The sequence below is a fragment of the Pinus tabuliformis genome, chromosome 2_2, assembly GCF_031772625.1.
Source record: "Pinus tabuliformis cultivar Carrire ecotype Pingquan chromosome 2_2, CPIR1, whole genome shotgun sequence".
Lineage (NCBI taxonomy): Eukaryota > Viridiplantae > Streptophyta > Pinopsida > Pinales > Pinaceae > Pinus > Pinus tabuliformis.
In genome coordinates, this window is record NC_142300.1 from 1,175,286,093 (window position 1) to 1,175,358,181 (window position 72,089).

Here is a 72,089-nt window from a genome sequence, read left to right on the forward strand (position 1 = left end):
AGCCATGCAAGTGAATGTCTCAAAGTCAAACATGGTAGAAACCACTTGATTATCGGTCAATGATGTGAACCATAAACAAGCAAGAGAGAAACCACCAATAATGAAAATGGATCTCAAGGTACATCCAATATAAACTATGAAGTGTGAATTGATGTGTTGATGTCGAACAGTCATAAAATCACTCGATCAAAGGTCAATGTTGAGAACCTATCGTCGAAGGAGAGAAACCTGCCATTAAGGCATGCATGCTCCAAGGTACTGAAGGTTTCTATATGACCTTCCTAGATAGTGAGTTGAAGTCGATAGGAAGCGATCTATCGCAGAAGCGCTTACGATACAAAAACCATGTCAAGTTTTTAAGAATAAAAGTTTAGAGTAATCCAATACTGACCCAGGGATGGTCGATTCAACTGAAGGCTAAGACTGGAAAAGTAATTTGAATGAGTTTTGACTTCTCTTGAAAATATCAGAGACACGACAAGATGACTTGGAAACATTTGACTCAAAAATAAAACCCAAACCAATTGAAGACTTTCAATAAGGTATGATCAATTTAGAGGAAAATGGATTTCCCAACCTGGAAACAAAAGTAATGGAGTGTCATGTTCAAGAGCGACATATTTCCTTTATAAAACAAAAACAAAGATTATTTCTCACTTTTCCCCCACCGTTACTGGAAAGTACCTCTTTATTTTTTACAAGATTTAGGAGGATAACATATGCTTACTTTGTAAGGTCATCCTTCGGATGAGTCCTTCGAAGTATGTTTAATGAACCCTAGGAAGGAGTGGTTCGGTCTCGTCATGTTTAATGAGTCCTGCACTGTTTAGATTTTATGAGTCCATTGAAGGGATAACTCTATTTTGTTTTCATATTTATATAGTTTGAAAAGACATAAAAAGAAAGCTTGTTGATCTCTTTCAATGTAAATTTTAACGAAGCCAAAGAAAGTAAATCTCGTTGTTTTTAAATTTTAGGGAGTTAGGAGAAAAACATAAGCAAACTCCACAATGTCCTTTTTCGTAAACTAAGTCCCTCAAGCCCAAAAAAGGGTAAAATAATTTTGGACAGAAATTTATTGACCATGATTAGTCAACATATACATTTTTCGTAAATATTCTAGTTTGGTCCGTAAAAGGGGTAAACTTCTAATGATAGAAGGTTGCTCATTTACTTTTACGAGATTGAAAAATCAAGTACTCGACAGTCTTTTCATTTTTAAGGAGTCTGAAAAGGGTGTAAAGATAACTCCAGGGTTTCTCTTTTTCATAAGTTTTTAACGAGTTCAAAAAAGTGATAAAAATGTACTCATATCACCAACTTTTAATTTAATTAATGAGCGGGAAAAGACGGAAAGAACTCGACATTTTCATATGTTTTATGAGCATGAAAAGAATAACTAAAATGGACTCGAATTAGGTTTCATTTTTACACAAGCTTGAAATATAGTAAAAACTATGCTTGAAATAAGTTTGCATGCCCCCAACATATCGACATAGGCACATGCCCCCCACCCCTCAATAATCTTTTCACTTGCCTGAGTAGACTAATGTTTACTAATAGGCGAATGAAAAGAAGGTTCATTTAGAAGATTAGGTGAAAGACTCGACTCAATAAGGGGAGGATTTGTTTCATTTTTTAATGAGCTTGAAATATAACTATGCTCATGGAACCTTGTTTCATTTTTATGCGAGATTGAAAGAAAAATTACTATGCTCGTAAGAACCAATTTCATTTTTTAACGAGGTTGACATGATAAAAGAACTATCCTCTTAGTCAATTGTTTCATTTTTTAACGAAGTTGAAATAACAAGATAACTATCCTCATGGGAATTTGTTTCATTTTTATGCGAGCTTGAAACAAAAATAGCTATGCTGGAAAGTGGTTTCATTTTTACACAAGCTTGAAACAAAGAGGAAACTGTGCTTGAGATAATTTTTTACGCCCCCAGTGAAGTCGCCAATTTTTTAGGTGGACTTATCCCTCTTGCAAACAAGAGAGATCTACCTAGACTTCAAAGAACCATATTAACAAACAAATAGGAACTACTACCTTTCTCTAAACTCTGATTGATTGAAAGAAAATACAATGATAGAGGCCTCTTATTGATTAAATGAAATGATTGATGAAATCCCCTTCAAAGCTTTTGACCATTCACTCCTCGATCCTTTAGAGATCCTCTTGTCTCTCCCCACAGCTTCTCAATAATATCCTGAAAGAGATCTGCATAAACAGAGACAAATAAGAGATCAAAGCATCTAACATATAACCAAAGAAATAAATGGACTAGTTAACCAATTATATATCATAAATTGATCAATATGCAATCCCAATCTATGTAGGTGATCAAGGAGTCCTACAAATTAGATCAACAAAGATGTAATTGAGAAAGAACAATTTTTTTATATTAATAAACTAGATAAAATCCTTACAACCATATAGCCTTGATGTTGCAAGTCCCTTCTACAATCTCCAACCCTTTCCCTTGCAAGAATATCCTTCCAACCTTATTCTAATAGCATAAACCTACTTCTAATACTACTCTCCCAATCCCCAGACCTGTAGTAGCTTTATAGGCCAAGAATGGGAAGTTTTGGATCCATTCTCTAAGGGATGAGATCCACTATTAGTGGGATAGGGGTTCCACAAAGGAAGGGGAGTTTCTCCATGATGGGAGGGATAAGGGCTGAATAGGCACCCATTCGAAGCTTGTTGGTTGGGATAAATGCTACCAACAATGCTTCTAGATTTTACTTTTTATGTTTACATTCGTTGAGTCATGTTCGTAGGCGATAGTGTAAGACAATGATTACTTATGTGCATATTTTAATGGTCTTCTCTCCGTATGTGCAAAAATTAACTAGAGAACTACGCACGTAGCCAAAACAGGGTTTTTGTGCCATGGGATCCAGGAATTCCACTTTCTTTGGGATGATTTAGATTCTAACATTGTAGGGGAATGTCTTGGGACACATACAATTATCCACATTATGTCCAACCCCAACTGTACTTCAATTCATTTATAGGTCTACTATAAAACTAGAAGGAGTCCTAGAGGATATAGTTGTTTCTATAGATTCATGGGAATATTTGATTGATTTTATGGTCTTAAAACCTAAGGATAATCTTGTGGGATACCCTTTGATTTTAGAAAAGCCATGATTGGCTAATGATGATGCATACATTATTTTTAGGTCTAGGGTTATGACTATTTCCCATGGAAACTCCATGAAGAAACTTACTCTCTATTCCCCTACTAAAACTATTTCCAATTAAGAAAATCCACTTTGGCTCAAAGACAATGATGAATAGGAACTCCAACCTATTCTTACTCTCGACCAAGCCTCATTTTTCAAGGAAAACACAAAGGACAATTTTATTTTCACCTTTATAGCCCATCCTCACATATCCAACCACATACCTTTTTCACAAATCCTTGAGAGGCACTTTCAGGAAAATTGCTCACCCACTGAACTAATTTTGCATGGGAACATTATAATTGATTTAAACCTTATTTTTGAAGGAAATACCTTTCATGTTGAAATATATCCTAGTAAAACCCTAAGAATCAATGACATGTTAGAATCTATCCAACAAAAGAAACTTATCCAGATGTTACAAAAGCATAGTGATGCTTTTGCATGGGGTTATATTGATATGAAGGGATATGTCCAAATTTATGCACTTGTAATATCTATATTAAGGAGGACTCCTGACCTATTCAGAAACCCCAATGGAGGATGAACCTTACTCTTAAAGATTTAGCCAAGAAAGAACTCTAGAAACTATTAAATGTGGGCTTTATCTATATGATTTCCGATAGTAAGTAGGTTTCACCCTTAGTTATTACGCGCAAGAAGAATGGTAAATGGTGAGTATGTGTCGATTATAGGGAATTGAATAAAGCCACCTTAAATTGAGTTTGTTACACAATTGTTATATTTGATTTAGAATGTTGAACATGTATTATCCTTTATTGGTCCATGAGTAGATGCCTTAATCTTGATCTATCCAATTATTTAATTTTATTCTCCCACTCTGCCCATACTCATGGTCTTTGGGATTATTTCTATTATCTATAAATATATAAAACAAGCTAAAATATTCAATATATTTATCAAATATTATTTAAAAATATCATAGAATCCAAACAATATTATTCACAATTATCAAAATCAAAAATATTATAAATCAACTTCTTTCAATGATTTATCCTTTGAAAATTATTCTTTTCCAATTTGGTTTCAAAGAAATAGGATTTGCATTTAATAGTTTATAGGAGAAGCCTCATTTTGATTTGAAAAGTGTCTTATCACTTTCAACTGACACCATCACATATATTTATGCCACATTTGTCAAGTAAAATATAAACAAAAATGTTTAAAATAACTTACCGACATAATGCATTTTGTATGCAATGCAACATACATTATAGTTGATAGTATAATTAATATTATTTTGACCGTGACCTTGCCATATTATTGGCATTTGATGTAGCCCTAATAGCTAGATATATTAAAAAGGCCTATATATTTGGATATATGATTGACAGTTGATATAGCCCTAACATCTAGATATATCACAAAGGCCTGGTTGATTTGGGGTGTCACAATAGTGCACATGGGTAATTATTTCAGATCTAGATATACTTGATCATGCATGACATCTAGTATTCAAGACATTCAAATGAGTTACAATGGTCATTTCTTCTAGATCTGGATATGTATTACTTATGGTTAAGTTATCTGTCATCTAGAACATTTAAATGAGTTGAAATAAACCTGCTTCCCAAATCTAGATGTTTATTCATTAACATTAAGTTATCTAACATATGAAGAGAATAAAAGAAACATTGGTTAAGTTGGTTCCATATCTGGATAGGAAATCCCAAACCAAACAGAAGTGTCATTGATCCATATAAATGGCGACATCAACATAACTGAACAATAATATGTTACATAGAATGATGTGGCATCAAACACCACAAAGTCCATTCTGCTGAAAACCATGTGTGGATGAGAAATAATAAAAATATAAGGAAGAAGTGTCAAAAATATCTCTAGTATAAGAAAATATGGTGAGTTTAAATAGTGTCACAATAAGTTTCTTCATGATCCAAATACATGGCATCAACATCTGATATCTAGACAATTATTATATTAATTGTTGAAGTTTGTTTTGGTTCCAATTACTATTTATCCATATGCATTCAACATGTGGATCAATTAATCCAACAAATTTCCAAGTAGGGCTAGATAAAAGTTAAAAGCCTCTTCCTTACCATAATGAGCTAGAAATAATTTTGGATTAAATTATTAATAAGGTAAATCCATTGAAACAAGTTTCAAAAACTTGTAAAAACATTAAAAACTTATCATACAAAATTAAAATAATTAAAGAAATTTTTTACATAAAAGTTAAAAATAAAACTAAATTTTTACGAGCATGTTATAATCAAACTTAAAGAATAGATTCATAAGAGAATGAAAATTTTAGAAGGGTCCCTATTATTTTATGAATAATTCATAAAATAATGGGAGGTTGTTGTATATGTTATAAAAATAAGGTAGGGCATTACCTTAAGGTTACAACAACAAGGTAGTGTTTTAGAGTGGAAAAAGTGGAGGAATCAGCTCAAAGGACCATTTTTATCAATGGGACCGAATTTGGAAAACTAGGGTGTGAAACCTTCCAAGAGCATTTTGAAGCATCAAATCACGTTCTTTGGAGGTAAAAGTTTTCCACTTTAGCACCAAACCATTTTCTCATATTCTACACACAAAGACCTTTCCAATGGCACAAGAATAGCCTCAATCAGAGTCTATCTGCAAAAGTTATGTCACTTAGAAGTTTACCTTCCTAATTTCACCACCATAATTCGAGAGGAAGCCACATCAACCCCCCTAATGCTTGGAAAAGGGGCTAGCCATGTGATTATGATGAAGAAGACTCTAGAAGAGTCTATATTGTAACTCTAGTTAAGAGTTGAGGTAGTCAAACCTAAACACTAACATGGTATCAGGTTGTGTTGTAACTAGGCCACTAGGAGTGAAAGGGGTTTCATTCTTTTTGAGTGCAATTGTTCCATAGATGAGAAAAACTAGTGAAGAGGGATACGAGATAGAGCACATAGAGAGGAATTTTACACTATAGTAGCTCATGTTCCATAGACCATACTTCTTTGTATTTGTAGTCATTTTCTATTCAGAGAAAGAGAGTAGAGTGACCTCACCTTCCAAGTTTTGTCCTGAAAGGGTTTCCTAGATTATATTTTGTGTTAAATTGTGGTTTGTGAATTTTTATTTCATTATTCTCTATTTTCTACATGATTTTAATTTGCAAGCATACACAATTAACAATATTATATTGATCTACCATAATAATGTATATTTCATATTTTTAAATATAATCTTATCATATATGTTGTGATGAACTATCTAGTGGAATATCCACCATAGTTTACGGATCATTCTAGCACCATAAAAAAAATAAAAAAAAAATTAAAAATTAAAAAATAAAAATAAAAAATCATTAAACCATTTTTTGCAATCTTAAAATTAATATTTGTAATTCGACCAACCATTTTTTTTAAATTTTAACCGAATTCTAAATAAAAATAATTAGAACTAAAAAATATAAATCAAAACATATTTAAATTAATACAATTTGAGTGGATCTAGTGATTAAGAGCATATGTTTCTTGCAAGTTCAAATCCAAAAGAGGTAGCATATGTACAGTTCCTAATAGATGTTTCTTCTGAACATGACACATGTTCAAATCAAAAAAGGATGGCATATACACACCTCCATATATTTTAGTTGTCAAATCACTTCAATTTTTATTATTATAAATCACAAATTTATTCAACTTCATATATTATTATTATAATATTAAATCATAAGTTTATATATATATATATATATATATATATATATATATATGTTGTTGATTATCTAAAATATGGCATAAATTGGTTCTTTTCCTGTTATGGTTTGCCATTTGGGAAACCAAACCATCAGTGGAAAAACAAAATATTAGCTCAAAAATTTACATGATAACCCAAAAGCGTTGCAAATAAGCTAGACATACAAATTTCTAATAGAACTAACATAAAATTCATGGAACTAAGAGTGGCATTACAACCCCTTCTTTGTCCATAGCCTAAGAAGGCTCAATACAACCAAAAACCATTCAACAAATGGACTGTATACAAAAATGTGAACCATGGAACTATCTAGGTGGAGATAAACACATCAATTAGCACTGAAGGGGTGCTTGGAGAAGCTAGACCCTTGTCGTTGGAGAGAAGGTATTTTCTTAATAAAGCACAACACCATATCCCTATGTTATACTGACGTCTACGAGTTTTTCGCATGCAGGATAGTTAGTTGAAGAGCATTTTTACTTTTTTTTGTCTAATGCTTTGCCTATCAGTGTTTTGAGGTGTCAATAGATCTCTTTAGCGCGCAAATATAAGCATTGTCAGCCATGTGTATGGCCTGGATCAGGGATCTAATCAACTGTATGACCAAGAACACCACCATCCATGTAAACATTTCTCTCCTCCCTTGCCTCCACAAAATCCCTATCTATTTTGTTATAGATATGCTCCGACATGGAATCCCTATAACATCGAGTAGCAAATTACACTCAAGACCGGTCTCGTGAACTTCCTACCCCTTGAGCTTTCAAGCATATATGCATCTCATTCTTTGTCTTGGAATTGTGGAGTGGCTAGGAGCAAAAACATAAGAGTTTTTATATTTTAAAGGGTACCAAAGGGGGCCATATGTCACCTAGAAGTCTAGGTGGGGAATTAAGGAACAATCGAAACCAATCAGGTGAGGGAGAAGGTATGGGACTAAAACAATAGGAGTTGTTCTTTAAGGGAAGGAACCTGCAGGAGTCCACCATGTAGCCAAAATTCATAATAGGGCAAGGACGAACAAGACAACACTGATTTATTTGATCCCAATACAAGTGAAGGAAGGAAAAAACCTACTGTGAATCCTAGACGACAAATGAGTTGTTCATTGATTACATCACAGTTTATTTTAGGGGTGGTTAACTTCAACTAGGAAAAAGGTAATGCAATTTATAGCATAGCTTGACTTCACAGGAAAGTTGAAACATAGAAGAATGGGAACGTTCCCTTTGACACATATCATCAACATGTGGAATGGTGCTGAGATAGTTGTCCCCACTAATGCATGAGGTCGTTATTGTGAATGGGATTGGAAGGAGCTTCAAGGAATGCATCTTGAGATTATAGTTTCCAATTTCTTGTTTCACTTTTTTTCTTGCCTCGTAGAACTTGGTGTAATGAATTTTGATGTTGTTGAGTGTTTGTTTTTCTTTGTTAATTTTCAAGAGAATCTATATATGTTGGTTGTTTGATAGATAGTGAGTGTTCCAAGATATTTCATGAGTTCTCTTTAAAATGGCTTGTTATGTTTCGTGGTTTCGACTCACTGCCATTCTGCAAACTGGCAGTCTGTATGGCGATGTGTTGGTGTATATGTACCTAGTTAGCGTTAATTAGTTTTAGTGAAACTCTAGTGCTTTCATGTGATGTGCACTTGGCTTTAGTTAGTTAACCCGAGTGCCTACACGTGGTGTGGACTTGGTTTTAGTTAGTTATGATGATTGCTTACATGTGGTGTGCACTTGGCTTTAGTTAGTTAACTTTAGTGCTTGCATGTGGTGCATGTGCACATTAACATAACATAAAGCACACTTAGATTTAGTTAGCTTTAATTAGCCTTAATTATTGCATGTAAAACTAATATTAACTTAGTTTCTTTATATATTGATTCTCAAATCAATATTGCATTAACTTAGTTTCTTTTTCAATTGTTGTGAGTTTGTGCAACATTCTTCAGCTAGATCTATATATGTGCTCTAATAATTTTACATGGTATTAGAGGTACAGGGGCTTGGAGAATGTGCATGAACAATCTTTTGCGGTTTTGAAGATAAAAGAATTGGAAATTATTTGGAGATTTGATTTGTGGATCAGAGTATTAGAGATTTGTTGCAAATGTTGCTACAACTGCAAAGTGAAAAAATGGAGTTCGCATCTTCAACTATTCTCACTTCGTATAACTACTTCCAATGGAAGCTAGAGATTTTGCTTCGCCTCAGAAGTGTAGAAATTCTCACTGTAGATTAAACTGATTATGTAATGTACTAAAGCAAAATACTTAATCTACTTCTACAATCAAACTTGCAAAAGCTTAATCGATTTGAGCAAGATCAAACAGAACACATATAGCAGAGAAGAATAAACAATCACACATGAAACACAAAAGAATACTCTGGGGAAAGCCTCAGCTAAAATCCATGCTATTTGTATTATCATACAAGTGGAAATATCTCAGGATTACACAAAGATTTAGCTCTCAAGCTATCCAGCTCTCAGTACAATCCCTCATTGCTGCTCATAGACAGAATAGACAACACATATGCCTCCTCCTCTGTCCTCCAAGCCTCTTATTTCCTTGTGCAGTTTCTCCTGGGTCCTCTAGCTATAACCTGTGTGATTCTCACCTCACACACTGCTCTGACCTCTGTAGTAACTGCGCAATCCTGAAGGAATGAATTCCTTCTGCATGCAAGAGATATTCTCATGGGAATATTCTAGCAACTAATACTACATTGTCCCTGCCTTTAATCTCAACTGGGTCTTTCTCAGAATAGACATGCATGAGTTAATGATGAGAGAATCTTTAGTTATCTGGAGTACACTAGTTAGATGCATGCATGCATTAACTGACTGAACTCACAATTAGTTCCTCAAATAGTTTGGAACTAATTTAACTGGACATAACTCAGTTAACTGAGCTAACTAATTACAACTCACATACAACTCATCCTTATCTCCTTAATTAAGGGATAATCTCCTTAATTTAAGGGATAATTGTTGCATGGCTTCACAAAGAATTCTAGCTTGAATTTCTCCAAATAATTAATCCAAGATGAATTAATTAATTATTTTTCAAGCAGCTGGTGAGACTATATTTGAATTTTAATTCTCAATTTTAATTCAAGGAAAAATTAAAATTGGAATATACTGGATTCTATTTTTAGCATTTCTTGTTGCTATTTTCAACACTCCCTCTCAACAAGAAAGGAATTGAACTCGATCATGATCCCAAACCTTTGGAATGTTATGCATGCGACACTACTATCCAGTGTTGTTGCTCCAGAAACACAGAAACAAAAAAAACATCCAACCTGAATCAGTATGATGCATCTGTCATTAAAGTCTCTGACTGCTATTGCCTCTGTCGACTGAAAACTTTGCGCTTCGACTGACTCTGCCTTCCTACACTGTTGTCAATCCTTCTCTGCACTCTTCAGTATCTGACTGCTCTAGCCTCTATCACTTTGATCTCTGACTACATCAATCCCACTGATTCCTCCTACTACTATGTACTTTGGGCTCCCTTAGCAAGGTATGATCCATGAGATAAAACCTCTCAATGGACACTGCCCAATTTCAGCCTTCTTGAGACTATCACTTCACATCGCCCCACCTAACACCTGGAGGTATGTCTGCATGTGATCCCTCTACCCACTTCTCCAATTGTGGCTCCTCCACAATTGTCTGAGAATTCTTCTAGGACTGCATGTTGAGAGGTAATTTACTTTGCCTCTCAACCACCAAGTCTCTAACATTTTCCTTGCTCCTCAAGGTTGTGCATGCATCTTGAACCTCAATAGCATATAGGTTCTTGGCTAGCACACCAATATGTTTCATCTTTCCCGCTGTCACGAAATTTTCTGGAAAAAGAGTTGATTTTAAATCAGCAATATCTCCCTCACCCAAACTCCGATTCAGCCCTTTTTTTTTTAATTTGGGTATTTTTTCGCAAGGAATCTAGATCTACTATTTGTTTCTGAAAATTTTGCACAAAAATTTTCAAATCTACTCTAAAAACTCGCGGCCCATATATATATATATATATATATATATATATATATGTTCTTCGAATTCTCTTCTTCGTATACTGTTCATTGCTCCGATAAACTAGGCTCTGATACCATGTAGAAATTCTCACTGTAGATTAAACTGATTTTACAATGTACTAAAGCAAAATACTTAATCTACTTCTACAATCAAACTTGTGGAAGCTTAATCGATTTGAGCAAGATCATACAAAACACATATAACAGAGAAGAAGAAACAATCACACATTAAACACGGAAGAATACTCTCCGGAAAGCCTCAGCTAAAAACCCCGCTATCTGTATTATCATACAGGTGGAAATATCTGAGGATTACACAAAGCTTTAGCTCTCAAGCTATCCATCTCTCAGTACAATCCCTCATTATTGCTCATAGACAGAATAGACAACACATATGGCTCCTCCTCTGTCCTCCAAGCCTCCTATTTCCTTGTGCAATTTCTCCTGGGTCCTCCAGCTATAACCTGTGTGATTCTCACCTCACACACTGCTCTAATCTCTGTAGTAACTGCACAATCCTAAAGGAATGAATTCCTTCTGCATGCAAAAGATATTCTCATGGGAATATTCTAGCAACTGATAGTACATTGTCCCTGCCTTTAATCTCAACTGGGTCTTTCTCAGAATAGACATGCATGAGTTAATGATGAGAGAATCTTTAGTTATCTGGAGTACACTAGTTGGATGCATGCATGCATTAACTGACTGAACTCACAGTTAATTCTGTTGAAAATAGCAACAAGAAATGCTAAAAATAGAAGTGCTAAAAATAGCACTGTTATAAATAGCATTTTGGGATACATTCCAATTTTAGTTAGTCCCTGAACTAAAATTGAGAATTAAAATTCGAATTTGATCTTAGCAACTGTTTGTAAAATAATTAATTAATTCATCTTGAGTTAATTAGTTGTAGGAAATCAAACATGAAGTCTATGTGAAGACATGCAACAGTTTCTCCATTGATTGAGGAAGTTATCCCTTGATTAAGGAGATCAGTATGAGTTGTAATTAGTTAGCTCAGTTATCTGAGTTAAGTCTAGTTAGATTAGTTCCAAATGTTTGTGGAACTGATTGTGAGTTCAGTTAGTTAATGCATGCATGCATGTAACTGCGGCACTTCAGATAACTGAATATTCTCTCATAAATAACTCATGCATGTCAGTTCAGTTAGAGACCCAGTTGAGATCAGGTGACAGGACAATGTACTATTAGTTGTAGGAATATTCCATTGAGGATATCTATTGCATGCAAAAGGAATTCATTCCTTGGAGATTGTGCAGTTACTTTTGAGTTTGACGAGTGTGTGATGAGGCCAATTCACACAGGTGGCAGCATTGGAACCCAAGAGAAACTACGCAAGGAAATAGGAGGCTTGGAGGGCTGAGGGAAGGCATATGTTGTGTCTATTCAGTCTGTGAGCTGCATTGTTCGATTGTACTGAGAGCTGGATAGCTTGTGAGCTAAAGCTTTGTGTAATCCAGACATATTTCCACTTGTATGATATTACAAATATCTTGGTTTTTAGCTGAGGCTTTCCCCAGAGTATTCCTCTGTGTTCATGTGTGATTGCTTTCTCATTATCGGTTATATGTGTTCTATTTGATCTTGCTCATAATCGATTAAGATTTCGCAAGTTTGTTGTAGAAGTAGATCTTGTATTTTGCTTTATTATATTGCATAATCTATTGATCTACAGTGGGAAATTCTACATGGTATCGGAGCAAAGGTGATCAAAGCAAAGAACAGTATACAAAGAAGGGAGAAGTTCGAAGGTTGAAGTTCTTGAATATAGAAATCGAGTTCCTATCACATCTCAATTTCACCAATGGCGTTCAACAGTTTAAGACTCGAGTATGCCCTTGATGGTAGCTTGAATTATATAGCCTAGAAGGATTGCATGGAAGCCGTATTAGAGGACAACGGTCTAAAGGACTTCATTGATCAAGAAGTCCCCAAGCCGACAACAACTAATGCTACAGAATTGGCGGAATGGAAGAAATGTGTGGCTAGAGCGAGGAGAATCCTTCTGGAGGGAGTTTGATACCACATAGTCTTGAGTCTCCATTAGAAGGAGACACCGTTTTCAATGTGGAAAACATTGAAATATCTATATCAGAACAACAACGATCAGAGGAAGCTGGGGCTGAAAGACAAGCTTCAAAAAATCAATTGTGAAAAGGGCGACACGATCTCTACATATTTGAACAAGCTCACCACCTACAGGGATGAGCTTGGAAATGTAGGGATCACGACAATCTATGATGACATGGTGAGTCTTGCTCTCCTCGGTCTTCCTAAGAGCTGGCATAGCTACCAAGACTCGATAAATGGAAGAGAGAAACTGCCAGATTGGGAACGACTTTGGTCGAATCTGATGTAGGAGGAGATAAGAAGAAGCACCAGAGATGGATCTTCATCAAAGCAAGACGATGAGGAAAATCTAGCTGTAGCGAGTAAGGCGAGAAAATGGAAAGGGAAGGCATCCCATTCCAAATCCAGTTCTTCATATAGTGGGAAGAAGTTTGACAAATCGAAAGTGTGATGCTTTCATTGTCATGAGGTGGGTCATTATGCTACGAATTGTCCACAGAAGAAATCCAATAAGGGATCCTCGAAGGGATCAGATGGTGAGGCATTGGCCTCACAGTTTGAGTTGGATTTCTCTCTCATCGCATGCATGGTTTCATCCATGGTGGGATGTGTTTGGTACCTGGACAGTGGAGCTTCGTTCCACATGACCGGCGACAAGAATCTTTTCAGTACCTTGATGGAGAAGGATCTCCATATGCGGATCGAGATGGGTGATGATGGAAAGTACCGTGTTTCGGGTGAAGGTACGATTGTGTTTCAGAGGGAGCATGGAGCTCCTCTCACCCTGACTGATGTAAAGTATGTACCAGGTCTGAAAAATAATCTTGTGTCCGTTGCTATGCTAGAAGATAAAGGATATGATGTAGTCTTTAGTAAAGGAAAGGTATTCTTGAGGCATATCGGCATTGGACAGACCAAGAGGATCGGGATTCGAGTAAAGAATATCTACAAGCTGGAGGTAGACAACTATGGTGCATTGAGTTCCAAAGCTGAGTTGGTGCAGAGCCAAGATGTTGGCGAGCTATGGAATAGAAGATTGGGCCACTTGCACCATGGAGCCTTGAAGATCATGCAGCAGATTTCTACCAGACTTCCCAAGGGAAAACTGGAGCAGAAGGATACATGCAAAGGTTGTACCTTAGGTAAGGATGTGAAATCTCCCTTTCAGAATTGAGACAGTAGAGCTGGAGCAATCCTTGAGCGAGTTCACACAGATGTTTGTGGACCATTCTCTATAGCCTCCACTGCTAAACAAAGGTATTATGTTATTTTTATTGATGATTTTTCTTATACATGTTGGATCTACTTTATGCAAAAGAAGGATCAGACCTTCTTGAGGTTTTGTGAGTTTAAAGCCTTGGCAGAGAAAGAATCTGGAAAGAAAATAAAGGTCTTGCGTAGAGACAATGGTGGAGAGTATGTCTCCCAACAATTTAAGGACTTCTGCGCTGCAGAAGGAATTAAACGAGAGTTGACGGCACCCCATAACCCACAGCAGAATGGGGTGGCCAAAAGGAAGAACATATCGATTGTGGGAGCAGCTCAAGTGATGTTGCATGACCAAAGCCTACCACTGCATTTGTGGGCTGAGGCATGCAATACAACAGTATACTTGCAGAATAGAAGCCCACATCGTATACTGGGAATGCAGACACCTATGGAGGCCTTTTCCGGGAAGCGAAAAGATGTGAGTCACTTCAAGATCTTTGGATCATCGGTTTATTGCCATGTGACCAAATATGCCCGGAAGAAGCTAGATCCAACAACTGAGTTGGGAATACTTGTGGTGTACACTGATACACCCCACAACTATTAGGTGTTCCTGCCTACCAGTTAGAGGACAGTGGTACGCAGAGATCTAAAGTTCGAAGAGAAAAAATCCATGCGAGTATCACTTGAGAGGGAGCTCAAGTTGCATGCAGAGGAGGAACTTTTAGTTCCTAAGGAGGAGGAGCCTCAGATTGATGTGGAGCAGCCGCATGCAGAGGATCCAAGAATGGAGACATCCACTCATGTTGAGTCTTCCAGAGATGGGCAGAAACACTCAAGGGAAGCTGATAGGTTGATGTTGGATGCGTGGGAGAATGTGGGACAACATCTTCTTAGCACAGACAGAGGAGGTCACCCGAGCAGTACACTGGTTACATGGCCCTAGTTGGGGAGTGTGTAGAGTCTGAACCTTCTTCATTCGAGGAGGCAATGCAGCAACCAGTCTGGGTTGATGCAATGGTGGAGGAGTATGACTCCATCATTCAGAACTGTGTTTGGGATGTTGTCCTAAGACCTAAGGACAAGTTAGTGGTGAGTTCCAGATGGCTTTACAAAGTAAAGCAGGCAACTGATGGCAGTGTTGAGAAACATAAGGCAAGGTTTGTTTCCCGTGGTTTGTCACAGGTCGAGGGGATTGACTACGATGAGACTTTTACTCCTGTAGCAAGGTACTCATCTATCAGATCGATGTTGGCACTATCAGCTCAGATGGGTTGGAAGATCCATCAGATGGATGTGAAGACAACGTTCCTAAATGGCAAGATTGAGGAAGAGGTGTACATTGAGCTGCTGGAAGGTTTCGAGACCTTCGATCATGAGTCGCATGTGTGCCGACTCAAGAGCGCTTTGTATGGGCTGAAGCAAGCACCCTGTGCTTAGTACACCAGGATCGATAGCTATTTCACTAGGTTGGGCTTCACCAAGAGTGAAGCAAATGCAAACCTTTACCACATCATGGTAGAAGGTAAGCCATTGATCATTGTTCTTTATGTCGATGATCTGATTTTGACAGGTGATGATCAGTTGATCAAGTCTTGCAAGGATGACCTTGCAAGAGAGTTCGAGATGAAAGACATGGGTCTTATGCACTACTTTCTAGGCATGGAAGTGTGGCAGAAGGATGGGAAAGTTTTTGTGTCTTAAGGCAAGTATGCCAATGAGATACTCAGGTGGTTCCACATGGAGAAGTGCAAGCCCATGTAGACTCCTCTAGCTAGTAACTGGAGGAAGGAGGATGCTACTTCAGGTGAGGTAGTAGCTGCTACTGTTTATCGACAGTTTGTGGGTTCACTAATGTATCTAGTGAACACACGACCAAACTTATGCTTTGCGGTGAACCAACTGAGTCAAGCTATGGGTCAGCCTACCAAGCTGTTTTGGAAGGCAGTGAAGCATGTGCTGAGATACCTCAGAGGCACATCTCAGTATGGATTTTGGTACAGACGGACAGAGGGAGTGAAGCTTCAAGGCTTCACAGATGCAGATTAGGCAGGGAGTCCATCAGACCGGAAGAGTACTTCTTGAGGAATCTTCAAACTTGGTTCAACTACAGTTTCCTGGTACAGCAGGAAACAGAGGTCAGTTGCACTTAGCTCAGCAGAGGTTGAATACATGGCCGCCAGTCAGGTAGCATGCGAGGCCATTTGGATGTGGAAGATTCTAGTGGGATTGTTTGGTCAGAGATGGATCCAACTGTGATCTACTGTGATAATCAGAGTTGTATCAAACTCTTTGAGAATCCCATTTTTCATGACAGGTCCAAGCAAAATGATATTCGGTACCATCATCTTTGGGACTATCTGGTGAAGAGGATCATGTTGTTGCTATATGTTTCGACCGAGGAACATGATGAAGATATTTTTACTAAGGCATTGTCAAAATGCAAGTTCGAGTTCCACAAAGACAGGATTGGGGTTAATAATAATCCCTTTCTTGTTGAGAGGGAGTGTTGAAAATAGCAACAAGAAATGCTAAAAATAGAAGTGCTAAAAATATCACTTCTATAAATAGCATTTCGGGATACATTCTAATTTTAGTTAGTCCCTAAACTAAAATTGAGAATTAAAATTCGAATTTGATCTTAGAGCTGTTTGTAAAATAATTAATTAATTCATCTTGAGTTAATTAGTTGTAGGAAATCAAACATGAAGTCTATGTGAAGACATGCAACAGTTTCTCCATTGATTGAGGAAGTTATCCCTTGATTAAGGAGATTACGATGAGTTGTACTTTGAATTGTAATTAGTTAGCTCAGTTATCTGAGTTAAGTCGAGTTAGATTAGTTCCTACAGTTTTTGGAACTGATTGTGAGTTCAGTTAGTTAATGCATGCATGCATGTAATTGTTGCACTTCAGATAACTGAATATTCTCTCATAAATAACTCATGCATGTTAGTTCAGTCAGAGACCTAGTTGAGATCAGGTAATGGGACAGTGTACTATCAGTTGCAGGAATATTCCATTGAGGATATCTCTTGCATGCAGAAGGAATTCATTCCTTGGAGATTGCGCAGTTACTTTTGAGTTTGATGAGTGTGTGATGAGGCCAATTCACACAGGTGGCAGCATTGGACCCCAAGAGAAACGGCGCAAGGAAATAGGAGGCTTGGAGAGCTGAGGGAAGGCATATGTTGTGTCTATTCAGTCTGTGAGCTACATTGTTCGATTGTACTGAGAGCTGGATAGCCTGTGAGCTAAAGCTTTTTGTAATCCAGACATATTTCCACTTGTATGATATTACAAATATCAGGGTTTTTAGCTGAGGCTTTCCCCAGAGTATTCTTCTGTGTTAATGTGTGATTGCTTTCTCATTCTCAGTTATATGTGTTCTATTTGATCTTGCTCATAATCAATTAAGCTTCCGCAAGTTTGTTGTAGAAGTAGATTTTGTATTTTGCTTTAGTCTATTGCATAATATGTTGATCTACAGTGGGAAATTCTACAAGTTCCTCAAATAGTTTGGAACTAATCTAACCGGACATAACTCAATTAACTAAGCTAACTAATTACAACTCAAATACAACTCGTCCTTATCTCCTTAATTAAGGGATAAGTGTTGCATGACTTCACACAGACTTCTAGCTTGAATTTCTCCAAATAATTCATCCAAGATGAATTAATTAATTATTTTTCAAGCATCTGGTGAGACTAAATTCAAATTTTAATTCAAGGAAAAATTAAAATTGGAATATACGGGATTCTATTTTTAGCATTTCTTGTTGCTATTTTCAACAAGAAGCAAAGGCTTGTATTAGATAGTTATGAATACAGAGTTGAACCAAATTCTGCCATTGAAAAATCCAAATACTTCAACAGGATGAACGAGGATTTTGGTCTTCTATTGTTGTCCATATATCCAACATTGTGTTTCCATGTGGACACATGCAACACTCCAAATGAGGTCTAGACAACCTTGGAGAATTTATTTGGAAAGCAAGATGAGATGTAGCCTCGTATTCTTGAAAATGAGCTAAATTCCTTAGATCCAAACAACTTTGAGAACATTTAGGATTTATTTACGAAATTCAAATCATTGATTCTACAATTATAGGATTGTAGGATCAATAAATCCAAACAAGAAGGTCAATTGATCCTTTCTATTTTGTCTAAATTATGTCCTGAATATGTTGTTTTTGTTTCTACATTTCATACAATTAGACTTGCAACTGGAGATAAATGGAAAATGCCCAAACTTGATGCATTTGTTGAGTCTCTTATTCATGAGTAGGATAAGCTCATCAAGATGGGTTCATTAAAGTATTCAAATGCACATGCACTTTCCATGCATGAAAAAGGAAAGTCCAACTCAAAACCAAATCAGCAATCTAAAGGCAAAGGAAAGGAAAGAGATCCAGATCAAAGAAAGGGAGGAAATCCAAAACCTCCAGATGATTCTTCTAGCCCCATGGCTAGGAAGGGAAAGAAAAGAAACTCCAAGTGTCCTTATTGTAACAGATGCTATCATTATAAATCCTCTTTCATGCAGAAGACTATTGATCTGATGGAAAAGACTCTTCAGCAAAATAATCTTGGACATCACATTATAGAAAGTGCCAAGAAGAAGACGAAGGAAAACCTATCAGAAACAAGGAGTAATGGTCATTCTTTGATTTCCCTTCATTCTACACCGCAAGAATGGATTATCGATTCAGGAGCTTCGCATCATATGGCTTCTTCAAAGGAATATTTTTCTTCTCTACATGCATACTCGGGACCTCCTATTCTCATGGGGGACAATTCTGGAGTTGAAGCAACTAGATAAGGAATAATGCAATTTGAAGATGGAAGCTTTGAGAATGTCGTGCATATTCCAAGGCTCTCTGTGAATATTCTTTCATTGTATCAGATGATACACACATGAACTGGAAGGAAAGTGGAATTTACCTTGGATTCCGTGAGCATTTATGATATGCAAACCAACTTGAAAATTGCATCTCGCAAGGTAAACGATCAATCTCGTCTACATTTTATGATTTTATTAGTCAATCAGATTATATTTTTCTACTTATGAATGCAAATGAAGAAAGTAGGATTTGGCACGAGAGGTTTGGGCACTTGAATTTCAAATACATGCAACAACTTAGCAAGTAAGGGATGGTTAAAGGATTTCCGACCATTGAATTTTCAAATGGTGTTTGTAATGGATGTGCTCTTGGAAAGCACCCACAAGACAAGTTCGAGAAGGGGCATGCATGGAGAGGCTATGCACTTTTGGAGCTTGTACACTATGGTATCATGGGTCCATTTCCAGTACCTTCAATGAGAAAAGCAAGATATGTGTTTTCATCTATAAATGATTACACAAGATTCACTTGGGTTTATTTCCTGAAACTCAAGTCTAAAAATTTTCAGCATCTAAATATTTTCAAAGCACATGCAGAAAATTAGTCTAGAGAACACATCAAAATCCTCTGCACAGATAATGGGAAGGAATATGTCAATAAAGATATCCAAAAGATTTGTAATGAAGTAGGAATATAGTTGCAACATGCATTTCCTTACGCTATGCAGCAAAACAAGGTGGCTGAGAGGAAGAATAGATCTTTGAAAGAGATGGCTAGTTGCATGTTGCATGCAAGATCTCTTCCATCAAAATTGTGGGTTGAAGATATCAATTGTGCCTCATACATCTAGAATAGATCTCCTCATAAATATGTTACTAGAAAAACACCTTTGAGGCTTGGACTAGCATGCAACCTGAAGTCAGTCATTTCCGCATTTTCGGATCTCAAGCATGGGCCTGCATTCCTACAGAGAAGAGAAAGGCTTTGGAGCCTCAGAGCAAGGCATGCATGTTTGTTGGATATTTTGATGAAGTCAAAGGGTACATATTGCTTGATATCAACATTGAAGAGATCTTTATCGAAAGGAGTGTAAAGTTTGAAGAAGATGCTTTGCATGCACCACCAGATGAACTTGTTACAAAGTTTCCCTCACCACTAATTGATGAGTATGCAGATGATACTTTAGATTAAAATTTTGATCTAGATGAGTCTTTTCCTGTGACACCTATTGGACCACTAGTTTTTGAACATCGAGATAATATTTTCTCATGTAGTTGGAAAGATTTTCGACCACCTTTAGCACACAAATGGCACATCCTGAGTGATCTCTTAGATGATCCTGCCACTATAATACCTCATTTTGAGGAAGCTCCACAATCAATCTTATATATGGAGCCATGCATGCCCATGCATTCTTATATGATGCATGCATTTGATCCACAAACTTATGTAGAAGCAGTTGTGCATCCTAAATGGGAAGTTGCTATGGATGAGGAAAACAGATCTCTCATTAAGAACTAGACTTGTGACCTGGTTCCTCTACCTTCCAATCGTAAACTTGTGAGGTGCAAGTGGGTTTACTGGACCAAGAAAGAAGCAGATGGCCAAGTTAGTCGATATAATACATGGTTGGTGGCAAAAGGTTTTCAGCAGGTACATGGTGTTGACTATGATGATACTTTTGCTCCAATGGAAAAAATGGATTCCATTCGCAAGCATGACATAGCAACAAGAGGATGGGAGGTGCATCATATGGATGTGAAGAATTCCTTTCTTCACGGTCATCTTGAGGAGGAAATCTACATGGAGCAGCCACAGGGATACATGCAAAATTCATCTCTGGTATGCAAACTAAAGAAGTCTCTCTATGGCCTCATTAGGCACCTAGAGCATGGTATGTAAAGATGGATTCCTATTTGTTATCTCAAAATTTTGTATGCTACAAATATGATTCCAATATTTATTTTTGAAGAAAATTGACTCCTTGTTGATCATAGTACTCTACGTAGATGATCTTTTGATAACAGGTAGTTCAAATTCTGCCATTATTGAGATTAAAACTGCATCGCACAAGTAGTTTTCTATGACAGATATGGGCTTGTTAAATTTCTTCCTTGGACTAGAGATCAATCAAAATGGTTCTGGGATTACCATTTCTTGGCCAAAGTATGCTAGGGGTCTTTTGGCACAATTACACATGAGTGGCTGCTGGGTGACTGCAATCCAGCAACCACACCATTCTTATCAAGAATAAAGATTGAGAATGGCAAAGCTATTGGTTGATTGCACATTATAACTTCAAATTGTGGGGAGTCTTCTTTATCTCACTCACTCCCATCTTGATCTCTCATATGCCATAGGAGCAGTTTCCAGATACATGCAGGAGCCACATGAGTTACACTAGAAAGCTGCAAAGTGCATCCTTTGATATGTCCAGGGGATAATCACCTATGGGATTCATTATGCAACAAATTGTTCTTTGGATCTCATTGGGTTCACAAATTCAGATTGGGCTGGCAATAACCTTGATCGCAAGTCTACCTCCGATTATGTACTTAGTTTAGGATCCGACCCAATTTGTTGGTCAAGCAAGAAGTAGGCTACCATTTCTTTATCATCAACGGAGGCCGAGTACAAAGGAGAAGCCAATACCATTATTTAGGCCATTTGGGTACAACATTTCTTTTTTGAGCTTGGTATCAGTGTCCATTGTTCGTCTGTCATATGGTGTGATAATCATAGCACACTAGAGTTTTGCAGAGATCCTGTGCAATAGCAGTGGACCAAACATATCGATATCCACATGCACTTCATTAGAGAACTAATTCATGATGGGATCATTGATCTCTAGTACTATCCCAGTTCTGAGTAGATTGTTGACATCTTCACTAAGACATTCACTGAGCAAAATTTTCAATTTTTGTGAGATCATCTCGGGGTGAAGGACACAACTACCTAACAAATGTCTTTTCTCTACTTTTTGCATTGTATTTTGAGGGGGGTTTTCTTCCCACTGGGTTTTCCCTCTTTCCTCTTTCTCATGCATTGTACATGGGTATCTAAAATGGCCTTGTTGTCGGGACTCATTCATTTTGCATCACACTCACCTAAGTTATACTTGGGGGGGAGGGGGGGTTGGTGTACATGCACCTAGTTAGCCTTAATCAGCGTTAGTTAAACTCTAGTGCTTGCATGCGATGTGCACTTAGCTTTAGTTAGTTAACTCGAGTGCTTACATGTGGTGTGCACTTGACTTTAGTTAGTTAACTCGAGTGCTTACATTTGGTGTGCACTTGGATTTAGTTAGTCAACTCTTGTGTTTGCATATGGTGCATGTGCACATTAACATAACATAAAGCATACTCAACTTTAGTTAGCTTTAATTAGCCTTAGTTATTGCATGTACAACTAAGCTTAACTTAGTTGCTTTATATATTGATTCTCAAATCAATATTGTGTAATCAAATTCATTCTCAATTCCAATTTTCTTTATCAATTCTTGTGAGTTTGTGCAATTATTATTTAGCTAGATCTACATTTTTGTTCTAATAATTTTACATGATGTTATTTGCATTTTCTCCTGCTTCTTCTAGAGAGTGACCGAGGAAACTTGTTTCTTTGGTGGAAGAACCATCTGTTGTTTTGACTTACCATGATGATTCTCTTCTCTCTACTAGTGGGGTAATTCATGTCCATTTGATATGGTATGGGAAATTCACCTTTGTTCAACACTCCATTGTTGCATATTTCGTGCATTCTCTTGGGGCAAAGACGTTAGAGGGGAAAGTAATGCAGCCATCCACATCCACCAAGTGTAAGACCACCGAGAAGTACTAGTATCGGGGATAAAGCATGAGACATATATGAGAAGATATACATCCTCCTCTCATCGCTAACGTCCTTTTGAATAGTATTTGTTAGCCTCGTTTTGAGCAAGCCACCCTGTGAATACATCAGTTATGTCAGCCACATCGGGTTTTGGTGTTGAAAATGCAACAAGATGATGGAGTTTAGTGAAAAGAAGTTGCCTTCACTAAGTGGGCCCGCAGGCTATTTTTGGCGCAAAGTCTATTTTTAGGCTATGTCTATTTTTAGACATATGGATCATGGTTTATGAGTTGCAGGATGCTATTTATGGATGATTGGTCATGTTGGTAAAAATAGATGGACCTCTATTTTTAGACATATGGGTGGAGTCTATTTTTAGACTGCCAGTCAAAAAATAGAATAGTCGAATATTATTAGCTCTTAATAATATTTGGACTATAAACATTATCTTATCCTCTTGCAGCACTTCAGTTCGAGCTACGGATGTGGCACATGCAACTGCTAGAAGGAAATACGCTTTTCCTATGGGTTAGTTGAGCTATTGCATGATGGACTTCAGTTAGAACTCAAGTGATTGAGTTTGGTGGAGTTGATTGAGGAGTTGATGGAGTTGTGTTCAGTTTGACTTAGTTGAACTAGTTGTATTTAGTCTAACTGCCAAATACACTAGTGATGAGTGATGTGAATTAATTATTGATTAATTCACTAATTATTAACTCATAAATCAACTAAAGAATACATCAATTAACTCAGTGCATGGACAATTAAGTGGAGACAAGTGTTAGAGGTGGGTGAAAGGGTGAGACTACTATCAGTTGTGACTATAGCTGTGCATGAGATTTGCACAATCGTTGATTGAGATTGCCAATGAGGATTGCACAGTACAAGCCAAGGGAATTCGAATTTGCATCTGATCTATTCTCAACTTGGATTGCGCAGTAGAGGCAGGCAAACAGTGGAGGAGATTTGAACCCGTGACTTGTTCATATGTGAGCTAGTTTGTGTGTAGCATGTGGAGATAGTACTGAGTACTTGTGAGGAGTATTGTACTATGTATTGTTACATGTTCTCTATCATTATAATATACAGATAGTTGGGGTTTTCAGCTGTATGCTTTCCCCATTACATACTGTGTTGATATGTGTGATTGATGTTTCAATGTGCGCATGCAATTGTTTTTTAATTCCGCAAATTGATGATCAATGGTAGAGGAGGTTATGTATTATGCATGCATTCCGCAAATAGTGTATAATCAAGATAATCTCTGTGAATAAGTGTTATATTATTCAAATTTCTACATTTGGAGCCCTAATGTGCCGACATAATTGATGTCAACCGCATAGGGAAACCTAAAACTAAAGTCGAGCCTATTTTTTTGTAGGAGTGAAAAAAATGTAATGTACCAACAAAATAATACAAAAAACATCGATCATAAATGTCATCTGGTGACATAATAATAGATTTGGCTAGTAAAGTGTGTGATAAGTTTTTTTAACTATTCCCTCCAATCACAACAACCCAATTTCAACCTAAACATCCCCAACACAAAATTGTATCAAAATTATTGAATTCGTATGGCTTTGGTGCAGTGGTTTCGTCAAATTACATAAAAATAAAATAAAATAATTATAATTATAATTATCAATAAAACATTTTGATTCGGTCAAATTACATAAAGATAAAATAAAATAAAAGACATAAATTAATAAATAAAAATTGTGTAAATTGATACTTTCTATTATCACAAAAAAAAAAATTACATTGTTGTAGTAGATGTCCTTCCATGGATTTGACAGGCTTGAAAGAGGAGACAACCAGAGATTTGACAGACCAAACAGAATCACCCGACTTGGGGACAATCTTCAGAGTGACTCTTCTTTCCGATCTTTCTCACAACCTTGGCCCAACCTACAGAAGGAAGATCAACCAAAGTAATTTTCATATTATTGTTGAGATCTGAGGATATTCCTTGTCGGTTTCAGAAGATTATGATTCATGTGCACGCTTCAAAATACCTGAAGAGACATCTTGATTTTCCAATTGCCTGTTTGTAGGGAGTACTGAGATCCTTGTTAAAACCCCATAAGCCTTATGAGGAGAGACAATATTATCATGTTCCCTCATAATCATATCATCATCGACACCATCCTCTTCTTGATCTAAAATGAAGTATTGCCTTCCATAGGGGGCGGGTTACAAGGTTTCCAACTTTTAGATTTTGAAGATCTGAAATGTCATTTCTTGATGGAATTTGACAGTGTAGGAATTTTGTAAATGGCCAGTTTGAAGACAAACACGACACTAAAACACAATATTCTCGTAATCCAGAGGTTGGGTCCAATGATAATCATCGATTTTTAAATTTATTTGATCTAACAACCCTTTGCTAATGTCAATTTCCACACATATTCTTCCATATGTATATAGTCAACACTTCCCTTAAGAGGGATATGTGGTAAGATAATGACTCGAGGAATTTCCTATGCCCTGAAAAATTGAAAAGTGCCAAAGATGGGCGGGAAAATTTGGAAGTCGAACCCAATTGGAAGTTTGGTAATGATTGTTGTAGAGGAATCGAAATCTAAAAACTAGGGGGTTATGAACAAACCAACTTTACCCCAGAACCAAGGCCCACTAGTTAGGACATTCTGGTAATCTTTTGGTTCAACAAACAACATTGTAAAGAAACCTTTAGAGTAGAAGAACACATTGCACTTCTTAGTATAGGACGTATGAATCCACTTGTATAGATCCTCTATACATGGCCATAAGCAATTGAACTGGAAAATGAGGCCTAATTCAGTGCAGAGCTTGAGATAGTCCTCCAGATCTAGGTGCGAAATTTAGACAAAGGGCACCTCCTTAGCTTTATCCACTTGGAATGCCCTAGAAGTTGCCTGAGTTTGCGGAGAGAAGGGTCTTGTTTTGAGGGCCTCCTTGAAGGACAAAGGCTTTGAAGTCGAAGATGCCCCATCCCCTCGGGCACCTCCAAACAAGCATGCCACTATAAGATAGTGGTATCCCTCTTAATTCCATAGTGGTATCCCTCCCTTTGTAGTGGAGCCTCATCACAGCCACAGGGATGCCTGCCTGTTATTGAATACAGACAACCAACACTCCCACTCCATTCAATTTTGTGGCCATAAAACAGAGGGACTTACCAAACATGGACCAAACAAAGATTGTAATTTTTGATGATCTAGGTCCCCAACACCTTCTATTGCCGGATTCAACTCTGGCTGAGACTTTCGACAAACACTTTGCGTGCATTGCCACATTCCCAGTGAGTATCTCTTTTTAGGATTTCGACAATCACTTTGCTGACAACCTTACCACTATTGCAAATGTGAAGTTCAAGAGCCTTCTTGAACTCTAAGATTTGTGCAATGCACAAAATACCTCCACTCGCCACAGTTAGATAAGCTACTTTGCCTAATCCGCACATCTCTACAAAGTCCACCAACGCTAGCCAACATACAAGGGACAAACCCCACTCCGACAGTCGATTTATCGACCAATGGGCAATGGAACCACAAATTTCTTCATCGCAAGTCAGAGTCTCATTCATGGAATCACCATGGGCGTTAACGCGACCAATGTCCACCATCATACGCATCGATGAAAATTTTTGTTTCGAAAACATAAATTAATAATTATAATTAATGATTAAATTAGCCTAGATCCATCTTAATTCCAAATCTACCAAGCATTAAAAAAACATCAAATCTCTTCATATGCAAACCCTTTTTAAAGTGAAAAACTATTTGATCTTAAGCTATTCAAAATTAAAATAAACCTTCATAATAATGAATCACAAATTTATCAAATTTCATAACTTCATTATATTATTATTATAATAATAAATCATAAATTTAGTCCCTTTCATTACTTCGTCACTTTTAAGGGCCACCTAACTTATAAAAACACAATCACTTTAATACTTTCACTGTGTTTTTTGATAACGCTTGGAAATGTCTAGAAAGATTCCCTGATTTCTAGATATAGTGGGCATCTTACATGCTTCATGACACATAAAAGTAAAATCTGGTCGGCTTCTTACATCCTCCCTGACGCATTCAAAGCTTATCATTCGTCTTCTCTTGTCCCAAGCTAGCCCCCCTGCCTTTTGACACGCCCTTATTTCAAATTTCTGGATCCAGAGCATGAAATTGTAAAAATCCAATCCGAATACCTGCTCAGCTGCCTTCGTTTCTGGAAAGCAGCACTGATTTCGTTTGGTAATTCTATCTTAGATAATTTGGTTCCTTTTTAGGTAAGAATTGTTTTCAAATGCTTGTCTGCGATTTATTAATATGGCATTGTATCACTGCCCTGATAGCCCATAGGATGACAATATAACTTTGGTGTCCAAGATTTAACGAACCAATGGATTATAGAAATTTTTGTGCAAATTTTGGATGCATATGTTTCTGAAATGGGCGGTGATGACTATTTATGCAGATTGGTGTCTGAATTATTGTGTATCTTATCACAATGAGCTGGTATTCCTGGTGGACAGGTTCCCTGGGCCCTCGCGCGGTAAGTGTTTTAATTTTTACTTGCCCATATATTTCTATGTCCATTTCTTGGTCCCCGAGAAAATTTTGATGAACTTGGGGTAACCAGTTCATTGGGATTTTAGCATTCTTTCTTCAGTATTATACGGTTGTTCAGATTGGGAAGAGTAATGGAGAGCAGGATTGCTGTAGTCTTTCTTCTTGTCTTGCATATGTGAACTGTGCGTTGTACTTTTCTTGTTAAACTGCCTGGATCGCAGATATGCTTGTTTGTTTGAAAAAGTTATACAAGAAAACATAATATGCTTAGGCTTTGGCAGTCTGAAAATGTTATTAGTGAAATTTTTGGCTCTTACTGTGTGGGAGTTGTTTTAAATCCAACGAGTCTAAGGTGAACCTTCAACCCATCATCAGGAACCAGCGAAAAGTTCACCAGAGACTTGCTGGACCTAAAAGACTCTCACTCAGGTACAGCCAAAAATAATCACAAATGATACTATGTTTCTCTCTTTTAATTGTATAGGACTTAGGCTTTAGGTTTATTGCACCGTTGCATCTCAAAATATTCTAATTAAATTATGCTCCCCTCTTGTAATTGTTTATGCCCTTTCCTTTTAATTGTTTAGGGTTTAAGATTTGGAGTTTAGCGTACAAAGTCAGGATGGAATCCATAGCACTTCAGATGTGTATGGGTGTATTAAATTCAGGGTTCATTGAATATGGATATTAGTACAGATTCATGTAAACCCAATTCGATATACATCTCGAAGCTTTGAAGCTTCAAGATGCATATATAGAATTCACATAAATTGAAGTGATCTACAAAGCTTTTCAAGATGCACATGTCAAGTTCACACAAATTGAAGTGATCTAGAGATTGAATATGAACATTATCTGTAGTAGAAACCCAGGTAAACCCGGCTTGATATGCATCTTGAGGGTTTGTGTTGAGAGAAATAAGGTGCTCTACAATGTGGGGATGCGATTCATAATACTTCAGATGTGAATAAGTATATTAAATCTTGGGGTGCATTAACACAGATTCATGTAAACCTAATTTGATATACAATTAGAAGTTGCAAAGCTTCAAGATGCATATATAGAATTCACATAAATTAATGTGGTCAACAAAGCCCTTCAAGATGCATATGTCAGTTCACACAATTTGAAGTGATCTACAGATTGAATACGAACGTTGTTTGTAGTACAAACCCATCTAAACCCGGCTTGATGTACATTTTGAGGGTGTGAAGGTCAAGCGGCTTGACATGCATGAGGATGAGAAGCTCAAGAAAGCAAAATCTTGATGTCACACGAATGGTACATGTTCTAAATATTTGAATTCAGTCAGAATCGGCATACTTGAGTTTAGTAACCTCGATGTGCTTAACAAACCTGTGTTTAGATGGGTTTATAACTTAAATGATAGGCCTGTTTTTGCATTTGGGATTACTGTTGTTGCATCATTATATTGAATTGTTGCCATTTTTACTCGATAATTCTTACCTTTAATACAGAAAAAAATCCAAACGAATGGCGAAAGCTCCGGAGAGAAGTCTGAGAAGGAGCAAGGAGTAGCGCTGGTAATAGGGGTAACAGGAATTGTAGGAAATTGCTTGGCAGAAATCTTGCCTTTGTCTGACACACCTGGTGGACCCTGGAAAGTTTATGGAGTTGCTAGGAGACCTAAGCCAGATTGGTCTCCAGATACTCCAGTGGAATATATTCAATGTGATGTTTTAGATAGAGAGCAAACTTTAGAAAAGATCTCACCACTGAAGGATGTCACCCACCTCTTTTGGGTTGTTTGGGTTAACAGAGAAACAGAGGAGGAGAACTGTGAGGACAATGGGAGAATGTTGAGTAATGTCTTAGATGTCCTCCTGCCTAATGCAGAAAATTTACAGCACATCTGTCTTCAGACTGGTGGGAAACACTACATCGGTCCATTTGATGCAGTGGCCAAGAATCGGGATTATCAGCCCCATGAGGCACCGTTTCATGAAGAGCTTCCTAGGCTACCTGTGCCCAATTTTTACTACACTCTCGAGGATATTGTATTTGAGGCTGCAAAGAAGAAAGAAGGATTAACTTGGTCTGTTCACCGTCCGACACACATATTTGGCTTCTCTCCTTGGAGCTTGATGAATGTTTTAGGCACACTGTGTGTTTACGCTGCCATTTGCAAACATGAGGGGTTGCCTTTCAAGTACCCAGGCAACATAACTTCATGGGAACAGTTTATGGATGCATCTGATGCAGAATTGATTGCAGAACAGGAAATTTGGGCTGCCACAGATCCTTATGCAAAGAACCAGGCCTTTAATTGTGCTAATGGAGACGTGTATAAATGGAAACACCTCTGGAGAATACTCGCAGAGAAATTTGATCTGGAACCATTACCATATGAGGGTGAAGGCTTCAGTCTGGCTGAGGTGATGAAAGACAAAGGTCCGGTCTGGGATGCAATTGTCAATCAAAATAAGCTCCACCCAACAAAGATTGAAGAAGTTGGAAACTGGTGGTTTGCAGATTTAATACTAAATCCGCCTTGGGGAGCTGTACTTAGCATGAATAAGAGTAAAGAGTATGGTTTCTTTGGATTTCGAAACACAGAAACTTCCATGGGGCAATGGATTGACAAAATCAGGTCATCTAATATTGTTCCCTAGGTTTGATCGATCCCTATGTATTGAATTAAAACCAAGCGGAGGGCTTACTTCACCGTTCATTCAGAACTTGCTTTTGTGATTCAACTTTCAAATTGTCCAGTGGAGGATGCTGGGTAGTTATGCTATATTCTGAAAGTTCTAGTTCGAGGTGTTGATAATATCAGAGGATAGTTCTAGTGGGGCGTGCTTTTGTTGTCTATGTCGAAGTATTGTTTGTGAGATGAGTTAAAAATTGCTGATATTTGATGTTGTGTAATTTGCAGTGGACCTACATAAAGAGCTGAATCTCCAGCATAGTATTTCTCCACTTTTTCCAACTATTTAGTTCTGGTGCTAAAATCAAGTATCGACAATTTTACGGCATTGGCTATGTATAGCATCCTAATATTTATCAAGGTGTGTATGCTTTTAATATCGAACTACTAGCGCAAGTTCACGCTGAAGTATTGTGATGTCCACAACCTCTTACTTGGTGACCATGTTACAATACCATTTAATGTCCTGCCATAATCTTCTCTAACAACAGTTGTTAGTTTTGGTTGCAACTAAGCTTATTTACTTGATGTTACTTAAAAATAAATGAAATGACAAGCCCATCATTTCTGGTTGATCAGTAACTTCCGTTGTTGGATATTATTATTTTTGGACCAGAGAATAAAGCAGTCCTAGGCTGGAAGTAGATCCTTGACGGTCAATAGATGCCTGCATCTCCCCTGTTTTATAACAACAAGTAGACATCATAGGTCTTCTTTGCAACTTTAATGATGTTTATAGGCGAGACCCGATTATTTATGTCCAATTGAATTCTGATCAAACACCAGGACCCGTTTCTTTGAATTCAATATTTGGATCTCCACTATCGTTAATCACACCTAGCTATTTCTTGAAAATATCTGTTCGGTCCGCTCTTTAAGTCTTTCATGATAAATCACCTGACGAGATTATGTAGAGCACGCTTGTTGTGGTCTTCCCTTGGTCTGTGTATGCTATTCAGTCATGCAATAAAGAGCAAAAGCGGAGGAGCTCTGGGAAAAAATTGAGTTTCAAAGTTGTAAAGAATGAGAACTTTAGATTCAAATAGAGCTAGGGTGGTTTCCTTATTTTTTTTCAACCAATTTTAAATTGTTTTATAAGAGATACACTTTGTTTTAGATGTAGAAATTTTTAAATCTGCTCAATTTGAAATTTTCATGTCATTTCAACGAGGTTATAGATGTGTTACACAGATTTTTGAACTTTACAGCCGAATTAAAATATTTAGAAATTCTCTTACAAATATCTCAAATTTGTCTATCATTAATATTGACTAATCACTACCAAATACTTTCACACTATATTGATACACACACCATATTGATACAACCACCTTTAGGGCATGATCTACTTGAGTATTACGATCTGAAATACATTCATTTGTAATGGGAATATAACAACAAATTTTAGATATGAAGTTTCATTACAAGGCATATCAAATCATTCAATGTTGCAGCTTTCACTATTGCAATAAATCAATATCCCAAAAGAGCCATGAAACTTGTTTACAAGAAGTGAAAATTAGATCTGAAAATCAGATATGAAATAAGAGACTTTAGGACAGCAATGGTACAACTCATTACTGTCATATCAAGAGAAAGTACAATACATAAACTTTGTCAATGCTGGTACATCAGATCCTTCCTCTTTAATCCAAAAAGGATTTTTCAAAAGCTTCCCAAATACTACTAGAGTATTCACAATCACAACAAACCCTAATTGGAAACCAGGCTTGGCAAGATATCTCATGAAGCTACACAAACCTTTGTGAGGAGCTCAATAGTCATCACACCAATTGTCCAAACCCAATCACTTGCATTGCACAAGTTTCACACACTCTTCACTTGCATCTCACAAATCATGGAACTATGGTGCATGCATCCCACAATCACCATCTTAGGTTGAGGTATACCAACAATAACAAATAGATCAATTCCACATGCAAAGCCTAGGTCAAGTCAACAACAAAGCCCCAAGTGTCTCTTAACACTAAGCATAAATGCCACATGGCATAATATGGTTTGCATGGTCCTCAAGGTGGTGTGCCCTCCAAGTCTAGGTGCTCACATACCATGTGCTCCTCTAAGCAAGAGGGCATCTCCTCCAACAATAGCTCCCCAACTGGAGCATTCCATTTCAACATACGTGTAAGAAAACCACTCAGAAAATTCACTACAATTCAAATTTCTCTCGTAGAACTTTCGTTAAAAACTGTTAATAGTCAGGTTGCTGTTCCATTAAAAATTGCACTCCGAAAGTTGCATTCACTTGGAAAATTCAATACTGATATTTTTATGAACAACAAACCTTGAATTGTACTAAAAAATTTTGGACAAAAGTCCTTGGAAAAACCCTTTGGGAGAGGGAGGATTTTATTATATGATGCTTCAGCAGTCAAAGTTTACACCATAGGATTAACCCAACAATGAAATTCCAGACTTATCTTGATTTTTGAGCAACAAAATAGCCCCCAAATTTGTTGTATGGCCTACCTTGGAGTGTGTGCTATTCGTTATCCAAATCGTACAGCCTATATGAACTATACAACCACTAAATTAGTTCCAAAGCTAATTTGAATTGTGTTAAAACAACTATTGTATAGTACAACACTCAAAAATTTATGCCCCTTCTCTGCCTCAATTTTCGTGCCCCTTTACTGTTGTCCAAATTGTTTATTTTCAATTGTACGGTTTGCAATTAATTCTCACACTTCCTTGGGATTCATGCCAACACTCTTGTCTTGAAAGTTATGCCACTTGACTGCTATATTCAATAATTTATCTTCCTTCAACTCGTCCTTTCTCCCTTCTCATGAATCTCTCACTCAAAAATTAGAATGGAGGTTCTCCTTGGGGTTTGCGCCATTATAAAGCCAAGAGAGGATGTCCTTTGGCCTTTCACCTAGCCTCCAAGATCAAGGGCTAAGATTTAATCTTAGGCTCTCTTGAACCAATGATTGCGTTTTAATCTCTCATTGACATTAATAAAGTGTACTTTTCCCATTAACTTTATATCCCATAGAGTTAAATTAAATCCCAAGTCACTTTAGGAAAATTTGTCACATGTTAGCTCCAAGCCTGTGGAAAATACTTTTCCTAGCTAACTTCTAATACTCCCTCTTAGATAGGAAAGTGGTCTTCACCACTCCCATTTTGGCCCTGAAAAATATAAATGTTCCCTTCATAAGGGACTTTGTGAGAATATCTGCAACTTGCTCGTTAGCGGAAATGTATCTCAGCTTCACTACTCATCTTTAGATATGATCTCAGATGAAATGATATTTTATGTCAATATGTTTGGACCGGTCATGAAATAATCGATTATCCAAGAGTTTGATGTAACTATGATTATCATAGTATATCGTGGTGGGATCCAATTGTTGTCTAAACAAACTCACCAACAACTTGCGAAGTCATATGGTCTCACAACTTCCCTGACTAGCTGTGATGTATTCTTCCTTTGCAAAACTCGGTGCCATTGACTGTTGCCTCTGGTTGAGCCATGACACAATTGTTAAGCCCAAACTAAAGAAACATTTGGAAGTGCTCTTTCGGTCCACTGCACTACTTGCCCAATTTGAATCCATGTAGCCAACTAGGTGAACTCCATCCACTAGCACATAGTCCATTGTCCCCTACAAATATCTCATCACATGTTTTGTTGCAGTGTAATGTAGTCTCCTAGGCTCCACCTAATATTGACTAAGAGTGTTAACAACAAAACACAAGTATGATTTGGGGTTGACCTAATACATCAACGAATCAATGAGCCGGTGATAGAAAGTGGGGTCCACCAACTCTCCCTCAGAAGTGCTAAGCTTCTGGAAGTTGGTGATCATCGGTGTAGCCATAGGCCTGCAACCCTCTACCCTAAATCTCCTTAGAATATCAATTGCATACTTGCCCTGTCTCAGAAAGATATGCTTGTCCTCCTGCCACACCTCCATCCCAAAAAAATAGTGCATTAGCCCAAGGTCCTTCATCTTGTACTCTAAAACAAGAGCCTACTTGCAAGTAGGTATTAATCTCTCCTTTCTTTTCATGAACAAATCATCTACGTACATTAGAAGAATGAGGGGATCTCCTCCAATACAAATGTAATATGTTTGGATCTGCCTCACTCTTTTTGAAACCAATCTAGTGTAAATAAGTATATGTTTGTGAGTATTGGGCTTGTGGAGCTTGCTTTTGTCCATATAGTGCCTTCTTCAACCGGCTCACATGAAACCCTCCCCCATGAATCCCAAAGCCCCGTGGTTGTTCATTGTACACTTCCTCTTGTAGAAGTCCATTAAAAAATGCAGTCTTCACATCCATCAAGTGGATCCTCCACTCCATCTCTGCCACAATGGATATCACTGCATTGATCGAAGTGTGTCAAGCAATAGGTGAAAATGTCTCATCATAATCAAGTCCCTCCACATATGCAATTTTCTTCTCTCCACAAATAGTTCTTTGTACTTCTTTATCCATTCATATGCAACATACTTGATCTTATAAAGTGAACTGAAATTCACAATTGAATGGCCCTTTGGTCTCGTTACCACCTCCCAAACATCGTTCTTTATGATGGAAGCATACTTGTCGACAATGGCATCTCTCCATATTTATTGATCTGTTGCCTCCTCATATGAAGAAGGCTCTACCTCTCGGATGTTGCTCACCATAGCCAAATAACTATAGAACCTATCTGGTGGTTTACTCTCTCTGACAACACTCTTGGAACTCCCCACTAACTCCTTGGCTTCTTTCAAGAGCTCTTGTAGTTTCTTGACTTTATTCATCAATAGAGTGGCATAATCTTGCTTGTCCTCCCATTTTACCAAAAGTGTATACAGAGATTGTATACTCAAAGATTGTACACTAGTGCTCTGAGACGTTGAACTAGGTGTGTCAGTATCCTATCAACTGATAATATGGCATCCAGTGACCACTGAAACTAGTGTAGAACCAATACCAGATGAACTCATAACTCTTGAACTCTGTGGCCATGTGGTCTAAGGAGATTGCAACTGAGGTCCCTGCTAATTTCCCTCCAAGGATCTTTGAAAGGATCTATTCTCCTCAAATCTCACATCCCTCAAAACAACATTCCTCAAGGAAGGGATGTATATATGGTAAGCCTCTGAAGTCTCGCTATACCCAACAAGGATACCCTTTTTTGTAGTGGGTTTTAGCTTCTTCCTCTTCTTTGAAGGGACATGTGACCATGTCAAGCACCCAAAGATCTGAAGTGCCCAACCTCAGGGTTCTTCCCAGAGAAATCTTCCCCATGGGTTTTCCTCCCCAATGCATGATGGTGACTCCTATTTTGAACATACACTGTGGTGCTACAAGCCTTAGCCCAAAGGTATAATGGTAAAATCTAATTATGCAACGTAGCTCTAGTTGCTCCCATAATGGCCTTGTTCTTCCTCTCAAAAACTCCATTCTACTATGGGTTCTCAAGAATTGTCATCTCTCTCTTAATGTCTTCCTTCTAAAAAAACTCCTTAAAGGAAATGGAGGTATACCACCCCCATTGTCTAACCTGAAAACTTGAATCTTCCTCCTTGTATAGATCTCCACAAGAGCTTTGGACTCTTGGAACCACTTGCAGACCTCACCTTTGGTCTTCATGAAATAGATCGAGGTCTTCCTGAAGAATTCATCTATGAATATAACATAATAATTATAACCACTAAGAAAGATTGAAGGCATCAGAGCACATACATCAGAATGAACCAAATCAAGTATCCTTGTTGTCCTACTATCACTACTTGGAAAAGTAGCCTTGGTGTACTTCCTGAGAGCACACCCTCTACACACATCCTCATGCTCCACGCTGAACTCAAGAAATAATTTGACAATCTCCCCCATAACTCTGAGAGCTCCATGATGTAAATGATCCATCCTCCCATGCCATAGCTCACATATATCTCTACCACTATTGTTGTTGTGAATCTAGTCATGGGTAGGCTGAAACATGACCCTGTACAACTTCCCCAATCTATTCCCAATCACTTTGGCCGAAGTGATGTTGGACCCCTTAGGATAAATGAGTACATGTGCACATCTAAACAACACCTCAAATCCCCTATCTTCTATGGCGAAAACTAAAATAAGGTTCTCCTTCAACCCAAGGAAATACAAAACATCACTCATTGTCATAGGCGACAAGGACTCCCTCTCAAAATAAATAGTTCCACGCCCAAATGCCTTGACTGTGGTGTCATATCCAAGTACCACCTCACGAATAACTCCATCCTCTCTGACATCAATAAAGCACTCTAACATAAAAAATATGGCATGTGGCTCCACTATCAATATACCAAGCATATGAGGAATTTACACAAGAAAGACATGCAATCAACGAGAAATCCTTCTCAAATCATGTGGAAAAATCAATCACCACTACTGAAGCTACAACCTGCATCTTCTTCTTATTTGGGCAAGTCACTGCATAATGTCCCATCTTATGACAAGCAAAAAATTTCACTTTTTCATTTGCTACTTTTGGTCACCCTTCCTCTTGTCCCCATCCTTGGGCCCCTTCTTGATTTTCTTCTTTCCCTTAGTTGTAAGGTCCACATTCTCCTCATCATCTCCAAGTTGTTGGCTAGAAGAGCAACCCTAAAGTCTTAAATCCTCCTGCATGAAATCATCCCATAGTCTTGCGCAATTAGGCAAGTTTTCCCTAACAATAATCCCATGCACAAAGCTAACCCATGGTTTAGAAAAGCCATTTAAGACAATTCTAACCAAGAGTCAGCCAATCCATCTCTAATAGCCCCTAACTCATCATGTATTTGTGTTAATTTGGAAAAGTATGAAGATATTTTGCCATTTTTTGTCATCTTGGTGCTCCTTAGTTTCTCCCTAAGCACCAATTTCCTATTTTGATTTGAACTGTGATATAATTTGTAAAGTGTTTTCCAAATTTTAAAAGCATGAGTCTTACCTATGATATGAGGAATCACATGGTCTTTCACTGCATTAAGAATAATCATCTTTTCCTTCACCTTCTTCTTGTTATAGGCTGTCAACTGAACTAGATCTCGAGGAACAACACACACATGCTATGTGGTATCCCCCACCTCATTCTCCTCCAATATCAGTACGATCATTTCCTTCCATGCACTGAAATTTGAAGTTGCTTCCAATTTGTCCTCAAACCTCAAACTAGTAGCCATGACAAAATCAAGAAATCTTCTTCAATTAATAAGAAAAATATGAGTACAAGGTTTGTTGTCCCAATCGTTGATTCAATTTGAGTAACCAGGCCCTAATACCATGTAAAAAAACCACACAAAAAATTCATTACAATTCAAATTTCTCTTGTAGAACTTTTGTCAAACACTTTGTAAACACTCAGGTTGCAATTCCAATAAAAATTACAACTTAGAAAATTGCATTCACTTAGAAAATTCAATTCTATTTTTTTATGAAACAACACATATGACAAATTTTGAACTTATAATTCAAAAAGTAGCTCAACAAACCATGAAATTGTACTTAGAAATTTTGGACAAAAGTTCTTGAAAAAACCTCGAAGGGAAAACCACATTGGGAGAGGGAGGATTTTATTGTTATGTTTCAGCAATCAAAGTTTACATAGTAGAATTAACATAGTAATTTAAACTACAAATTTATCTCGATTAGTGAGCCACAAAACAACCCCCAAATCAGTTGTATGATCTACCTCGAAGATTGGGCCCTCTTTTGTCCAAATCATATAGCTTATATGAACTATACAACAACTAAATCAATGACAAAACAACCTTGAATTGCATGCGCACAGTTGTTGTATGGCACAAAACTTAGAAAATTTTTCCCCTTCTCTGCCTTGATTTTTGTGCCCCTTTATTGTTATATGAATTGCTTATTTTCAATGGTACGGTTTGCAATTAATTTTCACACTGCCTTGGGATTCATGCCAACACTCTTGTCTTGAAAATCATGCCACTTGACTGCTATACTCAAATATTCGTCCTCCTTCCTTCACCTCGAACTTTCTCCCTTCTCATGAGTCTCTCACTCAACAGTTAGAATGGAGCTTCTCCTTAAGATTTGTGCCACTATAAAGCCAAGAGAGGGTGTCCTTTGGCCTTCCACCTAGCCTCCAAGATCAAGGGCTGAGATTTAATCTTGGGCCCTCTTGATCCAATGATTGTGTTTTAATCTCTCATTGACATTAATAAAGTGCACTTTTCTCATTAACTTTATATCTCATAAAGTTAAATTAAACCTCAAGTCACTTTAAGGAATTTCCCACTTGCTAGCTTCAAGCCTATGTGGAAAACACTTTTCCTAACTAACTTCTAACAATATGTGCAAGGTGGCTCTAATGATCCTAGGGTTCCATATCGATTCTCTAAGTGCAAGATGCCCTCTACCAAGGTGGTCACTTAACATGTTTAATGCACCCATCCTCAAAAAGTACACCTTTGTAGAAGATGTCAAACTACCACATGTTGCAACTAGCATATCAAGACATGTGCCTCTTGAGTATTGATCCCAAGATATTATATAACTACGTGACTATCCCAAACACCTATATTTTTGGAGAGTCCTATTACAGTCAATCACAATCAATTGTAGCAAATCCAATGTGATATCACTACCTTCAAACTTTAATAACACAATTGATAGTATAAACATTTAAAGTATCTTCATCTTCAAGTTGCTTCTAAATTCCTAGTTCCATTTCCACATTCATCCCCTAATTATGGCCAAAAGGACAATTCATAGATATAAAAAGGGAAAGGTTTGAGATGGGATGCTATCATTTCTCTCATAAGCCATTATTAAGAATAAACATTATATTTATTTACCACTAACTCTAATATTGAAGCTTTTTACCATGCTTCCTTTGATACAATGTAACATGAAAAAATTATTATTTATGTGTTATTATCAATAATTTTTGATGTGGTAGAGTTTTTTAGTATACATATATGAAGTTATTTATTTTCTTATTTAATTTTATTTTGATTTTTTCAATGGGTTGTAAAGCACATGGATTCTTTAAGTGCATTATATTTGTAGCTTATTACATAAAATGGTATATAATGAGAGAGGTTTTATTGAAAATTTGATCATTCTAAATTATTGGATTTGATAAACCACTTTTTTCTATATTATTTTTCTCAATTTTCATCCCCTCCTAATCTTTATTGGACATATTTCTTTTTCCAAAGTATTACAATATCGCTACCTCTATAATTTATCATCAAAGATTTGTGAATCCTTACATCCAATAGTCACTTTCGTACTCCTTCACCCTACCTCATTGGAGCGGCCTTTTACATAGCCTCTACCTCTACCTCTTCCATCACCTACTATTACCATTATTAGTAATTATCCTACTATATAATGACAAAAACCACCTTACTCCTTACTATTACATCTTTTGCAAACAACCTAACATGTTCAAATTCTATGTTTATTATAACTATTACAATCATACCTACCTATGCTTCGCCACTGATTCAATTCAACCTTCTAATATTATTACCACTGAAGGTTATACTAAATTTCATGCCACGAGATCTCAACTCATTCTCTTAATATAGTTTTGTGGCACCTTTAATGATGATGGTGGTTAGCCAGGATTAAAATATATCCCTTCTGATTTATATGCAGGGCTAATCACTTTAATTTAAAATAAATAAATAAATAAAAATGTTCTAAGGTGCTATTGAGTAGTGATTTGTATATATGACGGATGACAAAATAAAAAACGAATGTTCTAAGGTCCTATTGAGTAGTGATTTGTATATATTTGACGGATGACAATTAGATACAAAGCTATAGAAATATCTAATGATGGTAAGTACAAATGCAATGGTTAATAGAGCATTGTTCAATGTGTGACATTTTGTTTGCTTATATCTTGATTTCTGTTCAATTGCCACCCATCTTTATGAATCACACCATTACGTTTGTGAAGAGAGGGATTCTTCCATCGTCCAATTATGATTTTCTGCTACATGTCTGCCTCCTTACATTTAATACTCTTCTACAACTAGGCACACCTATCTTGGTAGGCGTGCTGTTATTTTCAGTTGTTCATTTGCATTCGTCGTTGACAGAGAAACAAGTGCGTAGAATCGAGACAGAAATAGATTGTACGTGAGATCATTAATCCATTTAATCAGTGGGAAAAACCAACTGTGGGAAAAGCCAACTGTGTGGCATAAAGCCAAGGTGACATCAATGCAAGGGAAGAATGATGCAGCAACGCAACAAGGGGAACGCAGAATCACCTTCAGTAGGAAAATCCTTGGTGCCAGGTGGTTCTGTGGTGTTAATATCACGTCACAACATTAGTACACAACCCTTTTGTTTTTTCTATTTTTGTTTGATTAAAGACATCGATTTGACTGAGAATATCTCACTTCTATCGAGTCGATGTCAATATCAACTTAGTATGTATAGTTGGTATATGGATGAACTGTGTCTATGTCGACTAGCTTGGCCTATGCCGACATTGATAGTTTCTAAAACCTTACGAACAATAGACAACTTAGAACTTGATAATTTTTTCAACTCCTAATTTGCTGGTTCTTTCTACAAGTGGGCAACATCCATAAATAGTTAAAAGGGCATTGATTCATCTGGAAGGTCTTCATTTTCATTATTATCTTTTTCACTTCACATTGGCCCATTTGATTCCTTGATTTTATACCAAAAGCAATAAGCAACATCTTTCAAGTAGCATCGACTAGTAGTCACAAACAAGACTTTGACATATATTATTACGCTTTATCTTTCTTTGTATATTTTATGGAGCATCATCAACTAGCATCTTCTCGAACAACTTGAAGTTTTTAAATCTCATCATCTCTTCCACATTCAAATTACCATTTCTATTCATTGTTGTTGTCACCTAGACTAAATGAACAAGGCAATAACACCAAATTGTTGAATCTAGGATGACACCAAATGATAACGATATAAGATTGAGTGTAAAATTTGGTGTCATTTCGTGCCAAAATTATGAAGATTACAAAGACAACAAGAGAATACAAGATGTTAATTTTTTTTAAGGCTATATTGTTCTTTTCTTTTACAATTGCATTTCTTCATTTACACATTAAATTCACCCATAACATCATAACATTATTTAGATTTACATCATTATTCAACAACATATGCAACTATGTAGAAAGAACAATATCATCATCATCAATGCAACAAAACATAAAGGAACAACAAAAGAAACATTCACACATAGAGACACCAGGATTAGTTGGAGACCACAGAAAAACCCACTATGGGAAAAACTCTTTCAAATTATTCTTCTTATTAGATTTTCATTGAATGATTTAGCAAAAGAGAGTACAATGATCCGTATCTTCCTCCATACAACTATCCAGCAAAAATCAACTAAACAATTTCTATGAGATGAACCCAACCATGATCATACTAAAAAAATATGATTTAGAAGCCTATAATGAACTATCATTGTCTGCGGTCAACTGTCGAACACTACAGTCAATGAGCGAAAACTTCGGATAACTGAAAAAAAAACCTTAGTTTTCAGTGGCATGGAGGACATGTTGTGTGAGAGACTGAAATTTGGTCCTGCAATATACAAGCAAACTTCAGTCCTGCAATATACTAGTAAAATTTGGTCCTCTTCTTCTTAGCCTCTTTAAGTCTCTTGTAAAGGATGGATCTTCCTTTCTATGCTTCTTTGTACCTTATTCGTCAATAGAAATTGAAGGTCGGATTCATGCTGAAAAATTAATGCTCCAATAGGTCGAGTACTCCTGCTAATATGTAGTGTTTAAGTGGGACGACATTCCTTCATTAAGGTGGACTTGATAGGAGGCTAGGCTGACTTGATGGGGGAGGGACAAACGCAATTTTTGACATAGAAATATTTTTCTTTCTTAAATGGAACAATGAGCCCAAGAAGGGTATTTTACATCATGACTTTGACTTTAACTCAAGACACAAACCCTAGAGCACTCAATGGCTACTTTTGTCCTAGAGACAAAATAAACAAAGCATGAAATCCATGCTTAATAATAATTTTATGTTTACAATAATTTCTCTTTTCTTACTTTTTGAAAAATACATTATATCATGACTCAAATACAATTATGAACACTGATACTAGTTATATTTCTTAAAACATGTCACTCCAGAAGATTCAATTTTCAACATAAAATGGTCCAGTTGTTCCCTTGTATTGCTAAGTGAGCGACAAGTTTAAGTCACTAGCCCACAACTTTGTCACTCAGGGATACACTCTAAAGTGTAACTAGAAATGGGAATTTTAGATAAACATGACTCTTTGGTATCATCAATCAATGGCCTTTCTAAAGAAATAAAGGACAAGTTTGGTTTCCTTTGTATCACTAGTTAAGATACTTCTGCTAGTGACAAGGAAAAAGGGGAAGCGTGCCTCTCTTGTCACATGTGAATTCACTTTGTCAACAATAAAGGAGGTTGGAAAGGATCGAAATATATTGCTGGAAAATAATATTTGGAGTAGTAGACTCCAAGTATGCAAGAACTAAATTTGAAAATTCAAAAATAACCAATGAACGAAGGCTAGTGGGGCATGTAAATAGTCAATGTAAACTTATAAATGAATCCTCGTTCAAGGCTTAAACTTTGAAACCTTATTTCTTGAAAGAAACAAAGGAAGTGGGTATGTTACACATTGTGTGAGGTTGTTGGGTGTGATACCATAGCTTGTTTGAGATGAGCACATGCACTTGAGGGGAGGTGATGGATCTACCACATTGACAACTATTACAAATGTGTTTTTTGCAAGCATGATGCCTAAGAAGACCTAGTGATAGGTAGTTGATTGGTTCTAATGGTTAATGATAGGTGGTAGATATATGTGATTATTTGCTAGTATGATTTTATTTTCAATGGGTGAGATGCCCAAGAGGAATTGCAATAGGTGGTTGATTTGTTTTGGTAAATTCTAGTGTGATTTTCAACTATGGTAGGTGGAGCATCTTCTTCATGTATTAGATTTTCTAGGATTGATATGGATTTGGCCTCTTGTTTTTCCTATAGCATTGTGTCCAATTTTGGATGGCATGTGGACAATGAAGCTTTTATACGTATGACATAGGACAATTCATTATCCAACAAATTTCAAGAAATAGGAGGTCACGAGTGTGAAGCTTTGTTATCGGGAAATCTAGTTTCCACTCGGAGCTGCTAGTTCCACTAAGAATGGTAGCTATCTTAGAAACAAACAAACTAAAACTACTTTCGTTTTCCTTTATGAGAAGTAGATAAGAGTGGAATGAAGGACACCAACCTCAGTCTTGCGCTTGGTTCCTCGCTCGGTTCCTCTCCCTTCTGACAGATCCTTGCTGCTTCTCCTTCGTCTACCCGGCCTCAAAGAGCACCTGTGGAATCAAAGCAGCATAATACTATCGAAGAACAAAGATCTACAATCATAAACAATATAGGACCAGATGTATATTGACCACACAAATTCATATATCATCAAACATACAAGAATGTGGAGGAAAACTTGAATATCTTTATTAATATCAAGAATAGCAAAGAGGATTACAACCAATTGTTCTGACCTAGCGTCATCCTCCAGCATGAAAGCCCTTCTTTCACCTCATGAAAAGCTTAGACCACCCAACACTATGATATTCCAACAAGAAACCAACAACACTTCCTTACAAGATACAAAATTCCAGCCTCTGGATCTCTGGGATGAGGGATCCATATATAGATGATTGCAGGGGGGTGAGTCAGCTTCTGGGATTTTGATTAGTGTCCTCTCTCTGATAGTTCTTGATTCCACTTGGAGATTGATGATCTCTTACTCATCCCTGGGCGAATTCAGAGAGGCAAGTGTCATAGGAGAAGTTTCTGGAAGATTCTGTGATCATCCACCTCGCAAACTGTCTCTGCCATTTGTCCACTCTCGCCCATCGCACCCTACAGAAGGGCTTTTTAGTATGCATCGCACCCTTTACATTGGGTAGGTGGGATGCATTGCACCCTTAGCACTGAGCAACTTGTATGGTCTAGTTTTGACCAGTTCTGAGTAGTTTCCTGTGGAGAACTTCTGGGAGATGATGTAATCAACTGACTTTGTTCTTTCAGGGTATGGAACAACACTTTTAGGGACTTAGGATCCCTTAGTTTATGGACATGTATGATTGGGGTTGTAGTGCCCAAAAATGTCTATAACAGTTGCCCCCTAAAGCATGAGGTCGTTAATCTTTTGATGTCGGGTGAAATGCTTTATCATGAGGATCCGAATTTTTTTCGAGCTGGAAGGTGACCTATAATAAGATACAACACAATACATTATCTTCATGGTATTTTTCATGATCTATCTGAGGCGGGCATTCCCATCCTCAGCTTTATAAATTCATTTTCATGTACATAAGACAGAAAACCGTCTGTGCGGGAGACTGATGATTCTGATAGAGTCATCATCCTTTGATTCAGATGATCATCTGTGCAGCAACAATGTACATTTGATGTCTTTATTTTCCTGAATATATCGCAGCCCGGATGGATGAAACTAGATCCGGGGTCTTCAAACTCGTTCAATCTTCACTCGGAGTACAAGTCGATCCATGTGAAAGATGTTCTGGAGTCAAACATGGAAAGACATTGCCTGATTACCAACGAATGATGTAAGTTGTTAATAGGCGCGAGAGGAATCACCGATAATGATGATGACCCTCAAGGTACTACAGTAAAATTCGCGTGGTGTGAATAAGGGACTTGGCGTCGAACACCACGCAAAATCTTTCGGTCGAAGGCCATTGATGTAAACCTGTCCCCAGAAGTGAGACACTTGCCATTGAGGCATGAAAGCTTCAAAGTACTGAAAGGGTTGTTCCTAAGTCGACTTCTTGGATAATGAGATGATGTCGACAAGAAGCGATCCGCCGTAAGAGGGCCTTAATTAATCCCACATCTATGACACAGAACAGAGTAAATGATTTTGGAGGTGAAAACGATCTGATGATACAGGGTTCAGGGTGGCGGTCATGAAAGAATGGAGCGTGAATGTATTACAACGGATGAGACACAGGTGAATTCTCTGAGCGACTTCTCTTGAACATACCGGCGACACTGACATGGATTGGTAGCGTTAACCCCAAATATGGATGGTGTGATGGACCAATGGTGATATGACCAGTGAACGGAACAACCCAACCCGACTCGGATGCGGAGTGAAAGTGTCATGTTCAAGAGCGACTTGCTACCAATAAAGTTTCTTCAAGTTTTCTTCCCAATTTTTCCCCAGTCATTGCTGACCAGTATCTCTTTATTTTTGTCAAGCTTGAGGAGGATAACATATGCTTGTTCTATAATTTGCCCTTTCGGCAAACCCGTCGCTATATTTTAACGAGCCTAGCGATAGTGAAACTCGTTCTTGTCTGTATGGACAAGTTTGTCGCTATTCGGTTTTAACGAGTTTAAGGTTCATTAAATTTATTTTACAGTTGATCTTTCTTAAGAAATTTGCCTTTCAGGTTCACCGCATGATGTAGATGTACAATTCCTAAAATGCAATCTAAGATGATAAACAATCGTTTAATATTCTTTTTGCAATGAAAATCCTAACTACTAAAGAAAGAGATATGATATTCTTTCAACATAGAGCAGAGAGCACACACTAGATGCACTGTCCTAAATCAAACCAACAAGCAGTCTAAATGCAAATGCACATGCATGTATTTGTTTTCAGCTTTCTAAATGTGTGAATGACAAGAAGAATGCCAAGTACAAATCTGAATTATCTTTTCAAAGCGATAGTACTAACAAATTTCTCTTCAAAAACGAAAGGAAGATAATAACGACACTTTACTATTTTGAATTGAAAACTGCTTTCGACACTTGAAAAACTACTAATTCAAATCAAATACAAGAGTAACTGTATAATCGACCATCAAGAACAATAGAATTCTTTTCTTTGACTGAAAACGACACTTGCGACACTTTCAAATCAAAAGATGATAGTTCGACTATGCTACTACTTTGTAAAAGAGAACTGAAAATGGCGGAAAATACATAAAAAAAATTCACAGTTCTTTGCACAATGGAGGCAGAATGATGGAAAGGAAGGGGGTTTCAACAGTGGTATACTGATCACAGACAGCAAAACTCCTTAATAGAGTTGAAGAGAGTGCACACAGAAACCAAAATTTGAGAGCAGAAGAGGTCTTGTCTGATCAGTGCACCTATAACACAGGGAAAGTGCGATGCAGCGCACCTAGATTCATTGGTGTTGGACACCTAATCCTAAAGGGTTAGTGTGGAAGCCGAAAAGACTAAGCAGTCCAAGAGACCTTGGGATCTGAAACCCAAGAGTCAGATATTGTACTATAAATGTAAATCAATTGTTAATAAAAATTGCATTGCATGATTTATCCTTCATATCTTTTGTGTTGTCCATGTGTGTTTAACATGGTATCGGAGCCGCTTGTTTTTCTGTGGCCTGTTATGTGCATGTCAGTCTTGGCCCTCTGCCATATTCTTTTCCAGCGCTCCTAACATGTTGCCTCTGCCTCTGCCATATAACGCATCTGTCCAAGCCGTTATGAGACCTGCGTTCTCTGTCCATAAATGCCCTATTTAAAAGCGCTGCTCCACCTGCATTTAATACGCTGCTCTCTGCACACAAACGCTCCTTCACCCAGCAAAATTTGTGCCATTCTTTACCTGCGCCTGACATTCACTTGACAGAGGAACGTTTGCATTGTTCATCCGAATAAGTTGATTGCTCTCTGAACGCATTGCCTGAGCGTTTGCCTGACACACCTCTGCTCCCTGGCGCACCAGCGCTGCATACACTCTCTGCTCTCTATCCTGACAAATCTGCTCTTTGCAGGGTCTGCAGGGTTTGCAGCGTATATCTTTACAATAATCTGCATACTGAATTTTAAATAATGATACCACACCACCTGAACTCGAACGGTAGAGACGCTCTCTGTAAACGCTCTCTGCAGATTTCGATGAGAATACGATGCATTCAGTGACATTCCGTTTTGAAGGATTCATTCTTCAGTTATCCACCTTCGAACAGGTTCGATCCGATGACCTTTCTATGCCATTTACCATTTGAAATCCCTGTATACTATGCATATCTCCACTATTGTTGAAGCTTCTTTCGAAGCATTCATGGTGTTTCCCCAACATTAATGGCGTTTCCCCAACATTAATGGCGTTTTCGGAGCTTGAGTGGTGTTTTCCGAGCTGTACTGCTGCACGCAGCGTCGCGAAGAAGATGCGGCATTTGTTTTTCTGAGTACTCGAAGGCCGAAGGGGAGTGGAAAGTGTCCAAGAAAGAGGAAGGAGCCCGACTTCGGTGGCGGCTTATCTTAGAAGAAGAAGTAATAGAACAACTTCGGTCCAAGAAGATAACATGGAGGATAAAGGCATTACGCACAGAGATTGGAAACATGAATTCCTCCCTTTATAATATTAGTGGCTACATTCTTGCTAATGGCCAAAGAAACCACTCAAAATGATTTAAATTTTAGAGGATGCAGCAGTTTCATATGAATTTATTCTTCCTGGCATCGACCTCTGTTCAGTTCCGGTCAAGTTGTTTTGATTCTCCCTGCTACTCCCAATTGACCGCTGTTATTATTGTTCGCAAAATTATTTATAGGAATAATTTTGTTTGGATTGAAGCAAATGCATTTATTCTGATGCCTATTGGGCGTCCACGCTCTCTATGTACTCGTCAATGAGTTTCATGTCCAGCACGCGGACCTTGCTCATGCAAGACCAGTGACCCCTTCATCTTTGCACAGAATCCACTGCGTCCAAGTCCAGCGGCCATCGAAGAAGATATTTCGAGACTCAATGGTATCAAAAAGTAAGCAAATGAATGCCCTTGAGCAAAATAAATGCGGGAAAAGGTTCCGATACTCCAGCTAATTTTCTGCATCCAGATTCCATACTAGAAATTCCTTAAACTGAGGGCAGAAGCCTCCTTGAAACCTGCCTGCAGATGAGGCCTCTTTCCGAGAGGTCCTTCAACATTTGGCGCCGTCTGTGGGAAACGAAACAGATGAGGAGGTGCTTCAACACAAGCCATGTGAGGACTGAAAACAGAGAAATGCATAGAATTGGGTATAATTGGTAATCCATAATAATCTGCGAAACCAATATGGATAATTTCGTATCATAAATCAATTCGACCATGGTAAGGAACATTTCGAAGGTTCAGTCTACTCGAAGGTCAGTGTAGGCAGATGTCGAGAAATATGTCGGCAGATGGATAAAAATCCTCTTGTTCGCAGTCTAGGCAGATGTCAATAAATCCTCTGGGCAAACCTCAATAAAACTTCGATAAATCTTATTGCAGAGCACAAGAAATCCTCTAGTTTGTTCGTCCCTACCGCAACGAAGATGACTGTTGCTTTCATTTGCTAAGATTCCTGGTTTGTTTCACAAGGACTCAATCTACACAGTGATTTTACAGCGTAATCGAGGTGTACATATTGTTTTGGATTGAAGGAAAGGAGGAACATATCTATTGTATCTGTGTCGGAAGGACTTTGAGCCTCTCATTCTTGCTGCTTATTATTCTTGGATTTATTATTGAAGGAAGAGGTCAAGCTACCCTTATGTATATTCGTGGAGTTTGAGCCGTGTCTCCATTGCTGGTATTCGTGGATTTTTTATTCTTTTTGCATTCCGAAGCTTCCAGAAGGAATATATAGTTTCAAATAATCTCTGGTTGATTTTTCTCTTTAAGTTATAGGGTTTTCTTGTGCAACTTGAAGATATTTAGCAGCTTACATTTTTTTTTCTGTGGGATTTGGAGGATTTTTAAGGTGTAGAAAAATGGCTAAGCTTGAAAGAACATTAGAGTTATTGAGAACTCTAATCATGTCCACTGCTAACAGCATAGTCAAAATTAACAAAGCCTCTCTTTCAGACATTCAAACATGTCTGCAATATGCACAAGAAAAGATAGAGTTTTTGCAGCTTGAATGAAAACTGCAGCAGGAAGAATTACAACAGTGGAGTCATCATTCTGAACCTGTTTCTGTTCAGAAGATTGAAACAGACTCCCATAAACAGCAACTGCAGAAACTCAGTCTGCATTTCCCAAGCCCATCATCAGACCTTGGGAACAGCTTGTCCACAACAAGCACAGAACTGGTCTTGGATATGAAAAGGACTTGTCCTTTCATATTCTAGACTATGCCAAGCCCTTTCAGTTTTAGAGTGCTGGATTCATTTATGACAGTTCACCTGCTCCTCATGACAATTCAGCTTCAGCTGTTCCAGACTCTGCCACTCTTCCACAGCAACAGCAGCAGCAACAACAACAACAACAGATTGTGAAATGCCAACACTGTGACCGAGTTGGCCATTTGAAAGACCACTGTTTTGATCTTCATCCATGTAAGCACTGTCATAAAACCAGTCATTCTTCACACAGATGCTTCAGAAACAAACGTCCTGCAAGAACAAAGATTCATCTTGGATGGATCGCTTCTTGGAAATGGGCATCAACAGCCAAGAAGATATTCCAAACACATGTCAGAACTTGTTCCAGAGTATTAAACAGTCTTGCAGTTGAGTTTTCTCCATCTTCTCACCTTGTATCTGACAGGGGGGGAAATGATGGTCATCTACAAGCTTCAAAGTCACATCAAGCGAGCCTGAGCCACAACCTGCCACACCAGTTTCAGAGTTGTAGCCAGAGACAAGATGCCTAAACATGCCTTCAGTTGGCAATATGGGACTTCCTCTAGCAGAAGACTTCAGCTTCTTGCCAGTTTTGTGAGCATTCCAGGAACAGATTGAGAACACTTCCTCTAGCAGAAGACTCCAGCTTCTTGCCAGTTTTGGAAGAGTTCCAGGAATTGCATTAAGCATTCCAGAGTTGTTGGTCATCCTTAAACCATCACAGATTGAGAACACTTACTCTAGCAGAAAACTTTAGTTTCTTGCCAGTTTTGGAAGAGTTCCGGGAACTGCACTAAGCGTTCCAGTGTTGGTGGTCATCCTTAAACCACCGCCCTTTTTTTACCAACATTTCATAGAGCACATTCAGCCTAGTGCTGCCATGCATTTTTTGCACATTTTGTATTACAGCTCTCTTCTTGGACTCATACATAACCCTTCGGATTAAGGGGGGGAATGTTGGACACCTAATCCTAAAGGGTTAGTGTGGAAGCCGAAAAGACTAAGCAGTCCAAGAGACCTTGGGATCTGAAACCCAAGAGTCAGATATTGTACTATAAATGTAAATCAATTGTTAATAAAAATTGCATTGCATGATTTATCCTTCATATCTTTTGTGCTGTCCATGTGTGTTTAACAATTGGGAAGTGTGATGCATCCAGATTCCCAAGAGTAAAAGGTGCGATGGTCCAGGGACGAGACTTCAACTGGGTTCCGCATCACAGTTTGCAGCTCAGTTCAGGGATTTAGGCCGGGAAAGTGATGTACAGTAAATAGAAATCACATGGCTGATCTAATGAGGTTACTAAAGCCACCACTAGGGCAATTAGAAAGTTTTCAAATCGATTGTTCAGTTTATAAACAAAACCCAGAGATAGACTGAAGCAGCATTGATCTACTTTGCACTTGCATAGCAAATGCAGTTCGATGGCTAGCTGGCTTGACTTCAGGCTCCATCTGTAAGTTTATAAAACAAACAAATATAGAAAAACAAACAATCTATTCGCTCCCCAGCGGAGTCACCATTTTGTTATCGAGAAATCTAGTGTCCACTCGGAGCTGCTAGTCCCACTAAGACTAGTAGCTATCTTAGAAACAAACAAACTAAAACTATTTTCGTTTTCCTTGATGAGAAGTAGATAAGAGTGGAATGAAGGACACCAACCTCAGTCTTGTGCTTGGTTCCTCGCTCGGTTTCTCTCCCTTCTGACAGATCCTTGCCGCTTCTCCTTCGTCTACCCGGCTTCAAAGAGCACCTGTGGAATCAAAGTAGCATAATACTATCGAAGAACAGAGATCTACAATCATAAAAAATATAGGACCAGATGTATATTGACCACACAAATGCATATATCATCAAACATACAAGAATGTGGAGGAAAACTTGAATAGTTTTATTAATATCAAGAATAGTAAAGAGGATTACAACCAATTGTTCTGACCTAGCATCATCCTCCAGCATGAAAGCCCTTCTTTCACCTCATGAAAAGCTTAGACCACCCAACACTATGATATTCCAACAAGAAACCAACAACACTTCCTTATAAGATGCAAAATTCCAGCCTCTGGATCTCTGGGATGAGGGATCCATATATAGATGATTGCAGGGGGGTAAGTCAGCTTCTGGGATTTTGATTAGTCTCCTCTCTTTCATAGTTCTTGATTCCACTTGGAGATTGATGATCTCTTACTCGTCCTTGGGCAAATTCAGAGAGGCAAGTGTCATAGGAGAAGTTTCTGGAAGATTCTGTGATCATCCACCTCGCAAACTGTCTCTGCCATTTGTCCACTCTCACCCATCGCACCCTACAGAAGGGCTTTTTAGTATGCATTGCACCCTTTACACTAGGCAGGTGGGATGCACCACACCCTTAGCACTGAGCAACCTGTATGGTCCAGTTTTGACCAGTTCTGAGCAATTTCCTCTGGAGAACTTCTAGGAGATGATGTAATCAACTGACCTTGTTCTTTTAGGGTATGGAACAACACTTTTAGGGACTTAGGAGCCCTTAGTTTATGGACATGTATGATTGGGGTTGCAGTGCCCAAAAATTTCTATAACAAGCTTGGTGATGATGCAACTTATCCTATGAGAGTAGTTGGCTCCATTTCCTTCCTTATCCCTTTAAGTGATGTTCTTGAGTTTATTGTTGTTATATTTGTTCTTGGTTTAAAGAAGAATGTTATTTTAGTGATTGGTATGACAAATTTATAGTTGAGTTTCTTTTGAGGGAAAACAATGCACCATTAATGATTGTAGTTTAGATAGTTTGATGACTCTGGCTAGAGAGGCGAGAGAGAGTGGCCTTTATATGTTACTCATTGATCCATTGGCACTTGTACAATCCAAAGGGAGTCTCAAAGAAATTTCTTACTTTGTGGCGGTACATGCATAGTATGATGCTATGGAGATAGGTTTAAAACCTATTGTGGTTTCAATAATTGATTCCATGCTTGAAAATGGTGAGAATGTTGTAGAGTATAGAGATGGGGTTATTTGATTATCTTAGATAGATGGAGTTTAATTTGATGAAAATATTTCTATAGCTCCCATAATATTATATTGTGATGATATATTTGACGATCTTTTGGTTGTTGCTTCAATTATCAAGGTTTTTCAGGTACATGAGAGGGATTATCATGCTCACAAGTTGTTGACAAACTTGCATAGGTTGTTACTTATACCATGAGTTTGGTATTTCAAGAGCGAGAAGTTGAATTGTGATTTTGAAAGATCTAATCCACTTATAATGATCTTGTATTGATATGTTATTATCTTTGTATGTTGTATTAAATAGATCATGATATGATGTCCATAGATTTTGGCTTGTGATGATGGAGTTTGATAAGTTTCTTATGATCTAAGTTTATGGTTTTTTAGATCCACTAGTGGTTAGTGTCCTTTTGGGGTTTGAGATGTTGTGATAACATCTTGTGTTTATGTATAAAGTGATACTTGTAAAGCTTATAGGATTGATATTTTAGCATAGTGGAATACTATGGGGAGAAAAGATGTGATATTCCATGAAGATGTGAGATGTTTCTCTTCATAATATTCTCCTTTAGTCATTGAGAAGAATGAGAAGTTATTGTTATAAAGGTCAATCTTGAGACTCATGATGATTTGGATTAAAATAGGTATGAGGTGAGGTTAGGTGTAGATATGCCCTAACCTTCTATCCTAGCACCCATGAGACCAAGATAGCTTACGAATACCTTATAGGATGTATATGATCATGTATGAGTGCCAACATATTTAGTGAGGGAAAGTATTCATCCCGTGAGAAATGTTAGTCATGTTTCTTTGGTTTTCTCCATCCATGGACCTTCCAATAATCCTAAGGAAAATAATGGTTGGTCTTGTGATTTGCAAGTGGTAGTTTTTGTGGAGTTGTAGAGAAAATAAGTTTTGGTGAAACCTCTTTTGCTGTAAAGAGGGAGTGTTAGCTTTCATGGTTACTCTAAAAGTGTTTACGCCAAGTTTGACAATACTTCACGAAATTTGGAGTACATGGTGTATGATAAATCCATAGATAGTTTGTGATGTATTTGCGCATGGGAATGGTCCATGATTAATTTACACATTGGAGATGGTTACTTGCAATAAATTCTTGTTTTATGCATGCTTTTCAATCCTCATGGTGTGAGCAAAGGTTTTCTTGGTTTTCCATAGCTAAGGTTTTTGAAATCTAGAGGAGTGTAGCCTTGTGATAAGGCTATGATATGTATATGAACTTCATATTTATGCATATTAATTAAGTCTCCAACCATCCATTACCTAAATTATTTCATATTTGATTTTCGACCATTTATATTCTTGATATTTTGTAATTTCTAGCTTTATATGACTTGTTGATTTGACATAAGTTAAAGGTGAATGTGTTAAGTTATTTAACATTATAATTGAATATTGTAAGGGAATATTTATAGTTTTATGTAAAAATTTCAAATGTGTTTTTAGATATGTTATATGCATAGTAGAAATTCCTTTGTGATGAAACACATTGATTTCTTATTTCTTATATTGCCTGGTGGATCGAGATTGCTTGAGGAGTGAAATATTTCCCATTGTTTCTACCATATATTTATACTTTATAACATCCCTAAGGTTGAAAAATCATTATTTTATGGTCCAAGAAACCTCTAGGAAAAGGTGAAATTTCTGAGTTGCATTAAAAACCATTGCTCTCATTTTATTAAGAAGTTTCATAAACCCAACAATAAACCTAGACCCTAAATCCTAAACAATTACAAGAGAAGCACATTGTCATTAGTGAAATGATTATTGGTTGCAATTGTGTAAGATATCTTTTAGTTCAAACCATCTTCGATGAACCATTTACTCATCAAGGAGCCATGAAGAAAATGCAATTCTTCTTGGCTTTGTAATGAAAGATGAAGGGTGTTGGTGTACATAGATAGTTCTTAAGTTTACATAGGCTAAAAATTACTTTTTAGGTTGGTATACATTACTTGCTAGGTTGTTATACCTTGTTTTAGTTGGTATACCAACCAATTACGAGTTGGGCCTCTCTTGGTTTTTCATATCTAGAGGCATTTCTCCTATAATTTGACACAAATGATTTGATAAGTCAAGCCTTTTCTATGTAATGTTGTAGAGGGTTCTTACATCTATGATGCTTTTTTCCCAACATTTGCATGGTGCCATACATATTTTGTGCAAAATTGATCTTGGTTTATAAGGTTGTGGAAGAATATAAGGACATATTCTCCTCGCCCATAGGGGTACCTTCTCACTATTAGGTCAAGCATTTGATGGATCCAACTCCCGAAGCACCTCTACCTAATGGGCCAATATACCATCGCTCTATTATGGAAAATTAAGAAATCAAGGGCAGATCCAGGAGTTGCTGCAAAAAGGACACATCCGACCAAATTCCTCACCTTGTGGGATCCCAAATGTACTTGTAGAGAAGAAGAAGGGGACCTGGAGACTGTATCGATTATTGACCACTAAATGAAATCACTGTCAAGAACATGTATCCAATCCTATGGATTGATGACTGTTGGGACTCAGAAATGTCATATTTTCATCCACCTTTTTTTTCACTATTCCTTACATTTCATCATCCCATTAACCTTTTATCATATCATTTTCATAAATACATTTGGGTTTCACCTTCTTATTTTCTATTTTATTCATTTTTGTATTACAAGTGAATTTATGATTAAATATTAGAAAATATACATTTTTTTATATATCTCAAGAATATGTGAGTTTTGTGACGTGTAGGAAATATGTGAAGAATTAATTCCAAGAGGCTTATACATATCTCCTCCACTATATTAAGGAGATAATTATGCAAGCCTATTCCTAAGGAGAAAATCATGGAGAATTTGGTTGGCATATCTTATCCTATTCCTAAGGAGAAAATCATGGAGGATTTGGTTGGCATATCTTATCCAATTCCTAAGGAGAAGATCATGGAGGATTTGGTTGGCATATCTTATCCAAGATATGTGAGAGATTTGTGGAGGATTCAAAGGGATCATATTTTGTAATAATGGGAAAGTAGTTAAAAATGGTTGCGAGATTTATGGAACTAAAGAGAGATTAGTGGATGATCATTATGAGTTTGTTACTCATCCCATTGTATAAATAGGAGTACAATCTCCTCCATTTGTAATTTGGAAGTTTTTGTAATCTTAGAATTTTGGAGTATGTAATCTTAGAAGCTTAGAGTTGTAATCTTAGAGTTGGTTTGTAATGGAGATTTTGAAATAAAGGATCATACTTCAATTTTGCTTCTACATCTGAGTCTCCATTGAAGTGGTGTGCTTGTGGAGTTATGGAGCGCCCCCATGGCCTCATTTGCATGCTTATTTGTTTATAATTTACTTTATGATTTTGTTTGATTTCAGCTTTCAAGTTTTATTAAGTGTTCTAATATTGGAAGGATCTTATTTGAAAGTGTTTTGTAAAAGAACCATAAGATCTCATACAATGATTAGATCTAGGTTTACTTTATTTCCGCTTTTAAGTTCTAATTAGATGATCTAACTTTGGAAGAGATCTTGTAGAATATGTTCTTGTAAGAGAATCATAGATCTCAAACAATTGTTAGATCTAGGCTTAATTAGTTATTGAAAGAGATCTTAATGAATATGTTCATGTAAGGGGACTTTAAGATCTTGGACAAATTAAGAATCTTTCTAGATCTATATATTTTAGATAAGCACTTCTAATTTTACTTTCCCGAGTTGACATTAAATTAAACTCTAATTTGCATCCGCATTTTAGACCACACATTTTGGCGCCGTTGCCGGGGAAGTGCAACTAGAAGGATTTAGTAATTGTTTTTATGCATTTGTTTTTATGGACTAATTTGTGGAACTTGGTGACAACAGGTTCGTAAAGGAGTTCAAAGTTTGGAGCATTTTTATTTTCGTACATAGTTATTTTAAATTTAGTTTTTATTTTAAACCCCCCATTTCTCACTAATCCATCTACGGATGATGAATTTGACAATGTTGAACAGGTACTTCTTGGAGAGCAAGGACAATAACCTTGAGCCAACTCTAAGACATGATTCTCACATACTTGCAAAACATAATGTAAAATTTTTAAATCTTGATGTGAGCATGTTCGAATTTTTAGTCCGTAGATGGCTTCATTGGAAGCATTCTTTTACTTAGAAAATAAAACATCTTTTAAGTTAATATAGAATAGATTAGAAAAATAAAAATGAGATCTCATTAGAAGTCATTAGAAGTCATTATCATTAGAAGTTTTTAATTTTGTTTTCAAAAAATAAATCATCATGAATAAATTCAGTAGCACATCTTTGCATTTCTATGTCTTGTTTCTGTATCACTGATGAGCCAGGAGCTTGATTATCGGAAACCTTTGTTTTCCGAGAGTCTAAATGCCCCCGTGACATTGCAGAAAGAGTGTAGATAATGCAAGGTTTTGTCGCAGATCTTAATTGTGTTTTATCCATCCACGCTAACCTGCATAAATAAAAAAAAATCAAGAGATTAATATGCTCTCTTTCCGCGCTTCGTGCGATCAGGAAGATCAGAAAATCTATTGATTTATTTCAAATAAAAATACTTTTGCTAGAAAATTGATCTGCAATATAACAATAAAGAATTTTGTGAATGAGTGAAAAATCATCTTAAATTTTTTTTAGATAAAACTTAGTCTTTTTAAATTTTAGTTTTTTAAAAATAATAAAAAAATTCCCACATAATAATAATATATATATTATTATTAGAAAAAAAAATCTTTTTGAAAAAAAAAATAGCCATTTTTTTAGATAGGTTACATTTCATATTTTAATAATAATAATAATAATTATTATTATTATTATTATTTTCACAATAAACAAAAAAATTAATAAAAAAAGAAAATTTGAAATACAAAACACAACAAAACGGAGTCATAAAAAAAAAAAAAAACCCAAAGTTAAAAATAAAAAAAAATCCAACCATACAGCACACAATCACACGAATATGTTCAGAAGAATGGAACAAGGCTATTGCAGAAACAATGAAGGATGCTGGTGAGTGAAGTCCTGGTGTCGAGAACTCGCCCACAGGTTCTCCAAAAACAAAACACTTTTGGTATCATTAATAAACGAGGGTTAAATCAGAGCATACATCGACGGGTGTGAATATATATATATATATATATATATATATATATATATATATATATATATATATATATATATATAAGATGGAAAAATTGTAGCATTATGCGTTACCACGGCTACAGGATCTGTTGTCATTTTGAGCAAGGCTCTCTGTGGTGGACGTAATGACACGGAGATGAGGTCGATGCATCTTCCTTTGCCTCAGACTTGTTCGACACCTAAACATACTCGCGCCCAGATCCTTCCGTCATTTTTAATGATGGCTTGTCAGCAACTAAATCTTGACTCAAACCTCAGTATTTCGAAAATAATATGTTAATAATCTGTTGTGATTAACGGGTTAGATTGGGTATTTGACCCCCTGAACCATGTCGCATGCCTATTGTATTCTCCTTGCTGTATACAGACCTTATGCAATTTCCTCAACTTAATCTTGTTGTAGCAGCTTATCATCAGCACATCCTCTGAGCACAAACAAAGAGCACGCGACAGCCTCTGTTTGCACTAGTCCAGTGAAGTTCAAATTATTGCTACGATCTCTTCAAGAGCCTGATTTCTAGAACTAACAGGCTACGATCTCTTCAAGAGACTAAAGGAAATCAAGGAAATACCTCTAATTATAATGTCATCCATCGCATGCACCACCAATGAATACGCAGAGCTCTGGTCACAACTCCATTTACCTGACTAAAATGCCCTCTCTATATTCAATTTAGTGATAAAAAAATTGGATTTGACTTATCCTGGAGAGATTTGGAATTTGCATTATCTTCTCTTAATTTTTCTAGACAAAAAGCCAGATTTTTCATTGATTCTAGAGGATTTTGTGTGTGTGTTTTTTTAGGATATTTAAAAAAAAATCCATTTGAAAAGAAATCACGTTGAACATTGGGTCTGAATTTCAGAGCTTTTAGCGCGATATTTGCGGAGATATGATATGAGGAAGTTGGTCTTTTTGCAGACTCCTGAATTACATTCAAAACAGGTGACCTGGGGAAAATCGTCATAACTTTCTCTCTGGGAATCAGATTGAAATTTTGTAAGAAGGTACAGAAAGAGGACGGACTATAGTTTCTTGTATATCTTTTTCAGAACCAAAGATTGAAAATTGTACACGTGGCACTTCATACAAGTTCGCTCTTCTGGAAAGGTCTATAATTAGGTCATCTTGGGAGATTGAGCATAACTCTTTCTTGGAGAATCCAATTTGGATCAGACTGGTGGCATTGGAAAGAGGACATAGAGAGCTACTACAGGTCACAAATTCAGAACTAGATGATTGGAAAGTACAAAGATACATCAGAGGCAATATCAAGCCCCTACAAAGTGAAAAAAGGTGTGTAGATTTTTTTAAATTTTTGCTTAAGCTTGGTTTGAAAATTTATTTTGAAGGAATTCAAAGGGCATAGTAGAGCATTATTATCGATAACTGATGCCCCGAGAAGAGAAAATGCAAATACCTGGTAAGGAACCTGAAAGCTCTAGCATGACTCATGAAGAAGAGGAAGAAATGCTACATGATATATCAAAATTACAAGAACAAGTGCAACAAATGTCACGCTCACAAAAGTTAACAGAAGCCAAGATAAATGGCGTGGAAGCTAAGATGAATGGCATGGAAGCTAAGATGGACAATTTGAAGATAGATTTGAACACAAATTTGAAGACAGGCATGGCAGATTTGAAGACATATTTGACAAATTTTCTACAAGAAATACTTACTAATGGTGAAAAGGTAGTAAAGGAAACTCATGATGAGAACAAAAGAAATGTTAATCATGATTCCATAGACACTAATGTTGGATCGAAGAATCACCATATTCCAAAAATCGATATGAGGAAGTTTGATGGCAAGGATCCCGCCACATGGATATTACAGATGGAGCAATTCTTCAATCTCAATAATGTGCAAAACGCACAAAAGGTACGTATGGCAACTGTATATTTGGAACCAAATCAGTTTGTATGGTATCAATGGCTTTGTTCTCGTAAACAATTTATCACTTGGGCAATTTTTACGGAAGAATTGATAGCACATTATGAGGATACAAAAAGCAACACTTTTTTTAGCCAATTGATAAGTCTCAAACAAAAAGGTTCAATAATGGAGCACATTGAGGAGTTCCAAAAATTGAACATAAGGGTAAAAGATATTCTAGAGGAGCATAGGATTGATGTGTTCATAGGGTCTTTAAAGGATAATATCCAACATGATGTTCGCCTTTGGGAACCTGATTCATTAGAGAAGGCATTCAGGTTAGCAAGAAAAATGGAAAGCAAAATTATGGCAACTAGGAAGCATACCACTCACAACTATAAAGACGGAAGTGTTGTTGCCCCTAGTCTTCCACAACTTATAAGGTTGACACCATAACAATTGGAAGAAAAAAGAGAAAAATGGCTTTGTTACAGTTGTGATAGCAAATACACAAAAGGTCATAAGTGTGTTGAGAAGAAATTATTCTACATAGATTGTGAAGAGGAAGAAGAAAAGGAGAAAGAAAGGTCAAAAGAAGAGGATATACTCCAGGAACAAAGCCTAGATGAAGAACAAATAAATCCGACCATATCTTGTAATGCATTGGCGGGAATTACCACTCCTCAAACCATCAAGATAGAAGGACAAATCAAGAAGAAAAAGGTAATAGTGTTGATTGATTCAGGAAGCACCCACAATTTTATTCATTGTAGGGTAGCAAAAGAATTGAATTTCTTCCTATATCCAGCACCAGAGTGTCAAGTGATGATTGCAAATGGAGGAACAATAAATTGCTCTAGAAAGTGCCATAATATCAAGCTATCCATGGGAGAATATGTATTGACTAGCCCAATGCTTTCCATTCCAATGGGAGGTGCTGATGTTGTACTAGGAGTCCAATGGCTACAATCCTTGGGTACAATAGCTTTTAATTTTCAAGAACTTTTCATCAAATTTTCTACGGAAGGAAAGGAAGTTGAATTAAGGGGTATTGCAGGGAAACCAGGAAAGATAATCAGCTCTAATGGCATGAAAAAGCTTCTAAAAAAGGAGAAAAGAGGTGTAATTGCACAATTATGTTCGCTAGATGTTTCCACATTGGAATCATCTATTTCTCCAGATCTCCAAAAAGTCCTGGACAATCATTCCAAGGTATTTGAGACTCCGAAAGGTCTCCCACCTATGCGTGATCATGATCATGCTATTCATCTGATTCCAGGAAGTGTTCCTCCAAACATCAGGCCGTACAGATATCCCTATGTCAAAAAAGTGAAATTGAACGTATGGTTGCAGAAATTCTAGAGGCTGGTATAATTCAACCGAGTCAAAGTTCTTCTCAACTCCAGTAGTATTGGTGCACAAGAAGGATGGATCATGGCGCATGTGTCCAGATTATAGGGAGCTCAACAAGCTCACTATTAAAGATAAGTTCCCCATTCTTGTCATTGATGAATTACTGGATGAATTGCATGGATCAATTTACTTCACCAAGTTGGATCTTCATTCGGGATATCATCAAATCAGAATGAAGATTGAAGACATTCCGAAAACGGCATTTAGAACTCATGAGGGTCATTATGAATTTTTGGTCATGCCTTTTGGCCTTACCAATGCACCTTCAACATTTCAAGGTTTGATGAATTCAATTTTCAAACCATTCCTTAGAAAATTTGTGTTAGTATTTTTTGATGATATACTAATCTACAACAAGTCTTGGAAGGATCATGTTGAACATGTTGACAGGGTGCTACAACTATTGGAGGAGAAACAATTATATGCAAAAAGATCCAAATGTTTCTTTGGAGTCCAGGAGGTGGAATATTTGGGTCATATTGTATCTCATGAAGGAGTTAAGGTAGACCCTAGCAAAATTAAAGCCATTAAGGAATGGAAAATCCCCACATCCATAAAGCATCTGCGAGGATTTCTTGGGTTGACAGGGTATTATCGCAAGTTTGTTAAGAATTATGGGAGAATAGCAACACCTCTAACAACATTATTGAAGAAAGATTCATTTTCATGGACTCCGGAAGCAACAAAGGCCTTTGAACATCTTAAAGAGGCAATGTGCCAAGCACCGGTCTTAGCTACACAGGACTTCACAAAAACCTTTATTGTGGAATGTGATGCTTCAGGAAATGGAATTGGTGCTATTCTAATGCAAGATGAAAGACCCATTTCTTTTGAAAGTCGTCCAATCAAGGGAAAGTTTTTAAGCAAAGCTATTTATGAGAAGGAAATGTTGGCAATACTCCATGCACTTAAGAAATGGCGACCCTACCTAATGGGAAGACACTTCAAGGTAAAAACGGATCATGATAGCCTTAAATACTTTTTAGAACAAAGATTATCCTCTGAAGAGCAACAAAAGTGGGTCACAAAGATGTTGGGTTATGACTTTGAAATCATCTACAAAAAAGGGAAGCAAAATGTGGTGGCAGATGCACTCTCAAGAAAGGATGAGGATGTGGAAGCATTGTTGTGTGCCATTTCTATTATCCAACCAGATTGGATAAACGAAGCAAGGGAGGAATGAAAGAATGACAAAGAAGTGTGGGCACTTATTCGAAAGCTACAACAAGATTCCAGTACTTCTGATACATTTAGATGGCAAAGTGATTCGTTATGGTACAAAAATCGCTTATACCTCTGTAAGAATTCCCAGCTAAAACAAAAGATTCTTATGGAATTGCACACTTCTCCCTTAGGAGGGCACTCAAGATTTTTAAAAACTTACCACAGGGTTAAGAAGGAATTTTTTTGGGATGGCCTTAAATCAGATATTCAAAATTTTGTGGCGGAATGTTTGGTTTGCCAACAAAATAAATTTGAAACAATTAAGACACCGGGTCTATTACAACTTTATCCATTCCAAGCCAATGTTGGGAGGAGGTTTCAATGGATTTTATCACAGGTTTACCCAAGTCTAAGGGAAAGAGTGTCATCATGGTGGTAGTTGACAGACTTACCAAGTATGCACACTTTTGTGCATTATCACATCCATTTAAAGCCAGTACAGTTTCTACTGCATTTATGGAAACAGTTCAAAAGCTACATGGAAACCCAAAGATTATTGTAAGTGACAGAGATCCCATTTTCACTGGAAATTTTTGGACATAATTATTTTCTTTTCTTGGTACTCAGTTAGCTCATAGCTCATCTTATCATCCTCAATCTGATGGGCAAACTGAGATAGTAAACAAATGCTTGGAAGGATATCTTTGTTGCTTTGTATCTGATAAATAGACACAATGGGTCAAATGGTTGCCTCTGGCTGAATGGTGGTATAACACTTCCTTCCATACAGCAACAAAAATGACCCCATTTATGGCACTTTATGGGTATCAACCACCATCCATCACATCATATTTAAGAGAAAATTCTAAGGTTCAGGTAGTGGAACATCACATCGAACATCAACAACAAGTCCTCCAACTCTTAAAGGATAACCTCGTGTTGGCAAAAAATAGAATGAACCAATAGACAGATCAACATCGCAGTGAAAGAAGTTTTGATGTAGGTGATTGGGTATTCCTACGGCTACAACCATATAAGCAAATGTCCCTAAAGCAAGCTAAGAAGGATAATAAATTATCACCAAAGTATTATGGTCCGTACAAGGTGTTGCAAAAGATTGGTACTATGGCATACAAATTGGAGCTTCCTGCAGCTTCTCGATTGCACCCAATTTTCCATGTTTCATGTTTAAAGAAGGTTATAGGCGACAAGCTCCCAATTCAAACAATATTGCCAGAACTTGACGAGGAAGGAAAAATTATATTGGAACCGGAAGTAGTCACAGAAACAAGAACTCGACAGCTACGAAATCGATCAATTTCAGAGTATCTTATCAAGTGGAAGAACTTATCCGCTAAAGATTCCACATGGGAGGATGAGAATTTTATGCAGAAGTATCCAGAACTACTCAAGCATTGAGGACAAGACTTTTTTGAAGGAGAGGGGCATGTTGGGTCCCTATAATACTAGTGATTACCCCATTACTATTGTAGTTATACCCCTTATTTATATTGTTGTGCCCCTATTACCCCCATATTGTTATTTTTGTGCCCCATAGAATCCCTCTATTGTTATTTTTGTGGCTTTATATTATTATTGTTAGGTCGGCTGGATTATATTGTGACTCCTTAGACTCCTATATATAGAAAGGAGGTTTTGTCATTTGTATCCTCTAATAATTGTTCATTTATGTAATGTAAAGGAGGTTTCCCCCTCGAAGAGGCTGAATTCTAAGGCGTTGATCTATCTTTTCTTGAGCTGGTTTCATAACATAAAACATAAAAGTGGCAAAGACCTGGAAGGAAAAGAGACAAGAAAAATAAGAAGTGTTTGGTTATTTCTTGTATGCACAAAACCAAGGAAGTGAGTTGTATATTGACAGTGGGTGATGAAAACACACAACAGGTGATAAAAACAAGTTTCTATCTCTAAAAGAAGATAAAAGAGGAATTGTTGCATTTTCCAACAATGCACTAGGAAAGATTTTTGGCAAAGCCACATTTAGTCTAAACAATGGAATAGGTAAAGCTCAAAATGTATTGTATGTTGATGGATTTAAGCACAATCTCTTCAGTGTAAGTCAAATGTGTGATGAAGGGGATGATGTCAAGTTTCACTCTAAATGGTGCAAAATCAAGAAAGAAGCTATAATAAAATTTATGGCAAGTGCATCAAGAACCCCAAGCAATGTGTATATTCTTAATGAAGATAATGAATAGTGTTGCATGGGGAAACTTGATGAAATTTGGCTCTTGCACAAAAGATTGGGTCACATCAATTTTTATCACCTAGTAAAGCTAAACAAGGAGGCAATGAAACATTTGTCCAAAACTTCAAATTTTGATAATACAATCTACAAATGCTATCAAATTGGAAAGAAGACTCGAGTGAAATTTAAGGCAAAGAAACATTTAACAATATGACCATTGGAGATGGTCCATAGATCTTTATGGGCCAGCAAAAACATAAGCCCAAGTGGTGAGAGGTATTTCATGCTAATAATAGACGAATATACTAGGTTGACATGGCTTGCATTCCTAAAAGATAAATATGAAACATTTGGAAAGTTTAAAGTCTTGAAATATCTAGTTGAAAATCAAACTGATATGAAAATCAAGTGTTTGAGATGTTTTAAAGGAGGAGAATTCATATCTAATGTGTTTAATGACGTTTGTGAATAATGTGGACTAAAAAGACAAATCTCAATGGCTAGGACCCCTCAACAGAATGGTGTAGTTGAAAGGAAAACTAAATCAATGCAACAAATGGAAAGAGTTATGCTTGATGAAAGAAAGGTATCAAGAACCTTTTGGGCTAAAGCTATTGACACATATTTTGAATAAAGCTCATATTATGACAAACAATAACAAAACAACCCATGAATTATAGTTTGGAAGGCTAACATCAATCAAACATTTTAAAATAATTGGTAGCATATGCTATATCAAAATAAATTAGGACAATTTGGGAACATTTGATACCAAAGTAAATGAAGGCATATTTTTAGGATATGCAGTCAAAAGAAAAGGATATAGATGTTATAATAAAAATATTGAACAAAATTGTTGACTACATTGGTGTGAAGGTAGATGAAGCATTAACCCACAAGGAGAGAATAATCAATTCAAATGAAACAAGCAACAATGAATGTGAAGTTGAATATCAAGGAGAAAAAAGAGGAAGAAGAGGCAGAACCTTCACATCCAAAGAATCCTTCAAGATGTGTTGAGAAGATTCATCCAAAAAACCAAATTCTTGGTGATAAAGAATTAGGAGTTCAGACTAGAAGAATGATCCAAATAGAAAATGGTATTAACCCATGGTATTCATCCACCCATGTTATTCATCCACCCATGGAATTTACCCATGGTATTGTGACATCCACCCATGGTATTCATTCACCCATGGAATTGACCCGTGGTATTGTGACATCCACCCATGGTATTCATTCACCCATGGAATTGACTCGTGGTATTGTAACTGAAAAGGACTATAAGTAACAAGTCACATTTTATAAAAGGATAGATTGTCTGCCACAATGTAGCCTTTATAATTATTATCGGTTTTAATAAAAAGTTTCTTTGTGGTTTTATTTACTATGTGTTCTGTCATTGTCTTTCTAGCATTGCAATTCTTCAGATCTTGGGGGCCTCCACAAGATCCATTTGAATACTTTAGATATTGGGGGCCTCCCCCAAGATCCGGATCAGTGGTATCAGAGTAGGTTATGATTACATGGGAATGAGGGTTTGATGCTTCAGTTTTAAATTTTACAGAAATATTCAACAAACTTTAGGCATGTGCTACATCCTCCACAAAGCATTTTCTTGGGCCAAGTGGGAAGAAATTTTCTTCTTTTTTTTTTTTCATTTTTTTGCACGAATGTTTTTGGGTGGCGAGTTTGAAAATCAGATCTGAAATTTTTGGTGAAAAATTTACAAAAACAAATAATAGATCTGAATTCCTTGCGAAAAAGATACCCAAAAAAAAATTTTTTTTTTGGCCGAATCGGAGTCCGGATGAGGGAGATATTACTAATTTAAAATCAACTATGTTGCATAAATGTTTTCTGACGATAATTCATGGATAACGACTCCTATTTTTTTATTTTTATTTTTTGCAATTTTGGTGCAAAACTTCAAAAAAGTGATTGTAAATTTGAGCTCCTCTCAAAAAATTGCTCCATTTCAAAAAAAAATGGGTCGAATTGGAGTTCGAATGTGGGAGATATCACTGATTTAAAATTAGCTCTTTTTCAGAATTTTGTGACGCCAGAAAAGTTGTAGCGCAAATATGAGATTCTAGAGTGTCCAGATAAGGATTTCCAACACATGGGAAGATGCAAAATGGTCCTTCTGTTTCCAAAAATAGGTTATAATAAATATTCTGAGTTATATTGACCAAGTTATGTCCATTTTAATTCTGGAGCAGCATTCAGAGCGGGTTCCCTTTGGAGACGTGCCCTCCCACCCCGCTTTAGTAGGCACCTGCTTCACATTCATCAGTTTCAGCATAGAAGCATTCGGCTTGGGTTCTTTCGAGATGTGCCTTCCCACCCCAGGCTATGTAGGCACGTGCTACTTCATCAACAACCAACATCACGGTTATGGATCAGCCGCACAAAATCCTTGTCATCGAAGTCCATTTGCTAGGCCGCACACTGTTAGCATCACAGTTGGTCACAAGCATTACAGGGTATCTCTATCCTCGGATCTTCATTTGTCATGGTTATGGGTCATCCACAAACCCACACTTCATCGAAGTCCATTTGCTAGGCCGCACACTATCAGTATCACAATTGGTCACAAGAATTACAGGGTAATCCTCGGACCTTCATTCATCATAGTTATGGGTCATCCACAAACCCACACTTCATCAAAGTCCATTTGCTAGGCCACACACTCTCAGTATCACAGATGGTCACAAGCATTACAGGGTATCTCTATCCTCGAATCTTTGTTCATCATGGTTATGGGTTAACCACATAAAACCCTTCTCTTCAATGTCTCTTCATATTCAACAAAGGCTTCACAAGAGGGAACTTCATGCAATGGGGACCATTGCTTCTTAAGGAGGGAGGAATGATCTGAATAGAAAATGGCATCAACTCATGGTATTCATCCACCCATGTTATTTGACGCAGGAGGTTAACGAAAATGAGGTGGTAGTCTATAATTCGACTACTGTTTAGCTTTAGAGCCAATCAGCGGTGTGCAAATAGATTATGTACGTGTATTTCCCCCTGAGGGTCCCGCTTATCTAACCAATCATGGTCGGTCCTTCTCTAACTTTCCCTTTTTGTCTAGTGCTTCAATCCGTGTCATTGATCTCACTTCTCCAGATCCAATGAATATCGCGTCGTCCGCCCATCAACTTACCCAGACGATCTCCACCATCGATGTGACCCATCCAATCGAACGACTATCGCCAATATTGTGTGGATTCTTGTACGAACGATATTAGGTTGAGAGCGTGCGAGAAAAGTGGTTTTCTCGTGCTACATGTCAACCGCTAAGGTTGATCATGTGAAATTTTGGAATACGATTTACGACCTTTTGGGCACGCGAGATACCACTTCCCACTTATCAAATACAACCCACGTGTTTAATTCATTCTTTAAGAAAAGTGCTTAAGGAAAGGTTTAGTACTTAAGCTCAATATTAACCCTTAACACTAATTGACTGTGATTTATAAATAGAGTGTTTAAACAGAGAAAAATACCTGTTTAGGGTCCAGAATGCCGATACATAGATACGAATAAATTTCTGCACCAGGATTAACACATAACACCACACTTAATCATTTATTCAACAAAATGGGAATTACAGAGCCTTGACCTTCTTCGCTCGATTACAACAGCTTGTCTGACCTCTATTTCAATATGAAAAACCTATCTCTCACACACCTCTCTCTTACTCACTCTATCATTCTGGTGGGCTCCAGTATTGTAGCAATAATGCTACAACTCCTGGAGCTTCCTATCTCTAATTTTATCAACCCGGTAGTTCGTAACAAACTTGGAAGCGACGGTGCTGTATGCACAAGTACTAGCTCTTGTCGCAACTGTCACTTGGTCAACTGGCACAAGTCCGCTAGGGCTCAAGCCAACTTCTATATGTTCTCAGAAGAAGCTTTCTAAATGATGGACGAAGGCTATCTCAAAGGAAATTGATCTACTTTGCAATAATGAACTGAAAGCCAACAAAACAGGGAAACCCTAGTAAACCCTAATCTGACTAGTCTAATCTCTATGATGCAATGGTGGGAGTGCAAACTTCTAGAAATGATGCCATTACTTCAAGTGATATGAGATGCATGAATTTAAGCTACTTCTACTGAAAAGAACATTGTTTTTGGATTTTTGCTTAAGTGGTTGGAGTTATTACGATTTTGCTTCTTATTAGGGTTTGATTGTGCAGGGGTAGTTCGAAGGAAAGAAAGCTTGGGAAAGGTCAGGAGGACTAGGAGAGGTTCCAGAGGGTCCAAAACATCATTCCATAGAAGTCCACAACGTTCAGGTGCTCGGCGACCGAGGTTACAGGTTTCTACAGGATCTCTGCAGGGGATCCTACAGGAAGCTTGGGATTTCTACAGGAAGTCTGCTAACTTCTACAGGATGTTCTGTGGTTGGAGTTTTGGGTGTTGGAGGAGTGGAGGAGTGGTACGGGTGGATAGGTAGGATGGAAAGGGGGCTTATGATGGCTCAGGGATAGAGATATGAGATGAAGAAAGAGTGCTTGCAGCTAGTTGGTGAATGGAAGGGTGGAAGCAATGAAAAGTCCAAAAAGATGGAGCTACGTGAATAGTGGAAGTGTTGGAAGGCAAACGATCTGAAAAGAGGTTGGGTAGGTGGCTTTAGATGCAGCTGAGAAGAAGAAGAAAATAACAGAGTGATGCAACGCAGTGTAAAGGAAACAAATCTGCACAAAACCGAGAATTCATCAACTTATCCTAACTGTGTTATTGAATCAACGAACAACAATGTATACTTCAGAGAAAAATCATGCATGGAGTTGGAATGAGGAAATACTGCTCAAGATCAGAATGCATGGATGGATCTACAATTGAAATGACTGTGTTGCAGCTTGAATGAAAGTGTATGACTGCGTTTTTGGTGGCTGGTACGGTCTACACCCCCAATCTCTAAACAGAGATGGCAGTGAGTGCACTGTCAGCCTTTTCTTGGAGCTCTAATGAATGCTGATCCTCCTACTCTAATCTAAGCAACTAAAATCACTTGAACCATAAACTAATCCTACTCAATCACATAAAAGAAATCAAATCAGCAGACTGTAATTTCTAAATGCATGTCAAAACAGAGGAATAAAGTGCTGAAAAGAAAGACAAATAACAATACAAGGAAGAGGAGGTATATTGCTCTCAGGTTGGGCCCTAACCTGAGAGCTATAGCTCCCTTAAAAACTCAGAATTGAATCAAAAGCTGCCTGTCTTTATTGAATAATCATGAGTCTAATGACATGCCAAAACTGGCTTACAAAGAGCAAAAACCGAGCTGTAGCTCATGCTTAGAAATTGCAACCGTAGTTCAAAAGTTCAAAAAAGCTCCTATCAAAGGCCACGGCCTTAATATTTATACATGATGAGGATCAAGCTGGCTTCCTCAATTAATGGAGCTCGGCTGTCCAACTAAAAGTAAACTGTTGTAGACTGCTGTTCCTGTAGAACCCGTTGGCTGCCTTTAAGCTCGGTGGGGAGAGCTGTTGGAGCTCGGAGTTAGGGTGGAGATCACGAGGGAGGTTATTTAAGGCTGTAGACAACCTCCCTATAAACCTGCAATGCCACCTTTGCTGTCTCCTTGTCTCCTTCTGCGTGGTCTTTGCTCCCTTTAATGCCAAAAAACCTGAAATCATCATGTATTAGCCACATAGATATAATGCCTGCCCTTCTTCCTACAAATAACACGAATATACCAAGAAATGAATGCATAAGTGATAAAAGATGAAGGGTTGAGAAAGGTAAGTAGGCAAAATGAGCCTAATTTGTTACCAAAAATTGGGGCTCATCATCACCCCCCAGCTAAAATATTTGCTCATCCTTGAGCAATTTTGCCCCAGCTCCTTGTCCTTGGCCGAGAACTAGGCTCCGGAATACGCTCTTTCTTCCCTACTCTTGGTGGCTCTGCCTGTTCTGCCCTTGGTGGCGATGAGGGTGCCGCTCCTTCCCTCTTCTCTGTTTCCTTGACCTTGAGCCGGGCTTTTGAAGGCAATTGGTCTATCCTTCTTTTCCAAGTAGTTGCTTTTGGGCTCCCCTTCTCGTAGGTGACCGATATCTTCGAGGGGTACCTCTCACTGGGTGAAGTAGGGGCATCCCCTGTAGTGACTTGGCTGCTGGATGGGGGCTGTGGCTTGCCTGTCTTTATTCTCGAACTTCTTCGAACTTCAGAGTATAGAGGGGTATCCCTCTTTCTCTTTTCTTTTGGCTTAGGTGGCGTGCTGAGGCCAGCCAGTACAGCTGCTGCCTCCCTTTCACGAATATCAGCCTTCGTCTCCTTGGGTTTCACCTTGTAAGGGCTTCCTGTAGAAGACCCTGTTTTAGCCAATTTCGGGCTTCCTGTAGAAGACCCTGTTTTGGTAATTTTCGGGCTTCCTGTAGAAGACCCTGTTTTGGTAATTTTAGGGCTTCCTGTAGAAGCCTGTTTCTGCTTTCCTGTAGACACAGGTGTCGCCACCTTGGCTTGCTTTGCTGCATGGGTTTTGCTTTTTGGTTTGGTTGCGGGTGCTGATGAGGTACTTGTGCTGATGTGGACCTTCTTATCTTTGTCCGTTCTGCTCTGCAACCTTTTCTCTCTTGCTGACAAGATGGGTGTGTCACCTTTTTCCTCAGCATCCTTTTTCTCGTGCTTCCTCCTTTGTTCTTTCTTCTGCACTGTGGTCGGGGTCTTCTGGCATGTTTCTTTCTTTCCCGCGGCCACTGCTTCTTTTTCCTCACTGCTGGAGGAACCACTTTCCTCGGTCAGCATCCTTATGTCTCCATCTCTTGTCAAATTTCTGAATGATTCCCATGAGAGGGGAACCTTATATGAATGTAGCGCATCCTCCACGAGAAGCTTGATCAATCCATGGTGGGCTACCTGATCTGGTATGCCTTCTTTTAACTTTGTGGCACACTCAATTAGAGACTGTATCAAGAAATAAGGAATGCTCAGTTTGTTTTCTACAGGAAGATCAATCTGGTGTCTCAATTCAGTGAGCAACCTGAAGTGATACGCGTACACGATGCTAAAACGGCCTTCACAGGTTATATACTTCATGATTTGCAGGCTAACTTCATTCCATGGTGGCAGCTAGCTGGTTCTTCGCACCCCATTTTCGTCCTCCGTGAATTCCTCCTCAGGTGGAAAGAATACTTTCTTTGCCTGCTGGCTCAACTTCCTTTCTTCCTTATCCCATGGCAAGCCCATTGGAAGTTCAGTAATTCGACTGATATATTGCGGGGTGAGCTTGAGGCTTAGGCCCCTGAAGTTCACGGTGGCCAGTGTTTTGGATTTTGGCCTCAAGGCTTGTAAAAATTCTTCTGCCACTTCGTCGTCATGACCCTGCAACTTGTCACAAAAGGATATCCATTGTGCCCGTGTGAAGAGCTCCACCACCTCCTGGTTTTCTCTTAATTTTGATGAATCAGTGGGTTCCCGTCTAATAAACCCACCCGACATGATAAAAACTGTTGCTAGAGGTGGCGAATGCGGAATAAGTTTAGCTTATTGGGACAGAGCGTAGAATTACGCTTCCGTCGTGCAAATAATCCACAAAACTTATCCCTGAGGACCTTAACACAGTTTAATTCACTGACATCCTGTAGAACGACAGTCTATGCACAACAGACCACAATTTCAACCATTTCCTACAACCAGACTGTAGAGGACAATCCTGCCACCTTTAAAAACCAATTGCATGGAGAGTTCAGGGTTACCTTTTTATCTGCCACCTTTTTACGTGAGGAACCCGCCTTCCTGTAGAAATAGCTTTCCTGTAGGAGCAGCTTTCCTGTAGGAGCAGCGCGTGATTCCTGGGGAAGACTGCAGTTGGTCTGCGCTCTCGGTGGTGCTTCTCAGCCGTTCTGATAGCCAAAGGCTCGGAGTTTCGAACTACAGAGGGATCTGAATGTTCACTCGAGGTTCGAACGGTGAATGATAAAT

At 37.6% G+C, this 72,089-nt stretch overlaps 1 protein-coding gene across 2 annotated transcripts; it reads left to right on the forward strand.

Annotated features, from left to right (window-relative positions):
* Positions 1–26,954: 26,954 nt before the first annotated feature.
* Positions 26,955–30,577, forward strand: LOC149197659 (3-oxo-Delta(4,5)-steroid 5-beta-reductase-like). 2 transcript variants are annotated; one of them, XM_089405922.1, is made up of 4 exons: positions 26,955–27,218; positions 27,407–27,484; positions 28,716–28,782; positions 28,980–30,577. In XM_089405922.1, exons 3-4 carry the CDS (start codon positions 28,735–28,737, stop codon positions 30,132–30,134), a joined length of 1,203 nt encoding a protein of 400 aa, XP_089262048.1. In that variant the 5' UTR covers positions 26,955–27,218; positions 27,407–27,484; positions 28,716–28,734; the 3' UTR covers positions 30,135–30,577. The 2 variants fall into 2 exon arrangements, with proteins under 2 accessions (XP_089262048.1, XP_089262049.1); XM_089405923.1 differs by lacking the exon at positions 28,716–28,782 and having other exon boundaries at positions 26,960–27,218.
* The last annotated feature ends 41,512 nt before the right edge of the window (positions 30,578–72,089 follow it).

Excerpts from the sequence above, each read along its gene's own strand:
- LOC149197659 (XM_089405922.1), top strand. The coding sequence starts at position 28,735 with ATGAGGATGAGAAGCTCAAGAAAGCAAAATCTTGATGTCACACGAATG. Across the intron at positions 28,783-28,979 it reads ATCTTGATGTCACACGAATG|AAAAAAATCCAAACGAATGG; the intron begins GTACATGTTCTA and ends CCTTTAATACAG.